Source organism: Triturus cristatus, chromosome 11 (genome assembly GCF_964204655.1).
Source record: "Triturus cristatus chromosome 11, aTriCri1.1, whole genome shotgun sequence".
Classification (NCBI taxonomy): domain Eukaryota; kingdom Metazoa; phylum Chordata; class Amphibia; order Caudata; family Salamandridae; genus Triturus; species Triturus cristatus.
Window position 1 is genome coordinate 251,316,574 of NC_140594.1, and position 72,089 is coordinate 251,388,662.

Sequence of the window (72,089 nt, forward strand, 5' to 3'; positions counted from 1 at the left end):
TTTCCATTTTTCTCACCTCGCATTTGCTGGCTTTAGAACTCTTAGCACTTTACCACTGTTAACCAGTGCTAAAGTGCATGTTCTCACTTCGAAAAACATGGTAATATTGACTTATCCACAATTGGCATATTTAATTTAATTATAAGTCCCTAGTAAAGTGGTATTACATGTACTAAGGGCCTGCAAATTAAATGCTACTGATTGTGCCACCCAATTAAGTAGCCCTTTAAAGATGTCTCAGGCCTGCCGTTGCAGAACCTGTTTGTGCAGATTTACCAGCCATGTCGACCTGACAAAATAAACCTTTTGTCAGCCCAAGGCCTTCTCTTTTGATTCATATAAATCACCGTAAGGTAGGCACTGGACATCCCATGGACAGGGTGCAATGTATTTAAAACCTAGGACATATACTTTTACATTTTACATGTCCTGGTAGTGAAACACTCTTAAATTCGTTTTTCACTGCTGCAAAGCTAATCTTCAAAGGCATGCCTCTGAAAGCGTTTCCTCACTTCAAAGGCACAACTGGGTATAACTACTGGACCTATGACACCACCACTGCAGTTCACTTCTGGACCTGTGGATTCTCTGCCAGGAAGAACAACTGTTGTGCTGCAGATGGACTACCACTCTGCTGGGCTACACTCTGCTGGACTCCTTGCTGTCATCTGACATCTTGCCTGGGTGAGAAGGACTGGACCTGCTTCTCTTGAACCCAGAATCCAGAATGACTCCATGGGCTAGTTGGCTGGCCTCCTGGTCTGAAACCTCAGGGACATGACAGGCTTCCAACAACTTTGCCTCTGCACGTGGACTTTGGCATGTGTGTGTCTACTCTGCCAAGTGGTGCCAACCCAGTCCTGGGATCGTTGGAAGTGGGCCTAAATTGCTCTGTCAGTCTAAGGATCCATGGGACTGATGCATCTCCTCTGCTGCTCGATGCAATCTTAAGCAGAATCACTGCATCCGTGGTGCTGCATTGATTAAAGCCATTGCAAAGAGTAGCAACACCGCCGAAGCCAGCATCACCTTTAGAATCACTGCTGTGCGATCCACCCTGAGCACAGGCCCTTGCATTTTCTTTGACGTCAGCCTCCACGACGACACAGCACTCTGCATCGCAGCCTTGAAGCTCCTCGGAACCGAAGCATTGTCCCGACTGCGCAACGCATCCCCGACTCCTGACTTCACACCGCAAGCCCCCGTTGGCGAGATCCTCGATGTGAATGCAACAGGATCTCGCCCACAGCCTCGCCACATCTTGGAACTGACACACCTATGACTGTGTGATACATCTTCGATGCGGATCCATGCAACGCTCTGCAAACCAGGATTTACAGTACCATGTTCAGCTGACCAAATTGTGTCCTATTAGTCAGCATGCACTCATCACAGTCGGCCTGAACTGGTAACTTTGTTTCAGTCTGGCATTACCAGAGTACCACAGAAAGGACCTAACGCCTTTTGGTACTATTTTTGCTAACCATTCAAATTCACTATCTCCGGTTCTACTGATTGAATGTTTCTACTTTTGTTCTTGTTTTATTTATTAAATTAAGACCTATTTTTCTATTTTTCTAACTTGGTATGGGATTCTTTTTGCATGGTCCTTTCACAATTTTACTGTTTGAAGTGTTGCACAAATACTTTACACATTGCCTCTAAGTTACGCCTGACTGGTCTGTGCCAAGCTACCAGGGGGTTAAGCACAGGTTAATTTGGGGTGTGCTTGTGCCTTACCCTGTCAATGATTGTGGTTTCTGCTTGACCAGGTCTTACACCCCATCCAAATAACAACCTAATTTCTTACAACAATCACATTTATTCTTTTTTTGATTCGGTGGGGTAGGCGTGGGGCCTCCTCCCTGTAATTCCTTGGCCCCAAGGACACAGAACTCAATGTCCACAGGGAACCCACCATCTTCTAAAACAGCTGAGATGTGCTCTGGCTGTGTTGCCTACCCCTCTTCCCATTTCTGGAGGGTTGGGGTGAACGTACCACTGACTACTGCCATGGAAAGAGTGGGCAGAAGAGATAAAGGTGATCGCGCCTGTGGGCAGGAGAAAAAAGTGAGCAGCGGAAGCAGAGAAGAGCGTGGCTGGGTCTCTTGCCTGCTGAGCCAATGAAAAAAGTGAATGTGGGTGCCTGGATGGGATTGCAACCCATGATCGCAAAAAAACCCAATGAGACTTCAACTGCAAAAGCAGTTCATCTCATATGTAGCGAGAAGCACCCCATAAGCTTCTGCATGGGGCCCAAAATGTGCATATTTGCTTATGCAGTGCCCAAAGAAGTGCAGGGTGACCACCAACATTGCTATTAGGATGTTTGGGGAGGGTACAGGAAGTGCAGTAACCCATCCCAGAATGTTTTTTAAAAAAATCACACTAAGTCTTTCAAAGGTTTTAATCCTGGTAGAGTATTCCCACTGTGCCAAACGCTCCCAGAGCTGGAGCTTTTTACTCATAAGCTCTAGAATGTGGGCCCTATTTGGTAAAACTGTGATAACAGCATAGTAAAAGTAGAAATAAGCCTCTAGAAAATATGGTTTTTCTTCCATTGCTTTACTAACAATGGTAATGATTGACAATGTAAAGTTTTATCACACAGTGAATACTATTGAATCTTGGTACTATCCCCATTGACGTCAAAGGTGGGTTATAAAATGTATTGAATATTAGTACAATTCTCATTGACTTCAGTGCTGTTGCAACAGTGAATTATAACATGCTACTGCTTTTACTGATGTGGTAACACGCTGACAAAGTCAGTAGGCTTGCCTTATTGATAGTAACCCCTCTTATTTTGTGATATTTCATCAAGTATAGGTGGGGGAATTGTGGTCATAGGGGTGAGGACCCACTAGAGCTATAACATGATATGAGAGAGTCACCAAAGATATTTTCATCGTTTTAATTTTATATATTTCTAATTAATTTGAAGTATTTAGTAATGTGTTATTACAAATGCATTTCTTTTTTATTAGGAAAAAACACTGACTTGAATATGAACGGTTGAGTGTAGGTACTAGCCCACATCATCTCCCCAGAGTAGGACTTTGACTGATTTGCTTTGCTATTATGAGAGAGTATACTGCTACAATGGGGCAGTTGGTTCTCAGTAAAGAGAGAGTTGTAGATGTATTACTTGTGAAGGACTCACATCCTTAACAACTAATAATTCAATTTCTTATTTTGGTTGAAAGCTCTGGAATCAATAGTATCTAATTCCAAAGCTCTCTAATAGCATTTGATAAGTCCAGGTTTTGTGCAACCTGTAGGAAGGTGGAATCTGACTATATGGTTGCCCCCACTTTTTGCCTGGTGTTTTGCTGGTTTATGACTTAGTTGGACTGGGATCCTGCTATTAAGGGCCCCAGTCTATCTGCTTTCTCTGTAAAATGATTTCCATGTACATTAGGTACATTTCTAAATGGATTCTGGAGTGCCTTATAAGCCCCTAGTATATGGTATACTATGTACCTAGGGCATAGGTACCTCAGAGGCCTACCAGGAACTGAAGCATGTATTATGCCACCCCTGGGAAGCACTCCAAAATGACACCACAGGTCTGCTTCTGCAGCCTGGGTAAGGTGGTGCTTGCACCCCTTACTGTGGTATAGGCTACCTATATCACTACCATTGCACACACATATAAAACCTATAAGTCACTCCTATAGCAGGCCTTAACAATCCTGAAGGCAGAGTGCTTGGTTTTTATGTGAGAGGGTGCCCCTGCATGAGCAGAGCCCCTCTGCAGCGTTCGGAGTACCTTCTCTGATGCTGTTTGTGGTGCAGCCTGACCATATACTCTTAAGTGCATTATAACCTCGCAGTAAATGCTAACTTTGGGATGGCTGCACGGAAACATGTTGTGTTTGATGTCAAACGCTTTGGAATACTACCCCCCGGCGGGGGTAGCATTCCACCCTTCTAGAGGGAGAGATATGTTCACACTGGTCTAACCCGGTAGGACTTTTTACAGCCCTGGCATCACAATATGGATTCCTCTGCCACAGACACGGGTCAGGCCTCCTGCTGCTGACCGAAACTCCAGCAGGGGAGGCCTGGACAATAGGTTTCCTGTCCCAGGGAGGTGTAACCAACTTCCCAGACAGGCAGATGTGTATTGGAGCTGGGCGGGAGCACTCTCTGGTGCTTTGAAGTCCTGCACTGGGGGCACATTTGGTGTCCCTGTGCATAATCCAGTTCAAACCGGTTGCAGGGGCTACCTGCCCCTGCTCTGGCTCGAAACTGAACAAAGGAAATGGGTGTAACCACCCTTCTTTCCAAACTCTCCCATAGGTGTGTCCCTAGAGTATGCCCAACCCCCAAACTTAGTATAAGTATGGGAACCCAGTCCTTGTGACTTTAGATTACCCTGGACGAAACTCTGCAACATATATCCTGGACCTTCGTCTTTCTATTTTGACTAGAAGATGGAAGAAATCTCCCTTGGGGTCAAGGAGTGACTCCCCTGCTTGGCAGGCACCAAAGAAGCAACTGTCCGGTCTGCAATTCCGAAGCTCCCGCTGGACGCCAAAGTCTCTGCATCACCAGAGGTGGATTGCCAGACTTCCCTGAGGCAACCCTGAGGCCACAGCAAAGCTGAGGCCCGTGCCTATCTTGGGTGACGTGGAACCGTGTCCCCTGGACACCGAGAACTTTTGTAGCAACACTATCTTCCTAGTCCTCCTCGACGTTGTGCTTTGGGCTCCAAGTAGCTCAAGCCTCAAGCACCTCCTGCATCGAAGATTGCTGGCCTCCACTCCACAAGTGACCCATGGGCCACTTTCAATTGCGACCGCTTGAGGCTCCTTCGCGATCGCTAGCCCATTGGCTAGTAGGTCCCCACGAAGGCAACTCCTCTTCTATTTGGGCTTCCCTGGTTGCTCCAGATGTGCCCTGACTTATCCTTGCTGGGTGAGTCCCTCAGACCTTGCTGGTCTGCACCGCAGTAATTTCTCTGCTTTCCAGTGACTTGCTGTTGCCAAGGCTTGTTGGGTCCAATCTGGTCGCCAACACTGCAGCACTCAACAGACTTTGTGGGACAGCTCGAATCCAGCTCCTAGTTGTCATCGGCACCTTCTGGACCTTGTGGTTGAAGAGTCAAGACACCCATCAACTCACCTGAAGCACCCGACATCTGTGGGCATTGGTCCATCCTGCCCTCAGTCACTGGCTAGTGACCCAGACTCTGTCCCCTCTGCTTTCAGGTTCCTTACATCCTAGATCCAGGCTTGGATCTCTTAGGACACTTCTCCTCTTCACGGCAGCAGCAGTTCATTGTAATCGACGACGCGATCCGACACCAAAAGACACCTATGCACCCGGCTTCCCTGGGTGAGGTAACTCGAGTACTCCGGTGCTCCCATGGGTGCTAGCCCTAGAACGTCTTAAGCCCTAAAGGGTTTGGTCCTGACTCGATTCTAAGTTTCCCTAATCTTTAAATTTCCAACCGCGACATTGCCCATAGAAGATAACGGGAACCCGCGGTTGTGTTCACACACTGCATACAGTCCCCGTCGGTCCCCTGTGTCACTACCTTGGGAGGTTCCTTGGGGTCCCAACAATTCTACAGGCTCTAGGCCTTGTGTCTAGTTCAGTCGTGGTTCTTGTACCACTTTTTTTGGTATATGGTTTGGTACGCCCCTAGGGCCGAAACGTGTATTTGTGCTATTACTGTTGATTGCTAACTTGTAAATTAAGTATTTCGAACTCCAGTCTCATAAAGGGACTAGAGGGGTGTGTTCTATCTTAAATATATCTATTTTGAATATATACCTGGTGTGGTTGTCCTTTCATTTGATAATTCAAGAGATTATAGACTGGTAAAACAAGCTGCTTTACATTCCTTCAAGACTTAGCCTGAAGGCTGCTCTCCATAGCTACCACTAGGATAGCTTTCAATAAAGGTTGTCTTTAACCATTCACCATAAGGGGTTGTTTGGACTGATACAAGGTGCCCACTAGAACTAGTGGACAGCATATATCAGGCCACCTTCTCACACAACCTACCTATGCATTATGCGCAAACATAAGAACTCAAAGCTCTGAGAGGGGTTCAAATGTTTTCTTGTGTGAATACAGGATGTGAGAAAGTAAAGCCCACCCCATATATATTCCATGTAAAGACATGGTTGGTTGGTGAATTAACTGAGTTTAATGTGACCCATTTGCATTGTAAAATGCTGTTAAGGCTGGGTCAGCTTTTGGGATGTTTCTATTAAAGGAATCAAGGCCATAGAGTCCATTGAACCCAACACTATACAATAGGCATGCATGAGGAGGATGGATCTCTAAAGGGGTTAAGGGACTATGACAATAACCCACACCACTGGTTGGGATGAAAGTGTGGGACCCTGCTGCTTTGGTTGTTGGAGGTGATCGAGGGGCTTCAGGAGATATTCCCACTTGTCATGAGCAATGCAAATGTCATGTGAGGGAACCTGCACATAGTCATTAATTTGTAGGAATTATCCCAGCATTGGTGCAGGCTAAAAACTACAGGTGCATTGGGGGTGAGAGAGTACCAGGAAGTTAGTGGCACCCATAGGGGTTCCTGCCAGTAGTGCGGACATTTTTTGAACTCAAAAATGTTTTGGGTTCCTGAAGTACTCAGAGGTCAGTAGCGTAACAAAATGTGCTGAAGGTATGCTGAAGGGGCCCCTCACACTCAAACCAGAAGGGACTGAATCCTCCCTCCAGTATGGGTAAGCCTGGGGGCCCCCTGCCCCGCAGGGGCTGCAGGAGCCTTGGTTACACCCCTGCACGATGTTATCTGCTGCAGAAGGCTCTCAAAAACTCTGCCCGATCTCTAACAGGTGCATTCCAAAGAATGTATAAGTGCTTGGCCTGGCCAGACATAACTGTGGTAAGAAGAGTGATCAACAGCAAATTAATACCGATGTTGGCAAATGATTTAATTGCTCTGCTAAACAAACATGCTGCCTGGGTGGAGGACTAACAGTACAATAGCTACCAACAAATGTTCCATTTGTCATCATGCACAGGGCAGGCTCAATTCACTTATAATTAAATCTCCTGCAAAAACACCTTATTATGTTTGACAGATTCCTTGCCTTTTGTGAAAACGTGGATGGCCCCTAATGAATCACTCAAGAAGCACTCTTGGCTGACCATAATGCAATATGGTACATCTTGGAATGACCGTCTCAAGCAGGCACTCTAAACACTTGAGGCTGCAGACCGTTGAGGTGCCCCCTTACCCCCTAAACTGCTAGCAAGGGCACTTTCTAAGCAGGCAAAAATTATCTACACACAGGCATATATTGTCGTATATGCAAAGAAATCTCATGACAGTTGGGCTGTTAAGCTCTACGAACCCCTTTAATTGTCCATGTATCCAACAAAACCATTATCAAAGATCCAGAAACACCAACTGATGTGACTGAGATTGGCCCGGATTCCTTTAAAAGGACATTGTTATGGAAGGCTGAAGGGTCAACTGAGCTGGCATGCCACTTATTTGGTAACCCCACTGAATCACTAAATTGTGTAGTCTGTATTTGTGGAAAGTTTCATTTCATAGGAAATTATGGCTGCAGACAATTTTCAGAATTCTTAACATGAGGTCCTGTGATGAGGTTGTGGAGGGTTGCTTAAAAGGAGAGTCCAAAAAGTTGGCTGTAACATTTCTGAAACATTTCTGTAGCAATTTACCTCTTACCAAACATTACAATGGATAGAACTTGGCACAGTGTTCTTTGCTGCAGTAAGCCAATGCGTGGCCCTTCAAAGCCCAATCAAAGTGTGATTTTAACTTTTAGATAAAACCCTCAGCTGAGCCTGGTTTTAACTTTCTTATAACTAATCTGTTCCCTCTTTTAAGATATTGTATGCTGTAACAGAGGGCTCAATTGTTGTGTTATTGGCTCTGTGTAAGTGAAAAGAGGTTGCATCTGCATCCCAGTATGTGGCCATCATATAAAGTCTGTTTAAATAAAGCTTATTTAACTTAACTAATGAATGGCTTGCTTAAGGAGCCACAGAGATGGTTTGAATAACTTTCAATTAAATCATGTCCTGCTTAGAACTGTCCCTAATCAGACCTGCCACATATAGGTGCACAACAGTCTAATTTCCACCTATCTTTCTTTGATAGTGAATAGTATGGTGCTTGACCTAATGTTTTCAGAATTAATACACACCTTGATTGTTAGACATTAATCATGTAACAGGAGACTTTTACAGCTTTTAACATTGTTTTAATGAATTTTAGCATCATGACCCAGGAGCAGCCGCGGCCCGTGGAGGGAGTTCCGTAGGGCGGTAAGGCGGGGCGGGGGAGGGGCAGGGTGGGGGGTTCTAAAAACCGGCATATGGATAATTACAGGTAAGTAAACAATTAAATAAATAAAATGAATTTCGTAGCGCGCGCTGCATCGCAAAGCTACAAGTTGTATAACCTGATTTGTTTGTATGCTGAGATCATGTCTTTGGCAGATAGCTTTGGGTGGCTTGTCCCGGAGGTCTGGAAGTTGAACATTTTCCTAAATCTTAATTTTTTCCAACTTTCTGGAGCAACTCTTCTTGGTCACTTCTACCACTAGGCCCTCAAGGATAGCACTAAGAATCCAGGATATACTCCAGCAGAGACCACCAACACAGTACATTCCATGTCTACTTGCCATTGGTCAACTGATCAATCTAAGAAATATCCTCTTGTGGCTGTTGATGACCCTAGAGCCACAAATGAGATTAGCCAACTGACCCTTAGAGTCCACTTCTTACTCCTGAGTATAAGTGGGCACAAACCCACACAGGTCACACAGAGCAGATGTCTTCCTCTTATGATTTGTCAAGGGTCCAGATTCGTTCTGTGGAGCCTGGGTTGATGTGCCACATTTGCACAATTCACTGGCCAGTTAGTGAGGGTGACTCACATTACAATTGGAATGGACACACAGGACTTCCTGCCAAAAGCCATTACCTCTTGTATGGGAGCAGTTTTCACATCTCATCAAGTAAAAAACACTTGTATGTATTGCAAGTGCAGAAAGGCCCATAATAATTAGCCTGATGGAGCTTCAGGCAAGGAAAACCAAACTTTCTAAAAGTTTCTTTTCTGATGTCCCTGGAACCCCACATGAGGTTATCCAACCGACCTTCCAAGTCCACTTCTCAGCCTTCTGTATTCGTGGGAGGACGCCCAGCCCTTCAGGTCTCCACACAGGTCACACACAGCAGATGTCTTCCTCTTATGATCTTCCATGGGTCGAAATTGTTTAGAGGAGTTGGGTTTAAGTTCCACAGTTGCACAATTCACTGGTCAGTTAGTGAGGGTAACTCATACTAACATTGGAATTGACACCCAGGACCTCCTGGCAAAAGCTCTAGACCATTGCCTCAGTTCTGGGAGCAGTTTTCACACCTAATCAAGGGGAAAACTCAGATATGGATTGCAAGTCCACCCAGGCCCATAATAATTAGCCTGCTGGATCTACAAGCAAGGAAGGAGTAACTTCCTAAACGTTTCCTCTCCTGCATATTTATCAAAAATCCAACATGTTCACATTGACCTGGATTTTAATAAGTATTACAAATATGGTTGAATGACTTTGTAGCTTATTTAATACCAAAGTAACAAAAATAATGTTTTAAATGTTCCACTTTTAAATAATAGGTACTCTTCCTTCTGGGCTACAAAGCCTACAAAGGGGTAACTTACCTAATAAATAGTTATTCTTGTCTAAAAGAGTTTTAAAAGGTACACATTCAAATTTAAAAGCTACAACAATAATACTACACATGTAGGTCTGAAGCCACGTTATCCATTTCAGCCTAGTGGGTAGCACAATATGTGCATCAGTTCACAAGTAACACATAAATTCCATGCTGCTGGTTTCTTTCCTGCACCATAAACTATAGTCTTACTGGAAAATGAAATATGCCAGTTGAGGTTTAGCCAATTTTACCATGTTTTTAGAGGTCAGTAAACATACACCCTGTAAATTGGTTGGGAGTGCCCCAGTGAGCAGAGGTCATACACCAGAAATACCAGTCAGCAAAAAATGGGGGCGACCACATAAAAAGAATGATTCCTCTAACCACTAGGTAAGACGCATGTTGATCCCCTCCTCTCCTCAGTACAATGCATGTCACACCTAAGTGTAACCTTAGCAACTTTCATGTCTATCTGTTTCTTGTATGCATCAAAAGACAAAGTTGCAGACTCTCGTACTTGAATTTCCAAATACAGCGTGGTAATTTGGAGATAATATGGCTAGGGCTTCAATTAGTCTTTATTTATGTAGCTCCCTACAAATTAGAAGTTTTAGAAAAACAGATGTAGATTCACTCCAATTGAATATAAGTAGTTTATGAAAACACCTTTGACTTTAAATTCCAATCTGGAAATCCAAAGTGTGAACTTGACTTAACACCACAACATTGATGTTAAATAACGGAATGGACACAATTACAGCAAGCATATGTAAAAATTGTAGGCCTGGGTGGTAAATTCCGTTCCACTTGCGGGAATGTGCGGATTTTGGGTAATTTTGTTTTCCGTGGAGAATGCGGAATTGCCAAAAATTCCATGATCCGCGGCTTCGTGGAATTTTTTGCTTGTTCGTGCTTTCAAAATGCATGTTTGCAAGATATTTCTCCCTGAGCATGCAAACAGTGTTCGCGAACAAGAAAAAAGCATCGCGAACGGGCGGAAAAAGCAATTTTGCGTGTTCGTGGAACTTTTGCGTGCTCGCGGAGATTGTTTACCGTTTCGCGGAGCGTTGCATAGCGCGACTAAGCAAATTCTGCCCACCCCTAAAAAATGGATCTATTTTACACATGAAGGACAAAAATTAGAATAAAGTAGAGAGAAACCTTTACTCAAATACTTGAAGTAACAACATACTGAGCAATGTGCCAACTTGCTATACAATTTCCTATTTGTTTATTTGATAATCAGGCATCAATCAGTTCATTACAAGTCACACATTAATTCTTATCAATCACAGTGCACAAATGCGAGCAAACAATGCAAAACCTTTTTCACTAGTCTAAGGGCCTGATTACGACTGTGGTTTTATGGGAGAGGGTCACCCCACACTGCAAAAGCCAACCACTGTCCACCCACCAGATTCTCTCGTGGTCCTGTGGGCGGGCGGTGAATCAGTCTCGTAGCTGTGCCTATAAGAAAGGCACCTCAGTGGGAGCATCAAAGGCTGTTCCTGCACAGAATGGTCTGTGCAGTCCATGCCGTGGAGGAAAGGGGGTGCATGCACACAGGGGGCACAACATGTGCCCACTGCGTACATCCCCATGCACAGTTGCATTAGGGGGCCCTGTAGTGTCCAGTTGATTTCCCCACCACCAGCATTTTCATGCGTGCTCATCACATGAAAAGGCTGGCATTGGGAAACTTGTAATATGTTTGGCTGTGCTGCAGCAGCATCGCCGACCATATTGCTTCCTTGGACCACTGTGCTGTCACCAGGGATCGCGGATCCCTATCGGTTGCAATGGGTCACTGGCGATCTGACCGCTGAACTCGTAATACAGAAGTCGGACTTCTGGTGCAGCAGTCCCCGACCCCCACAGCACCTCCACTGTGAGTTTGGTGGCACCATGCACCGCAAAACTTATAATCGGCCCCTTAGTCTGCATTTGAAATCAACAATCATTTAACAGGGGAGAATGGAGAGAAAAAAAAGGAAGAAATAAGAAAAAGAAATCTTAGGGAAAAAAAACTTCAGCCATTTCATTATCCCTGATTCCCTTCAATTTTTTCAATGCATCAACCCATTGCACGGAAAGCTCCTCTCGACATTTTACCTGACATATTTTTATTGCCCATGACTTAGCAATCAGGGACGCAATAAAGAAATTCTGTTGCTGTCTTAATATTAATTGGCAGTTGGGAATCAAAATCCCTTATAACACCCCTGTAAATATGGCTTTATTTGGACTTGTAGTTTTTCACTAATTGAAGTAAAGAACTTAGCCCAAAAGGAGGATAATGTGGGACAGAAAAACGCAACATGGGAATAATCGCCTTGTGAATACCCAACTCGAACGCATTTCGCCGTGGTGGAGGAAAATATTTGCTGCAGGCTATGCTGTAGTAAAGTGCCCATTTAGAGTAGAAGGTCATTCTTTTGAAGTTCACTCCTCGGACAGCCTTACGGGCCAGACGGTTATAATGGGCCCTGGAAGCGAAGTCAAGTTTTCCCTCCGTAATGTGTGAAATCAAAGCAATGCGCATTAGTAGCCGACTCCTGCAAATGAAGATACAGCGCCCGGTATCAATTGTCCAATCCTGTGAGCTTGCCCACAAAATGGGCTTTATTAACATTCTCTTCGGCTATGATGGATACCTTTGTATAGCAACGTAGATGATTACTGATTTGAAGATAGGAGATTGCGAGAACATGTAATATGTTACTGTTGCCTGCAGTCACTTGCTCCAAAGATTTTGTGTGCTCAGCCAATAAGAAATTGCTAAACCTAAAGAATACTGCCCTTACCTACTTCTGGATAATACTCCCTTTCAAGAGTAAGCCTAAAAGCCCGCACTCTTTTAATGACATCAAGGGATGTAACATGTGGAACAGGGACTTGTCTTGGAGTTGCGCAAACTTGTCCTGGAACTTCTACTGGGGAATGGATTTTTAAAAAGGCAGGAAGCTGAACATCAGCCTTTTTAAGCATGCATTAAAGGTAAAAGCAATTCAACAGGCCATTCTCAGTTGCAGCGCAGTTTAGCCAATTAAGGAAGGCTGCTCGACAATGCTTCCTCATGTGTGGAACTGCTCGGCCTCCGTCTTCTGTGTTGCGCTGGATTGTGGTAAATTTGGTTCGGGCCTTTCTCCCTTGCCATAAAAAATAACGCATAATGTGGTCAATCTCTGTGAAAAACAATTGATCAAAACATTAGAGAAAACAAAAATAAACAAGGAGAGAATCGACATCTTAATGAGCGCTACCTGTCCTATAATATTTAACGGTCAATTTTGCCAGTTAGATAATAATTATTGCGCCTTATTAGGCATGGGAGTATAGTTTAGCAAAAAGAAGTTTGAGTGTTCGTGGGAGACAAAAATGCACAAATACCTTAAAGGCCAAGTGGCCAAAAAGTGCTGTTGCATATTGATCCAGCGCTAACAATTAATCAGGGATCAATACTCAATAACATCACAGTACAATGGCCCATACACATTCACCCAAATCCCTGCTGCGCTGGGGGTGAAGTTTTAATGACGTTAAATTAGTTTCCTTCACAAATTCATCTTTGACATTTCTAAATTCATAACTAAACCTATACATCAACTCTCTTTCCTCTTGGATAACGGACCAATTAGTTGAATAGTTGATGGTAATGATGATACTATCTAACTAACTGTCTAGTTAGCTAAATAAACAGAGACTCTCAATATCATTAATAAAGTTTATCTCAATTAATATGAATTTATGCTCATTGCATACGGTTACAAATTCAAAACAATGAAATTCACAAGAGGGAGAGAAAAACATCAGCAAGTGCAAACAGTGTCATAATCATCACAAATTCAACAATATGCATATGAAGGAGTTGATAGATTAAAAGACATCAATTTCAGAAAAAATAATGTGAAACTATATACTTATGATGGAGTGGATAGATGAAGAGACATAAGTTTCAGAGACAAACATACATTTGCAAATGATTATGCAAAGTACGAGTCAGACAGATATACCAACCCAAGAAAATCAGTGAAATACCACCCCCCTCGCCAAGGAGATGGTGGTGGTCCCCTGAAATAGAGTTAGGGAACAAAGGCTTCAGGACCCAGGAGTGGGACAGGAACAGCTAGGCCTCTCTCCAAACCGATGGACAGCTACACATCACTCCTCTCTTCTGTCTCTCCTCACAAGTCTCTCTCTCTCGCTCAGCTACCAGAAGATCACGCTCTAAACCACACCCCTAAAGGCACACCGGTTATACCCTAAAACCTACATGTCTGTCCCACATCAGTTGAAACATTTAACAGAATTCGACAGCTCATTGGTAGATTTAGGAGGTGGTCTGTTACACCATCGGCTTCCCATTCACATTTTGTACAACCAATTGTTTATTCGTTGCTCCCATAATGTAAATTCTGACTTGTTTATTCATTTTCAATACTAGATACTTTTACATTTTTCACACATATTTTTCAGTTGCATCCGTGGAAAGAGTCTTTAGTCCCACGGCCAGTCTCTTCCTTTGGCAGGCGAACAATGCACTCTGTACTAAGCATCCTTGAACTTTTGTCCCTCCTTTGCAGCACTCAGCACTTCTGTCAGGTAATTTCTCGTTCACATCTCCAGCCCCTCATCTATCAGGCCAACTTAAGAATAATGGAGGCCCAGTCGGCTTACTATGGCAAATGGAACACAACTATTCATTAATTACACAGAAATGCACTTTTCACTGTTTACCACCCACTGCCGCACTATCCCATGTAAATGTTTTTCCTAGAAGAAGCTTAAAGCATGAGCGGCATTATTTATTATTTTAAAGCAAGATGCGAAATGCAAGATGCTGCCTATTCATGCATTATTTCTCATTTATTTCAAGGCACAATGTAAATACAGTTTAGTTGTTTTATGCATTATTTCACGTTAGTGCACACATGCGCAAAGCGGTTTCCCTCATGTCCATGTGATGTGTATGTTAATTTCTTTCACTGCACACTGTTAGTATGTATTATGGGGATGTCGATTCAAGCAGGTTTCTTTTTGTGAAACCCTGCTCCATCAATCCCCCTCTCTGATGGCTTCCTGGAGCCATCATAAAATACCCACCAAGTGCCATCTTCATTTATCTAAAAGTCAGTAGTTTTCTCTATTTTTATGGCACTTTCATCTAAATCTTTCATCATATCATAATACTCTCCTTTCATATCTTCTAGTTCAATTTCATCTCTTTTTCTCTTTCTTGTCCTTTGTTTGTTGATTCAGTCGTCTCGTTTCTTTCACTTCTACACTTACAGCATTTTTCTGTCATTACTATTATTAAGACTACTATAGCTACTGAAATAAGTGGCATTATTATTTTTCCTAATAAACTACTTCCAACTGTAGAAAATCATTTCCCCACAGAGGAGAAACTCTTACCAAGGTGCTCCCAGATATCATCAACCTCCAGTTGGGTCAAATCTTCATGAAATTTTGTAATATTCTTCATATATCCCTCAATACCTTTACTTTTGTCAGGGATATAGGTGCAGCAGTGTTGGCTTTTCAACATGCCACAGACTCCACCCTCTTTTGCCAATAAGATATAAAGGGCAATTCGATTTTGCAAAACCATTGATCTGATTGCAACCATTTCTGCAATCATCAAGAACCTACCAGCAGTATCTGTTGATAAACAATCAACCACTGTGAATAACTTTTGAATTTAGTGTGAATTCAGAACGACTCCAACTGCGGGTATCAATGCACCAAAAATATCACCTATTATTGCTGAGAAACTTGCTCTCCTCTTACGTGTTAGTCCTTGTTTTATTTCATTTAGTCTGTTTTTGTTTCTGTCTACATGGTAGACCTTTGGGAATACAATTGCAAAGTAACAACTACCATACCAATGTGCAGGCTACCTGTAATAGGCTTTCTTACCACACATATAATAGACTCCTGGGAAAACAGGATTAGTATAACCCTTCAATCCCCAACCTCCAGTAATTTGGAAAGTATGCTCATATTCACTAGTACTAATGAAATAATTATTATAGTTAGTTTTTAATCTAAGCAACCAGATTTTCCTTTTCTGATGCCAATCCACGGACATTGCAACGTATGTCTCACCTTTCTCATAATTTCCTTCTCTGAAAGCCCACGGTGGTTCCTGTGAGTTCTGTTCAGCAGCCTTTCTTTGGAAACTTTCTCTTCTATTTTCTACCATCTCTATAAACACTTTTTCTTCAAATTACATGTAAGGTCTTGGTAATATGGAAGAACTCTCCCATATATCATGCATTTTTACTACTTAAAACCTTGTCCAGCTCCTATATAACACGTATTTTTGAAAATACCACATCTATATTGGAATAATGATACTCCAGCTTCACCGTCAAGTATAATAGGCTTGTTAAAACACTGCAAGACACACCATATGTTAAAGGTAGGTGATAGTATGTCACCCCCTCTGAGACAGACGAAGGTAATTACATGCATACATAGCAATCACTCACATTCATTGTATTAATATACTCATGCAACAATTTAGTAAAGACATTTAAAGAGAAATCACTAATTGATTTATCATGATGGAGAATGCTTCCATCCATTGGTCCTATATTAGTATTCAGGGTTTCTTTAGTAACATCACTCACTCTTTCACTTGTTACATCATTAGTACTGTTTCCATTATTAGTTACCATTAGAATAGGTACAATGACAATTAATAAAATCCACATAAATGTTAGTAAAAAGACACTACAGAAGCAAGATTTAATATATTTACGTTTTAGACTAGATTTTGGATGTTCAGTCACTTCTGCTTCTGCCATTTTGTATTCTATCACAAATATAAAAATCTATCTATATCTATAAACTCCAATTTTTATTCAAAATTTCTAAAAAAATAATGTAATCCTACACTTCAAAACTCTCTTCTTTTAACCCCTTTCTTTTATTTCTTTCTTAGAGTTTTCGGAGTCTTTCAATTCAATTTGACTGACAATGTTGCACCGTAATTCTTCACAGTTCTTTTAAGGTGGTCTTAATTTGCTTTCATCAACTTGTTCAGTGTCAGAACTGTCTTTTTCTTCACTTGGATCTGAGCTTTCAATTTCTTCCATGATAACGTAAGTCCACTCTGGTGCTGTGTATTTCTTACTTGGAATCCTTACTCTCCTTGTTTTTCGTACTAATTCTTCTCCTGACTCTTCTTGTTCTGTTTGACTTGAGACCTCATTACTTTTCTCCGGTCTTCTCTTTGATTTTCTCCACACAAGAGGGTATTTCTGTCTTTTCACTCCACTTGGCCATTTATCACCTTTTCGTGCTCTCTTAGATTGCACAACTTCTTCAACTTCTTCTTCTGGTTCGAAAATTCTTTTACTTGGCCCTTCTCTCATTGGTTCTTCTTCCTGGCATTCAGTATCTTCCCCCTCTTCTGGTTCAACAGCAGTCTCTTGAGAACCAGTATCTAGTGCCCACTTTACTGGACTTGTGCTCGGCTGTTCATCATCTGTCTGTTCTTCAGAATCTGTCACTCTAGATTCTTCAGCTTCACACACTTCAGCCTTTGGTCTTTGACTATGATTTACCAGTTGCTGCTCTGCTTGTCTTTCAAGTGGACTTGGGACTTGTCTGGTATGGCTTGCATGAATCCAATTTGGGAAACCGCCGTACTTCACAGCTGTCGCCGTCACCACTAATACTATTTCCTCACGTGTTTCTTCATGAGAACCCATTCGCCAGGACTCAGGTCATGAGCTTGATTTGGCTGTGCTGTAGTGGCATTCTCTCCAACCTGATGAGACACAGAACGCACCAGATCAGCCAGTGCTCTGCAATAATCAATCACTAGATCATCAGACATATTCATCAATTTGTTCACTGGTATAAATGTGTGTCTTATTGGTCTACCCACTAGGATCTTGTGAGGACTCAATCCCGTCTTTTCGTCAGGAATACTCCTCAGACTCATCAATGCAAGGGGTAATGTCAAGCCATTTCAGTGATGTGGATGCGCACACTTTCCCTAACCTAGATTTTATGATGCCATTGATCTGCTTGACCATTCCAGATGCTTCGGGTCGATAGGCAAAATGCAGCTTTTGCTCAATTTGTAATGCTGCACAAATCATCCGAATTATCTCATTATTGAAATGTGTACCTCTAACTGTTTCTAAAGTGACTGGAAATCCAAATCTAGGAATCAGTTCTCTCAAAAGTAGTTTAGCTACAGTAAGGCTGTCATTCCTTTTCGTGGGATAGGCTTCACCCAGCGAGAGAACAAGCAGACAACATCCAACACATATTTCAGCCCATTGTACGGGGGAAGCTCTATGAAATCCAATTGAAGAAGGGTAAATGGTCCTACTGCTTTTCCAATTTTACCCCAGTTAACAACTGTCTTTCTACCTGGATGTTGCTGCTGACAGATGACACACCTCTGGCAAAGGCTCTCTGAATTTCGGGTTATACCATGACTGCTTGAATAGTCTGATCATTGAGTCTCTTCCAACATGTGCACTCCCATGGTACACCCTGGCCATCTGGGAAAGTAAAGAATCTGGCGTGACTGGTCTTTCGTAAAGATAGACTCACACTTCGTCCTCAGCTCTCTTTCTGCAGCCTAAATTTCTCCAAATGTCCTTTTCCTCATCACTTGCCTCTTCCTGTAACTGTCTAATTACATCCGAAGTTTCAAATGAAAATGCAAACATAAGATGGCAATTGGTATTTTCTTTTCCTATCCCTCTGTTTAGGGCAATTACATTTCGTGCACAGAAACGCGCTAATTGGTCAGCGTATCTGTTGCCCTTCATCACATAATCATCTCCTGATTTATGTGTGGCACATCTGACAACTGCCATCTTTTTGGGCAATTGTAAAGCATCCAATAAATCTTTTACAATTTTGCTGTTTCTTATGGGGGAACCTGAAGAATCCAGAAAACCCCTTAGCATCCATAGCTAACCGAAGTCATGGACTACCCTGAAACTATATTGACTATCCGTAAATATGGCTACCCTCAGGCTTTTAGCAATTTTGCATGCTCTAATCAGAGCTATCAATTCAGCAATTTGGACAGAGTTTACCCCTTTTAGACAGGATGCTTCTAAAACTTCTGCTATGGTGCAAACCTTATAGGCAGTGCATAGTTCACCTTTTTCGTTCCTCAAACATGATCCATCAACAAACATCTTACAGTCTGACTCTTCCAATGGAATGTCCTCTATATCTGGCCTCGGTTTAGTGCACAATTCTGGCACATCCAGACAATCATGATCCACTTCCTCTCTCACTTCCTCACAATATGAATTTGCCAACAGGGTTGCCAGATTTACGTTTGTGCACCTTACCACAGTCACATTTTCAGCACCCAAAATCACTCTTTCAGCCGACTAGAAGTCATGTATTGCATCCTCGTGCATGTCAAAAGGATCTCAACTGAATGCAGCACATATACCTTGACTGGATGTCCCATCACAATCGCTTCACTCTGTTCCAGACTCACACAAGTGGCAGCTACTGCTTTCAAACAGCCTGGTAACGCTGCAGCCACTGAATCCAAAGGAGCAGAATAATATGCTACTGGACGTTGTGCCATTTGTGGTAAATAAAAATTCCTTTACCGGGACTGAATTTGATACAGAAACATTATAAAATAGCTCAGTAAAATGAGAGGCAGAATCCGTGATATTAGAGTTTCGGAATGGGCTTTATTCCAATAATCGATTATAATCGGATGCTTCAAGTTCCATCACCACGGGGGTTCAGGAAGTGAAGTACATATTTTATTGACAAGAAGTAACTTTTATAGTACATACATTATAATGAAGTGAATACAGTAGGCGTAACAATTGATAAGGACATTGACGTTTGGTCTGCGTAACCGAAAATGGGTGTAATAATGAGTAAAAAGGAACATGATTGGTTATGATGTAATACATAGGTGGATCTATAAGATAATACTTGGCATTGATGCGCGCGCAGCAGTATGACGTGTAATTGACGTGTAACTAGGGGGTGACGGGGACTTGACATTTAGCTCTATATGTGGAGACGAGAAGTCTGGGGGGTCAAGTCAACCTAATCCCAAATCATATCTAACATCCTATGTTTAAAGAACTATGTTATCCATAAAAGAGGGACTCTCGGACAGAATCTATTCTATACTGACTGTGCATGCGTGTACAAGCGTCTAAGTGTCTACACTGAATGCGAGGGGGTAGGAATATTCCATGGTAACAGGGCTATGAATTACTTGCATGAGGACAGAGAAGATGGGCCTTTTTGCTTGGTAACTGGAAGAATGTTTACTTAAACTACTAGGCAGGAATGCATCGGCTGAGGGGGAGGCAGATAATTCGAAGGTGAAATACAGTTCTTGGCAGAGAGTAAGCTGATGTCAGGCTTCGTGAGCCGCGCAGAGAATGAGACAAAGTTCATGGTCACAGATGCAGGCTCGGGCTGGAGCTTTCAGAGGCAGAAGGCAAGAGGAGTTTTGATGACAGAATCAGGGCCTACTTGCCTGGACTGAAAAGTGACATAAGTGAACCATATAAAGCCGATGGCCTTTCATATTTAGGAAGGGGATATCCGGCCTATACATGGCGGATCTGTCAAAGGACATGTTGACGGTGGACGCACATGTATTTGCGTCTTCATAACTGGAACTGGAGGGAACATACATGTACTTGTGACATGCACATGGAACCGTTGGGGTCCAAGATAGGGGACATAACTGACCAGAAAAATCCATATTTCCACATTCCCTCCTTGTCCCCTACTTGCCCTTCAAGAGATATCAATCTTCATCAATCCATTGATCTGTTCATATAGCATCATTTGTTCTTCTTTCTTCTTCCGGGATCTTGAATGAAAATCTTGATGTGGAATGCACGATGTGGCACACAGACCACAAATTGCTGGTCCACATTGTAGACATAGACAGCAACTGAATAGTATGAGAAGGCCAATACCTAGGAAGGATAAAACTCTCCATCCCCAGGCTGATACCGCATTCCAAAACCAACTGGACCAAGTCCAAGTGCCTGGGTTCTGGTGTATCTGGCTTACAATCTTATGAAGGCGAGTGATGGCTTTATATACAGATGGCGAATTTTCTGGTATGAATACGCAGCAGCTTGATCCGATGACCCTACAAGCTCCGCCCCTATCAGCCAGGATGACGTCAAGGACAAGACGATTTTGAAGCACAACAATCCGCATAGCAGACTGCTCTTCCGTTAAATTGCCTAAGGCGGAAATAGTCTCATTCACTACTGCTTCAAGGGTTCTAGTTAATCTACGTATCAGCTTACTATTAGTAACAGTACCTATATAGGGAAAGATGCCTTTATTAAAATCTACATACTTGTCCCATGCCGTCTCAGTGTAATCGACAATGGGGAGATCTCTCCGTTCTCTGTTGTGTACTAAATGAATATTTCTGTAATAATCAGGAGGAGCTAGGAAAACAGGTGGCAAAAGGAATGCAATGTAGCAGGTACCATCCCAATCTAGAGGTAGACGCATATATGCAGTCTGACCACATATAAAGTAGGAGTGGCGAGAAGCTCTAAATGAAGATTTTCCTTGATCACTGAATTCTACCATAGTAGTGCATTTACTATGGCCCATATGTATGGAACCAACCTTTCTTACACATAATTCACCCCTCGCTGGGAATACTGACATGGTGGGTAAGACTAGTTCAATTTCAGATACGACATTTAGAATCATGAGATTAGGTGTAAAATTACCTAATCCATATACTTCATTTTCTAGATCAGTTCCTGTTCTTTTGGGGCGACCCTCCTTGTCAGGGTAACAGACCTTGAGTAAAGCTAGGTTCAGATTTCCCCATACCCAATGATCTTGGTAAACTGCTGTGTCTGAGTCTATGGAATTAATTAAGCTAAACCATGCTCCACAGGAGCCATTATGTGTAAATGGATGTGGAAAGAAAGGCAGGACTCCTTCATAATTCTGATAGGGAGGGAGTCGGCCACACACCCAACAATTGGTGGCATTACTAGTCTGATGGGAATGATGTAACATACTAATGAAAGTGTTATTGCGCAGCGCAAGTCTATAAGACAATTCATGCGGAGGTAAGTCACTAAAAGAATGTTCAGCAGCAACATTATAAACATGTCTAGAAATAGGGTAATATATGTGCAACAACATACTTGTAATAATTATTAAAAGACTCAATAAAAACAAAATTAATAATGTCACTATGCAGTGGCTACGCAGTGATTTACAATACGCCTGTCGTTTCAACATTTTTCGGGTATTTTCTCTACTCAGGTCCAAGGGATACATGTCAGAGACAATTCAACCGCTTCACCTTGGAGAGGACTTAAACAATCAAATTGCTCGACTGGTTGGGCCTAAGCTTTAGTTTGTAATTTTCAGATTTGTTAGGTTCAACAAAAGGGAGTTTTGTATCAGTCTGTGAGGGAGTGCAGGGCACAGTGTCTATATCCGAAGATAGTCCATGAAATTTCTTGATGTGGCTTGAATGAATCCAGCCCTTGCGGCCCTCGATCTTCACGGCTGTTCTTGTGGTCAACAGGACCAACTTGGGTGCTTTCCACCTGGGCTCCAGCTGAGTCTTTCGGTCGAAATTCCTCACAAAGACAAGATTACCCGGAACAACGTCATGGGGTTTCACCTCAGTGTTGTCGGGAAAGGCTGCAGCTACCTGTGAACGAGAAGATTGTAGTGCAGACATCAAGGAAGCCAAGTAATCTGTCAGCATATTACAGTCAATATCAGTTATTTTACGTGGTATAGGCGTCCCCCACATATTCGGTGGTCTACCGAAGATCACCTCATACGGGGATAGCCCTGTTCGAGAGTGTGCTACCATTCTCATGTAAAAGAGTGCAACTGGTAACGCTACTACCCAGTCGACACCTTTCTCTCTGCATATTTTGGACATTCTAATTTTCAGTATCTGGTTATGTCTTTCTACGAGACCTGCTGCCTCGGGATGTCGGACACAGTGGAATTTCCACTGATATCCTAACAGAAGTGAAACGTGTTTCATTAATTCGGATGAGAACGGCTGGCCGTTATCTGAGTAAACAGCACGTGGTAAACCGTATCGTGGGAAGAATTCTCGAACCAACTGTTTGGCAGTAGTCGGGGCAGTGTAATCTGAAACCGGGTATGCCTCCGTCCAACGGGACAGAGCGCAGACAACTACGAGAACATATTTGAATCCTCTGCATCGTTCCATCTGGATATAATCCATCTGGAGTACTTCAAAAGGATGATTAGGGGTATGAAATCCACCCTGTTCTACGGGAACGCTTTTTCCTGGGTTGAACTGACAACAGATCATACAGGTACGGACCTTTTGTTTTGCTGCTGCTCGTAAATGTTTATTGAACCAAATGTGTTGAATGCTGTCTAGCATAGCTTTTTCTCCTAAATGTGCTGGACTATGTATAGTGTTAATTATGACTTGGACCATTGAATCAGGAAGGAACCATACAGACCTTTCCTTCATCATCCATCCTTGGTCCGTTTGGATCCCTCCTAATTCAGTCCATTTCTTTATTTCGTCTGGTGTAGCATGTGTCTGTATGTCAATTACGTCAAGAGTAGGATCTTTAACTGTCATACAATGTGTCGGTGTCGGGACTATTGTCTTTGTCATATCGGGGGTTTGAGTTTGAGCAATCAGTTTAGCTGTTCTGTCGGCTAGATCATTGCCTTGGGAAATGATATCAGTAACCTTCGTATGAGCCTTACATTTCATAATTGATATTTCAGTGGGTAGATGTATTGCATCTAATAATGCATGAATGAGGGGTCCGTGCTGAATGTGGGCACCGTGGGAAGTTAAATAACCTCTCTCTCGCCACAGCACGCCGAAGTCATGTACAACTCCGAATGCATAACGTGAGTCAGTGTATATGTTGACTTTTTATTCATGGCTTGAATACAGGCTTGTGTCAGAGCGATAAGTTCTGCGGCTTGAGCTGACAAAGTAGTTATACGATTAGTTTCAATGACCTCAGTATCTGTTGTGACTGCGTAGGCGGCTACTAACTCTCCTGTACTTGTTCTCATGCATGAACCATCTACATACAAGGTCAGGTCTGGATCTGACAATGGGACATCGGTTAAGTCTTGTCTGGGTTTTGTTGTTATTGTAATAACTTCAATACAGTCATGGGCTAGTGGGTCTGTTCCGACTACTGGTAAAAGTGTGGCAGGATTCAATGTGTTACAGCGTCTGATTTCTATATGTGGCTGAAACAATGTAAGCTCGTATCCTGTAAGTCGCGCTACAGTCAAGTGTTGTGTTTGCGTTCTATTTACAAGAACCTCTACTGCATGTGGTATTTGAACTGTCAATGGATGTCCTAACACTATGGCATCGCTTTGTCTGATTGCTAAAGCTGTTGCTGCTACTGATTTTAGGCATGCAGGCAAAGCCTGAGCTACGGGATCTAATGTACTAGAAAAATAAGCACATGGTTTGTGTGCTCCTGCTTGTTCCTGTGTGAGTACTGACAAGGCCGTACCTTCGCGTTCTGTAACAAAGAGTGTAAACTGTTTTCTGTAACATGGCGTTGCTAAAACGGGTGCTTGACATAAAGCTTTCTTTAAGCTTTCAAAAGCTTGTGTGTGTTCCTGAGTCCAAGGGAGAACAGTCGATGTGGCTGCCTCCTGTGTTGTCAATTGAATGAGTGGTTTTGCTAGAAATGCATACTGAGGGATCCACTGTCTACAATATGAAGTGAGGCCTATGAAAGCCCGCACCTCCTTCTGTGTCTTGGGTATTGACATGTTAGCAATTAACTGAATGCGGTCGGGTGTAAGCTGCCTTCCCTCCTTGGACAGCGAGTGACCAAGATAAATAACTCGCTGGACACAGAATTGCAGCTTAGAAGGGGACACCTTGTGCCCCTTTTCGGCTAGAAATTGTAAAACTGTCAGTGATGCTTTCTCACATTCGGGTTCGCTTCTAGCGGTGATCAACAGATCATCGACATATTGAAGCAGGGCAGTGTTAACCGGCATGTGGATACTGTCAAGTTCTCGTTTCAGTGCTTGGCTATAGATGCTGGGGCTTTCTGTAAATCCTTGAGGTGCGCGGGTGAATTTAAAGCTACGCCCATTTAAACTAAATCCGAACAAATATTGGCTTTCCGGATCTATTGGGACGCTGAAAAAGGCATTTTTGAGATCAATTACAGTAAACAATGTTGCTTCGGAATCAATAGCTGTCAATAATGACGAGATATCTGGGACCACAGGAAATTGTGGCACAATACATTTGTTTAACTCGCGCAGATCAATAACCAATCGATATACTGGCGGAGCTGTAGGATCTGTTCGTTTAAGAATCGGAATTATCGGTGAATTACATACATTGGAGTCTGTTTCTACAACTACTCCTTGGGCAATAAGCTCGTCAATGATTTGTAGTAAAGCCGTTACAGCATCTGGTGGTAACTTGTATTGTCGCATTCGTGGTAGCACCACTCCTGCCTTTAGTGTGACTCGATATGGTGTAATATTCATGCAACCAACATCAGTAGGGCCTTGTGCCCATAGATGTGTAGGTAAAGTCTGCAGTCGGGGATCCATGTCTCTAGATACATAGTGACCTTTAAAATCACGTAAAAACAACCTTACTCCTTCCGGAGAACAACATATTATGGCTCCTAGGGCTTTCAACGTTTTTATTCCTAACAAGTTTTCTGGACATGATTTAGTAAGCAATAAATCTGTAGTTCGGGTCAGAGGTCCTATCGTAAGTGGAAGAGGCTGTGACACTTCATTAACAATAGGTTTTCCTGAAAAACCAAGGGAAATATTCTGTGAGCCTGAGAGGGGTGCCCCTGGGACTTCACTTCGTTTTATAGTTGTTCGACTTGCCCCTGTATCGAGTACAAATTTTCTATCTTGACCTAATAATTCACTATGTACATAAGGTCCTTCTTGATCTACAGGAATCTCGATAAGGGGTAAGTCAACTTCCCTCTCTAGGCTAGTTCATGCGTAACGTTGATACTCCGGATATTCATACTGTGCAGTCTGATACATTTGTCGTGTTGTTGTCTGTGTGGCAGCAACAGGCAACGGTGGTGCAGCTGGCACAAACTGTATTGGCTGTTGTGCGGCTGGCATGGCCTGGGCATGCTGCGTAGCTCCTTGTTCATTCTGATCTTGTCTTAGTGGCCGTGATCTTTCTTGTGTTTTACCTATGGCGATATTATGTTTTAGCACTGGACAATCGTGTACGTAATGACCTGGCTTTTTACAATAATTGCATGTCCCTTTTACAGGTCCTGCTGAATCGGAATGTGTCATACCCTTTTTATGTCCTTCAGCTGGAACTGTCTGGGAAACTAGCATTTTCATTTTCGTGTCTTTCATGCGTCTGTGTTCATGTTCTTGTTCCTCTTTAATTCTATTGTGGTGGTACTGTAACATTTGTAACATTTGTGTTGGAGTGTTACCTTGCCAGGTACTCTCGAATTTTAATACTCTATTCTTTACTGGGGGCAGGGCATTTTCCACTAATTTTGTTACAAACAGATGCGGGTATGATTCGCTACTTGCTTTTATGCCACTATTTATACCAAAACATTTCTCGAATCGGGCATAGTAATCGCTAGTGTCTTCATCTTGCTTCTGTTTACAGGCTGAAATTGTACCCCAATCTTCCTTTTTCGTAGTTAATAAACGTGGCAGTACCTGTACTAGTAGACCTGGTAGTGCTTTAGTTTTGTCCCCAAGCCCCGAACCTGGACCTCGGGCCCTTTCTTCTGCTTCTAATGCTGACCATTCTATCTTTTGATCACCTACCTCCCACTCTTTTTCCTTGAGTTTCTCATAAATGCCAGCAGGCATCAACACCTTTAATATTGTCATAATGTCGGGGTAGGTATACTCTCCCATGAGTAACATGTCTTTAATTTCTCGGTGAAAACCCGCTGGGTCCTTGTCATGACTGGGTACTACTTTCTTCATTTCTAACAATTCTATTTTCGATATAGGCGTATATACAAATACACGTTTAAACTGATTGTCCTCGCCTTTTATTGGGTGTACTTCTCGTAAGGGATTCTGTCTATCCAGGTGATACGTCGTTCTTTCCTTGACAGGCAATGAGACATGCTCTGAGCATACAAAAAGAATATACTGCTTTCTAGATACTAGAATTTCTTTAATTAATTTGGTACCTGGACCTCTCCATTTATTCATAAGCAATTCAGTCAATATGTCAGGTAAGGGACCAGGGTCCGAATGCTGACTCTGATATAGTATAATGAGTTGTTGAATCATATAAATCCCAGCTAACCTCTGCTCATCTGGGGTGAGATTCAAAAATGTGCGTACTACTGTCTCATCACTATATTTTCCGGGACTGTCCACCCAATGAACAGCTGCCCTCGCTAAGTCTTGTTCATCCATAGAATCGAGAAAATGATAACCCCTTCGTTCTCGGAGTAGTTTGTCGGCGGTTTGGAACGAATGCTCGTTAGGCCTTATGTTAATTATAGGTATTTGGAAATTCCTGTCATTATCTGGACATATTGGACGTATTGGGTCAGTATGACATCTAGTCTGATTCCTATTACAAGATCTTCCTCTACCTACATAGGCTATGGTGTCTGACTGTCCGGCGGGCAGTCCTGACCCTTCTTCCTCGCTTTGCTCGAACTCGTCTGTCTCTAATCTCTCTTCGTGTAGGCGTTCTATTTCTTTACGGATCTTTCGGCACATGGCTATTATACAATTTTGCTTATCGTGTCTCCCTTCTGATATATTCTGGCTCCATTTTGTAAGAATTTTCATTGCTTCCGGATCTACCCCCGGTCGGTCTTGATTTCTGATCACACAGTTTATGAGGAAACGCAACAGTTCCCCCTGTATCTCTACTTTCTGGTATTCCATAGCTCTGTTAATACATTCTGGATCTCGCCCTGTTTGAACAAAATGATATATTTTATCTAGATGCGCAGTCATTCCTGGTAGCTTCGCTAAATACCCTGCGGCTCGTCTGATACGTAATGATGCCAGGATCATTTCGTCCTCTTTACCGAGCACCGGGTCATATCTACAATCTATAAGAAGTTCCTTAAGCGTACGATCACTTACGAATTTGGGTGTACGTGAATGCGCTGACTCTTGGAAAATAAGTTTATTTATTCTAGGTGGCGTAGAAAAAATATTGGTAGCACCTCCCGTGGCCCCGTCTGGGGCGTCGGGTGTGAAAGGATTCGTCGAACGTGACACAGAAACTATAGGTGTGGACTCAGCTATAGAAGTATTTGTAGGAACAGATGCAGAAACAGATGTGCTTGCCGGAACTTGTGACTCGATTTGTTGCTGCAGGGATCCGGGTGCTGGATCTTGGCGTTGGACCTCCCTGGTATGCGGTCTACGTGGGGCGGAATTAGCATACTCGGGAGCTGCGTCATCTAAATATGAGGAAAGAAAAACATCTTCTGCGGTTCTAGGATGCCCCTTAGGATGTACCTTGATTGGGAATAATGGGGGTGGCAAGTCTTTCGGTATCTCTGGAGTAGCCTTAGGTAATCCTTCGGCCAGAAGGGGATACATACCATTCATAAGGGCATTTCTTTGTCTGTCTACTTGTTCTGATTTCACTCGGATACCTTCCTCAATTAATAGATTCTCTCGAACTTTATTGGAATTCTCTTTACTCTTCTCTTCCTGTCTACGTGCTTTTTCTGTTCGTCTATGTGATTCTTTACGCCATAATTCAACGGCGTCTTTCTGTGACTGTCTGACTTTTCTTTTCCATAACTCTTCCTCGATTTTCATGATGCACTCTGCATCCCAGGTCCCCGCTGTGGGCCACCTCTGACTTTCTGGTAATCCCTTGGTATAGTCTACCCATAAATCAAGAAATAATATAGCGTCTAAGCCATGTTTGTGATACATAAAGTGCCCTGGAGTGTCCCTAGGAGGAATAGGGACGGCTTCTTCGAGAACCCCTTTTCTGGTGGTGATCTGTCTTAATTTCGAAAAGAGCGGCATATTGAGAACTGACCTTATACTTGATTTTGACCTGATACTTGAATTTGAACAGACTTAATACAATAAACACGATAATGAACAGTCATTCATACCACGATATACAGAACATACTTAAACACTTTAAACATTTAACATTAAACCTTTAACTGAAACAACAATGATGATCGTCTGCATAACTAATCACCAAGCTTAATTCTCGACAATAACTAGACAATAACTAGATACTTCGGAATACTTCGGAATACTTGATATACTGCTAAACAGTACAGATACACTGCTAAAACAGTGCAGACCGGATTTGTGTACCCAAACCCGTCTTGACCGGCACAACCTATGTGCACGTCAGAAATGCCTCCCCAGCAATGGTACTCACCGGGTAGCTTCGGAAACGGAAGGCCTCAGTAACTTGAACTTGAACCGGACTGGACTCGACTCGACTCGACTCGTCGGACACTGGGCTTGACTTCGGACTGGTGGGTCTCTGTATACCTCGGATCTTGCTCTCTCAGCTAGGCTCTGGTCGGGATACTTCGCACTTCTCACCGCCTCGTCTGGGTGTTGATCGCAGTCTCAGTCGCCCCCGCTTGACCGGAGGGAGATACAGGAAATCCTGCTGGTACGCGTTATTGTCCGTCCAGCTGTGGCAGGAGACCGGGCCTGCAACGCACCGCCGGCGCGTGAGATGAGAAAGTGTCCCTGTTCGGGCGCCATCATGTGGTAAATAAAAATTCCTTTACCGGGACTGAATTTGATACAGAAACATTATAAAATAGCTCAGTAAAATGAGAGGCAGAATCCGTGATATTAGAGTTTCGGAATGGGCTTTATTCCAATAATCGATTATAATCGGATGCTTCAAGTTCCATCACCACGGGGGTTCAGGAAGTGAAGTACATATTTTATTGACAAGAAGTAACTTTTATAGTACATACATTATAATGAAGTGAATACAGTAGGCATAACAATTGATAAGGACATTGACGTTTGGTCTGCGTAACCGAAAATGGGTGTAATAATGAGTAAAAAGGAACATGATTGGTTATGATGTAATACATAGGTGGATCTATAAGATAATACTTGGCATTGATGCGCGCGCAGCAGTATGACGTGTAATTGACGTGTAACTAGGGGGTGACGGGGACTTGACATTTAGCTCTATATGTGGAGACGAGAAGTCTGGGGGGTCAAGTCAACCTAATCCCAAATCATATCTAACATCCTATGTTTAAAGAACTATGTTATCCATAAAAGAGGGACTCTCGGACAGAATCTATTCTATACTGACTGTGCATGCGTGTACAAGCGTCTAAGTGTCTACACTGAATGCGAGGGGGTAGGAATATTCCATGGTAACAGGGCTATGAATTACTTGCATGAGGACAGAGAAGATGGGCCTTTTTGCTTGGTAACTGGAAGAATGTTTACTTAAACTACTAGGCAGGAATGCATCGGCTGAGGGGGAGGCAGATAATTCGAAGGTGAAATACAGTTCTTGGCAGAGAGTAAGCTGATGTCAGGCTTCGTGAGCCGCGCAGAGAATGAGACAAAGTTCATGGTCACAGATGCAGGCTCGGGCTGGAGCTTTCAGAGGCAGAAGGCAAGAGGAGTTTTGATGACAGAATCAGGGCCTACTTGCCTGGACTGAAAAGTGACATAAGTGAACCATATAAAGCCGATGGCCTTTCATATTTAGGAAGGGGATATCCGGCCTATACATGGCGGATCTGTCAAAGGACATGTTGACGGTGGACGCACATGTATTTGCGTCTTCATAACTGGAACTGGAGGGAACATACATGTACTTGTGACATGCACATGGAACCGTTGGGGTCCAAGATAGGGGACATAACTGACCAGAAAAATCCATATTTCCACACATTCCATGTTTCTGAGTTAAGACTTAAATTGCACACCCATCTCTTTCACAGCAGTACAACGCAAAATCCTTTGCATAATTGGGTAATTCCCAAGGGAGGTCCTCGACAAGGCTGTTTTTTAATTTAGTAAAAGCTTCCATACTTTCGTCATCCAAAACAATCGGATCTTTTACATTCTTTCGTGTCAACCTCTGTGGAGATTAATCAACCCGTGAAAAACCACTAATCCACTGCCTACAGAATCCAACCATTCCCAAAAACATTTGAACCTCTTTCTGAGTTTTAGGTGGGCTCCTTTGTTTAATTACATTAATTCTTTCTGGTGTCACCTTTCTGACTCCTTTTTCTATTTGTGTCCTAGGTACTGGACTTCCTGTTTACAAATTTGCAATTTTGCTGGTGACACTATGGGGCCGATTCCGATCTGGGTCGGAAAGCACTCCGACCGAGCCGGATCCGGGGTGTTTTCCGACCGAGCCGGACCCCTACAGTCCGACTGAGCGAGTATGATGCGCACGTATGCTGTTGCGGTTCGGTCGGACTCCCATAGAAGTCAATGGGAGCCAGTTGTACGACGCTTACAGGGACTCCCATTGACTGAATGGGTACGCCTCAAACAAGTGAGCCCCCTACAGTGGGTACGCGTCGGTGCCATCCGCACCATACATGCCTGTGTTGGGGAGACCCATAGGTGTCCCCCTGTGTCCAAGTCGTAGGGCAGCGGGTGTCAGGGGGTCCGACGCGGACACCCGAAGTTGGACTCCAGGAGCTTTTGCGAGCTGGACACTCCAGCTCGCACAGGCTGTCCGACACGTGCATCGTACTGGCTCGGTTGTAAATCGCATCCATTGCACGCCACGGTTAACTTCCGACCGAGACGTACGGAGCGGTTCGGACCCGTTAAACACTCTGTCGGTGAATCTCACATAGCTCGCATCGTACTTGCTCACTCGTACAGCTGTACGAGTCAGCCAGAAACCACGCGTACGGCTCGTAGTTTTTCCGGCCGGATCGCGTTCGGTGCCCTTCCGACCTTGATCAGAATCGGCCCCTTTGTGTCCTCCTTCTGCCAAATGGTTCAATAAGGCAATTGTATCTGTCACATATGCCTTCTGTGTCTTTGATGCCTCTAGCAGGTCATCAATGTATTGAACCAGAACTCAATTTCCTGGCATGACTAGAGTCTCTAAACACTTTTTCAGAATTTGATTAAAAATTCAAGGACTCTCTGTGTACCCTTGAGCAATTCGGCACCATGCCAAAACACGGTCTCTGAACCGGAATGCAAATAAATACTGACTTTCCGGATGTAAAGGAATCAAGAAGAATGCTTGGCACAGATCAATCACTGTGTACCATTCAGCATCACAGGGAATTTGGTAAAGGATCACTGCTGGATTTGGCGCTACTGGAAAACAGGGTACTACAATTTTATTGAGTTGGATCTACATTTGTCATTAGGCCAATTTCCTTTCCTGTAAAATCCCACACATCCAATCTTACTGCACTTTTTAATTCTTCAGGCAAATTCTCTTCTGTGAGAAGTGAAAATAACTCATCCACTTCTGTCCCTTGCTTTGCTAACATCATTTTAAATGCAACATCTTCATCAGGTTTCTGAAACGCAATACCATCCGGCGCACAATAGGTGGTACAATTCATTTTGCACAATAAATCTCTTCCCAAGAGATTTACCAGACTCAAGTCACATACCACGAAACGATGCATGCCTCTGAAATTCCCAATATGAACTTCAATTGGATTTGTGACTGGTGTTCTAATATGCTTATTCGAGACTCCTACAACTTGGATAGCTTCTCTCGAGAGGGGTAGGTTTGTAATTTCTGCTGCTCTCACGGTAGAACGGGTAGCACCAGTGTCCACTAAGAATGTAATATCATTACCTTCTTCCTTTCCATCAACAAATGAACCTGACTGAACTACCGCTAAAGATGCGCCAAGTAAGCACTTTTCCTCCCCCCTTAGGCACCGTCATTGAGATGAGTCTGAATCACACTCATTGCACTGCAACCAGTATTGCGGAACCATTTGTACAGTTTGATTCTTACCTACTTGATCACCTCTGTGAAATCCACTATTTGCACTGTACCTCTGTACTTGAGCATTCACATTATTTGGCATGGGAGAGTGTGGCACCTGTAACTCTGGAGTAACTACCTGCTGCTACCGTTGATTCCCAGCCACCTCATTCTGCATCTGTGGATTTAAATTTTGTTCACCCCATTATTCTTTTGAGCAGATCTACACTCGTTCTTCCAATGTCCAAATTGTCCGCACGTATGACAAGAACATTTCTTCCTAGTTTCCTCTCTACTCCTTTTACCTCTACCTCCACTGGGTACTTGACCATTTTGATTCTGACCATTCATCTGATAACCTGTTTGAGAACTATTGTTCGTTTCTTGCTGCTCTGCTACCTTCACTTGTGCCCACATAATTTTCTCTTTTAACTTTTTATAGCTCGAATCAATGTCATCACTACGGTACTTCGCATACCTCAAAATTTCATCCATTGTTTTGCTCTGCCAGTATATCAAATGCTGCTGAATCATATTACTAATCTCTGGTTTCCATCCAAATACAAAACGATACACAAAATGTCCCATATCTTTGTCTCCAATATTCTCAAACCCACTGTACTGTTTGAATACCTGCAATAACCTTTCATAGTAGGCATGTACTGATTTTTTGGATACTTAGGTCGTTCTGTCAATCTTAACCCAATCTGTTTCCTTTGGGGAAATTTTCCCTTTCAAAAAGGTGATTACTTTTTCATCACCTCCTCAGATGGTGCACCTGTTTTAGGGTCTCTAGGATATTCTTTTTTTGGCCAGTCGACAGTGATCTTACACTCTGTCCACAAATCTGCTGCAACGACAATCTCAAACAAACCATCTAGATCCTTTAACAAAACTTTTGTAACTTTCACACACCTCTCAACCTGTTTGTACCATTCAATTTGTTTCTCCCTTATCTAGGAAAATCATTTGTGAAAGATAATATATCCTGTCTCGTCCAAGGAACGTGAACATATCCACCACCTGGAAATGTTCTCATCGGACACGCCCTTTCAACTTGTTGTGTCTCTTTCAACTGAAACATAGACACTCCTTTACTAGCTGCTTCTTCTTTCTTTCTTGTCCATCTACCTTTCCACCGTTCTACATCTCCCCATTTCTTCAAAATATTAATCAACTCCTTTATCTGCAAACTTTTCCAGATGCATTCAAACTCTTCAAATCTTTGTCGGTAAAGGCCAATCTGTATGATTTCTGCAATACGTTCGACGTCTCTATGTCTATGCCATACTCACTAGCAGCATCTGATATTTTCTCATGAAGATTCCTCGCTCTCCAAATAATACTTTTTCACAAAAACAATAGCTTTTCATCTCGGTAAGTCCTTAATCTGTCTGGATTTATTGTCCCAATAATCATCTCTTCCAAATCTACTTTCAATTGGCTCACATTTATACTCTGTGGTTGAGGATTTCAACTTTACCATTTATTTTATTCAATCATTTATTTCTTCTTGTGAAGGACCCGCTGAACTCCCTGCCATTGGAGTGACACTCAGCTCTATTCTTCTTGGGTCTATTTGTATACTTCTTTCAGGGGTTTCTGTTATCTCACAAACCGGAAGATCTATCAATGTAGTATTCGGGTCAGCCTGTCCACTCTCATCCGCTACTGTCACCATTCCACTCCTTACACTACTTCTCGGAACTACCAATGTATGTACTTTTGATAGATTCTGTTTTTCTCCATGCAATGGAACTAGGGGACCAATTGTTACCGGTACCGTCAATGCTTCCGCATTCAGACTTAACTGATTTAATTTCTGGGCCTGCTTCATTCTTGCCTTACTCAAAAAATTCATTTAATTTTCTCATACTACTCTAGTTTTTTCCGTAACTTGAGGAGTTCATGGGGTTCCCATTTGTGGTGCACTTGGTGTCACTTCCTCTGTATTTTCTTCTTATGGCGGAGGTCTTTTGGTCATAATGTCCTCTAAAAACTCATAATCAGAATCGTTCAGATCATCTCAAAACTATAAGTCTCTATATTTTTCTTTTTCTCTTTACGTTTGCCTCCTGTCTGGTCTTCTGCAACTAAAACCTGAGTACAAACCTTCCCTTATCACAGCTCTTTTCCATCTGTTCAATGTATCTTCCCTCCTCTCAAAAGGATATCCAAACTTCACATTTCTGTACCTTTTGCTGCCTCTAAATTTCTCTCTTTCGAATGCCTCAACTTCCCATTCCTCTAATGCTTCATACTGTGTAAGTCTGGGATTCAGTTCTGGTGAATTCATTTGCTCTCTCAAATTCTGCAATATCCTTACATTATACGAACCATGCTGTGGAAAAGCTATAACACCATCATCCTTTGTATTTTCCCCCTAATTCTCTAACCACAGACACGTATGGTACCCTCGCTCCAACATCATAAAAGAAGTAGACGTTCTTGGAGGTGGAATAGGAATTCCCTCTCTAGTCACAATTGGTTTATCTTTGCTTAAGAAATTCTTTGTTTTCCTAAGCAACTTGATTTTCTAACACTTTTCCGATAATGTATCTCAGCAAACAAACAAGGAATCCCTTTCCGTAATTCTACTTATTCTATTTGTTAGTTCTCGTCCTATACCAGCGCGACTCACACCAACCATCCAATCACGGCTTTCTACGTATCTGCTATCTCGACCAATACTAGCGAGGCTTACACTAACCAACCAATCAGAGCTCAGCACACACCCTCTGCCTAACCAATGGCAGTGCAGCTATTTCTGACATCAGTATTACTCCTACTACTGACCCTCCCTTCACAAAATATTACGGTAATATTTTTCGGAGTTTTTCTTAATCAAAATTTCTGTTAGTAACAACACAAAACAATGCTACCTTGTCTGCTCCACTAAATAGAGAGATAGTCTTCACCTTTTCAAAGAGAAATTCTTACACTGCAGACAATAATAATGACCAGCGTTATTTTACACTTCAGACAAGCTCCGGGAGGACCTGATACTCCTCTCGGGATAAGGCCAAAGTTTCACAAGTGGACTTATTGGTTTACAAGAGGTCTTGATACTCCCCTGGGGATAAGGCTAGAGCTTCGGAAGTGGACCGTTCACTATTTCAGACACTCTACTTATATACAAAAGTTCCCTAAATATAACTCGTACAGCCCTACGTAGCTTCAGTATTATAACAACAGACAAAGTACTTTGCAGTATAATTTCTTTATCCACACTCTCCTTCTGCCTGCTTCAGGCTAACTTCCATTCCCAGGATTCCTCAGGTAACTTCGTACCTGTACTTCTAGACAACAAAGAACAAGACACTAACTTTTCATGTTGAGAACATATAATCAATAATCATTACCAAACTAATCAATAATTAAACCATTCTCTGCTACCAGAAAACTGATCCAGTGCTAACAATTATTCAGGGATCAATACTCAATAACATCACAGTACAATGGACCATACACATTCACCCAAATCCCTGTTGCGCGGGGGGTCAAGTTTTAATGACGTTAAATTTGTTTCCTTCACAAATTCATGTTTGACATCTCTAAATTATTAACTAAACCTATAGATCAACTCTCTTTCATCTTGGTCGACAGACCAATCAGTTGAATAGTTGATGGTAATGATGATACTATCTAACTAACTGTCTAGTTAGCTAAATAAGCAGAGACTCTCAATATGATTAATAAAGTTTATCTCAATTTATATGAATTTATAAATGCTCATTGCATATGGTTACAAATGCAAAACAATGAAATTCACAAGAGGGAGAGAGAAACATCAGCAAGTGCAAACAGTGTCATACTCATCACAAATTTAATGATATGCATATGAAGGAGTGGATAGATTAAGAGACATCAGTTTCAGCAAAAATAATGCGAAACAATATACTAATGACGGAGTGGATAGATGAAGAGACATAAGTTTTAGAGACAAAAATACATTTGCAAATGATTATGCAAACACGAGTCAGACAGATATACTAACCCAAGGAAAACAGTGAAATACCACCCCTCTGGCCAAGGAGATGGTGGGGGTCCCCTGAAATGGAGTCAGGGAACAAAGTCTTCAGGACCCAGGAGCGGGACAGGTACAGGAAAAGCTCGGCCTATCTGCAAACCGACGGCCAGAAGCGCATTACTCCTCTCTTCTGTCTCTCCTCGCAAGTGTCTCTCTCACTCAGCTACTGGAAGATCACGCTCTAAACCACACATGTCGATCCCACATCAGTTGAATCATTTAACAGAATAGGACAGCTCATTGGTAGATTTAGGAGGTGGTTGGTTACACCATCTTGTTCCCATTAACATTTTGTACAACCCATTGTTTATTTGTTGCACCCATAATGTAATTTCTGACTCGTTTATTCATTTTCAATACTAGATACTTTTACATTCTTTCACACATATTTTTCAGTTGCTTCCGTGGAAAGAGTCTTTAGTCCCACGGCCAGTCACTTCATTTGGTAGGGGAACAATGCACTCTGTACTGAGCATCCTTGAACTTCTGTCCCTCCTTTGCAGTACTCAGCACCTCTTTCTGTGGTTTTGTTAGGTCATGTCTCGTTCACATCTCCAGCCCCTTATCTATCAGGCCAACTTAATTATTATTATTATTATTTAAATTTGTAGCGCGCACAGCTACTCCAGGGAGTTTCCCGGTGCGAGCCAAAGAAACAGTTGAAAGTAAAAGACACCTAAAAGAGGAGGGTTTTGAGCTTTTTCTTAAAATTGACAAGATCTTGAATGCTACGTAAGGCCAGCGGGAGAGCGTTCCAAGCAAGAGCAGCTTTCCGAACGGCGGAACTCCCGCCAAGCCTTTGTTGGTTGAAGCGGACTGTCTGTGCAAACAGTTGTGAAGAAGAGTGCAGTTGTCTCCCTGGGACATAGAAGGAAAATCTCCTCTGGAGATATTTAGGCCCCCGGCCATATGGAGCACTGTGGGCAATCGTCAGAAATTTACATTTTACTCGAGCCTCCACCGGCAGCCAATGCAGAGAGCGCAGGTGAACGTGCACACTACTCCTGCTGGAAAGACCCAGCAGAAGTCTGGCAGCCGAGTTTTGTACTATCTGAAGTTTATTCAAAAGGTAGCTCGGGATGCCAGCGTACAATGCATTGGCATAATCCAGACGGGAGAGGATTAGGGCGCCAACAACAGTTTCCCTAGCCAACTTAGGAAGAAACTTCCTTAATGTTTTTAAGATGCCAAAGCATGTCCCAGCTAGCTTTTTAACCTGGACTGAAAAGGTCAAGTTCTCCTCAAACCATACCCCCAGATTCTTAGCACAGCCTACTTTTGTACTAGGCAGGGGGAAGCCAGGAGGCCAAAGTTTCTCTCGAAAGTTTGACGGGAATTTACCGTACAAGAGTAACTCAGATTTCTCATCGTTACATTTAAGCTGTGCATGAGCCAGCCAATGAAAAATGAAGAAAGACAGTGTGGGCATAGGAGACCGAATTATCATCGTTACCCCAGGTAAATAAAAGCTGGGTGTCATCCGCATAGGCCATCACCTTAGCCCCTAGTGACTCCGCTAAGTAAACCAGGGGGTTAACATAGATGTTAAACAAAAGGGGACTAAGGGATGACCCCTGCGGGACATCTGTAGCCATAGGCTGGGGAGTAGAGGCACAGACCTCCTGCAATCGGCCATCGAGAAAAGACCTAATCCAGCCCGAGGCTGACCCCGATATGCCAATCTTCGAAAGACTGTCAAGAAGCAGGGAATGGGGCACCATACAGAGAGGTCGAGCATGACCAAGGCCACCCTCCCGCCGGAATCCAAGCAATCCTGGATAACCTCCGACACCTCCAAAAGCGCTGACTCCATGCTATACGAAGCTCGGAATCCAGACTGAGCTGGATGGAGCAGACCTCCGTAAGTTGATTAGTGACCACCTTCTCACATACCTTAGCCAGACTGGATAGGAGAGAGATAGGGCGGTAATTTCCAGGAACCAATGGATCCAAGGTAGGCTTCAATAGGAGGGGGAGGATTTTTGCTTGCTTCCAAATTGCCGGAATCAACGCATCCTGCAAGGAGGTATTAATGATCCCATTGACTTCAGGATAGATGATATCAGCAGCTGAAGCCAAGAGTCTGCCGCGCAGGGGTCAGTGGGCGAGCCAGATTTTAATCCTTTCATGATTTTAAGAGTGCAGGACAAATCTACTGGCAAGAAAGTTGGCAATGAATGGAGGGGACCAGCTGAAGGCAAAAGGGAAGGGGGGGCGTAAATGGACAGAGACCAGAAGAAAGGGCCGTCTGAATGCTACAGATCTTATCCAGAAAAAACTTGGCAAGGGTATTACACGAAGGCTCAGAAACTGGGACAGACCTAACCCTGGGCGTAGTTCGCGAACTAGCGCTACGCGTAGCTACGCAAAGTGCACTTCGCACTACGCGAGCTACACGTAGCACTTCGTGAACTGCGTAGTACCCTGTTCGCACTGTGCAAGATGTCATTTTCAATGATTGCACTGTGCGGACAAGCAACCGGCACTGTGCAATCATTGAAAACGGCATCTTGCACAGTGCGAGCTGTCGTTTTCTGCCGCTCGAGTACATTTTTACTCGAGCTGCAGCTTTCTCAACGCGGACTGGTAGTTTCTCATCGCGAGCGGTCGCGAGCATACGCGACCACTCGCAATGAGAAACCTGACCTCCCCGCGTTGAGAATCTCGCCGGGAGGTTTATTTTCCACGCTCGCGATTGCCAACTTGATGTTGCTGACCGTGAACGAGGAAAAAGTTTCGCCGGGATGTCATTTTGCTTGCTTGCGGTCGCCAACTTGACGTTGAGGACCAAGAGCAAGCAAAAAGTGACCGCTGCACTACGCAACACTACGCTACGCATGTTTGCACTGTGCTACGTGCAATTTGCGTAGTGCAAAGTAGCGCAAACTTCGCAAACTACGTGAGCGTAGCGTAGTGCTTTGCCCAGGCTTAGACAGACCGTGCTTGAGCACTCGGTGACATAAAGCTCTGCACAATGGAAAATATTTATTTCGCATTGTTATTGGCCTGATCAATACGCAATGAAAAATAATGCCCTTTAGCTAGAGCTATAGAAGTATAATAGTTTTTTTGTTTGATTCGGAGTGTGTGTTTAGCAGCAGAGCTGTAACCACTGGCCCGCCATGCCCTCTCCAGTATCTTACACTCATGTTTCAATACTTTGAGCTCCGGCGAAAACCAGGGTTAAGAGGGAGACTCCCTAGTAAACTTGGGCCGGCGAGGAGAGGATAGCGCAGCCACTGAGTCAGAAATCCAATCAGTAAAACCCGAAACACTCACCAGCAGATCTTTCTGAAGAGAAGGCCGAGAAGCAGCCAAAGTGCTAATAAACCGCAAAGGATCAATTTTGCCAAATGTTGGGGGACGGTGACATCGAGCCGGCGGAGCAGGCTGGGGGACTTCCCAGGAAAAATGAATAGGGAAGTGATCTGACCAGGAGGCGGGATAGGGCTTAACTACCTGTATGGAGAAGTTAGCGCAAATGGGGTCCAGAATGTGGCCCCCTTGGTGTGTAGGGTGACTGACCCATTGAGAAAGTTGGGCCAGTTGAATGGAATCGAGAAAATCGATAGAATCCCTTGCCTTGCCTTGATCAAGGTGAAGACTCACATCTCCTAACAACAAATAATGAGCAAAGTGAAGAGCTCGCTTAACAACAGCGTCCCCACATGTTTTAAGAAAAGCAGTAGCTGAACCGGGGGGACGGTAAATGAGGGACCCACCTAATGTAAAGTGATCAGAAACATAAATACTAAAATCTAAGACCTCATACTCACCCCAGGAGCTAGAGATCTCACTTTTGAGAACCCATTTATCCTTGTAGAGGATAGCCAGACTGCCTCCCCTGCCAACTGGGCGGTCAACACGGCATAGCTTATAGCCTCCCAGGGTAGCCAGAGCAAGAACTGGATTAGAGGATGAATCCACCCAGGTTTCGGTGATAAATAATAAGTCCAGAGAGTTATCAGCCACTTGGTCAAAGAAGTCAATATGATGTTTCCATAGTGATCTAGCATTAATAAGAGCAGCCCTAATGCGAGGAGCACTAGCAGAATTGCTCGTCACATTTCAAGATGGAATATCTAGTGTCGGCGCAAAACTACAGGTTCTACAAACCGCTACCTCGTGATTAGGCGAATAGCACAAGCCAGGCGAAGGACAAGAGGGCGCTCGAAGTGTTTTCAGGGATACGCCCGAATATTAGGAAAAATGGAGGCCCATTCGGCTCACTATGGAAAACCACCCACGTTCGCACTATTCCATGTAAATGTTTTTCCTAGCAGAAGCTTAAAGCATGAGCGCCATTATTTATTATTTTAAAGCAAGATGCAAGATGCGAAATGCAAAATGCGGCCTATTCATGCATTATTTCTTGTTTTTTCAAAGCACAATGTAAATACAGTTTATTTCTTTCATGCATTATTTCATGTTAGTGCACACATGCACAAAGCGGTTTCCCTCATGTTCATGTGATGTGTATGTTAATTTCTTTCACTGCACGCCGTCAGTATGTATTATGAGGGTGTCAATCTGAGCAGGTTTCTTTTTGCGAATCCCTGCTCCATCAATATCAATATGCAAAATTGAAGGTGAACAATAACATAGAAGGACGTTCGCCTTGGTCTAGCTCATCTTATAACCCCCAACATCAGGAAAAGTTTGTATTTTGTCAAAAATATTGCAAATGCTTACATTGGCAATACTAGTATCATCTTCACGGACAGTTCCTTGACTGTATAGGTGGTCGACCTAAACAGTATAGATGATACTAGTAATCCCAATGTTCCACCAACTAACCAAGATCGTGTATATATCAGTGACACAGATTCAGATATATCGGGGACAACAACTAGCAGCGTCTCAGATGTGGAAATTTCTTCAAAGCCAGCAACTTTTTTAGACGGGTTCCGGGTGCTGAGAACACGTCGACAAAAAGAACAGTCACAATCAACACCCCAAGGAGTGAGAGGACAAAGTCGGGGGAGAGGAAGAACAAGAGGCAGCCCCGCTCAAAGAAGAAACGCCTCAAAAGAAAACAGAGGAGTATCAAACAGAGAGCCAGTGGGAACCAGACGTGGAGGCCAAATCAGAGACAAATAATCATGGATGAATCAATGGTAAATCAAACAATCATTAATTTATCTCCAAGAACATTGACTCTTAAAGAAAAGACTACTTTATGCTTAGGACTGACCTTTTGTCCAACCGAGTTGTTTAATTATACGAATACAAGGGTTGATATTTTCAAATTTATTCGAAAATTGAAGCTGAGAAAATGGCATTCCTTATTTAACAACAAACAAACTTCAAACGTGACAAACATATCTGATGAAGCCAGTGATTTTTCTAATTTAACTGTAGGCGATGCCACTGTACTTGAAACTGTGTATGATTTGGGGGGTGTAACAAACAATAATGATGATGATATACACTCACAGTCTATCAACACTGACAGAGCAGCTTCTACTCCGTTTAAACCCAAATCCATCTTTTGTCCAGTACTCCCACATGACTCATTAGATACTTTTCATGATGTTGTTAACAAAGAGCTGAACAAATTTAAGTATAAAATGTCACAAACTAGGAATGTAAGATTCAATTTAACTAAACAACAAAGGGATTTTATTACCTCTCTGGCTGAAGATACCAGTGTCATTATTAGACCATCTGACAAGGGAGGTAACATTGTACTCTGGGGAAGACAACTATACATTGAAGAAGCATATAAACAACTCAGTGATAGAAATTTCTATGTTTCCAGTAACTTCACAGAGTATAATTTGAGCATAACCAACACATGGGAAAAGCTGTCTCTTTGGCAAGAAACCGGGTTACTCACATGGCCAGAGTGTTGTTTTCTTAAAAAGGATTACCCAAAACTCCCCATAATATACTTATTGCCCAAAATACACAAAAATGCCACAAGACCACCAGGGAGACCTATCGTTTCATCAATAGGTAGTGTCAACGAGAATATTTCTAAATACATAGATCACTTCTTGAGGGAGTATGTCACATGCCTCCCCTCATACACGAGAGACACAAAAGACTTCCTCAATAAAATTGAAGAGGTCAATTGGGCCAATGAGTATCTCCTCATTACGATGGACGTAAGTTCACTTTATACGATCATTAATCATGATCAGGGTATAGAGGCTTGTTTACATTTCTTGAAGCAACGGGACATAGGATATCTTGAACATACACATATGATAATCGATATGGTGAAAATTTGTCTAAGTGTGGTAAATATTTCGTTACCGGTACTATTTTTTATGCGGTAAAGTCTATCAAGAATAACTCAGTAAATATAAGAGGCAGAATCCGTGGTATTAGAGGGTTTAAAATGCTTTATTCCTATATAAAAGGAAGACAATTCGAATTGTGGGCCTTCTGTTCCATCACCACGAAAGTTCAGGAAGGAAGGGAGCATACATTATTGACAGATAGGCAGTTTTATAGAAAATACATTACAGTAAAACAGATGCAAGAGGCGTGACAGCTGATAGTACAGAAAAACTGTGCATACGTAACTAATAGAGGCGTAAACAGGGGTGTAACTAAAATACGTCATTAAACATGATGTCATAAGTGGGTGGATCCATAAAAGAATCCTGCAATGTCAGCAGAAATACTTGGCAAAGATGCGCACGCAGCCGCATGACGTGTGATTGACGTGCAACTAGAGGGTGAAGGGGACTTGACATTTAGCTCTACATGTGGAGACAGAAGTCTGGGGTTATGTCAACCTAATCCCAAATCATATCTAATATCCTATGTTTAAAGAACTGTGTTATCCAAAAGGAGAGGTCTCTAGGATAGAATCTTATTCTATACTGACTATACTGACTGTTAGTGCGTGTACAAGCGTCTAAGTGTCTACACTAGATGCGAGGGGGTAGGAATATTCCATGGTAACGGGGCTATGAATTACTTGCATGAGGACAGCGAGGCCTGGCCCCTTTTCACGGTAGCTGGAGGAATGTTTACCTAAACTACTAGACAGGAATGCATCGGACGAGGAGCGAAGGAGATAATCTCGAAGGTGAAATACAGTTTTTGGCAGGCGACAGGCTGGATCAGGCACCGTTAGCCGCGCAAGGAGTAAGACAAAGTTCATGGTCACAGATGCAGGCTCAGACTGGAGCTTTCAGAGGCAGAAGGCAGGAAAAAGGCTTGATGACAGAATTCGGGCCTACTCGCCTGAATCTGTGAAATGTGGAAAGTGAACCACATAAAGTCGGTGGCCTTTCATACTTAGGAATGGAATATCTGACCCATTCATGGCGGATCTGGAAGAGAACATGTTGACGGTGGACGCACATATATTTGCGTCTTCAAAACTGGAGCAGGAGGGAACATACATGTGCTTATAGCATGCACATGGAGCCGTTGGGGTCTACGATAGGGGACATAACTGATCACAAAAATTCATATTTCCTCATTCCCTCCTTGTCCCCTTCGGACCCTCAGGAGATATCGATCTTCATCAATCCATCGATCTGTTCATATAGCATCATTTGTTCTTCTTTCTTCTTCCGGGATCTTGAATGAAAACGTGGATGTGGGATACACGATGTGGCACACAGACCACAAATCGCTGGCCCACATTGTAGACATAAGCAGCAACTGAATAGTATGAGAAAGCCAATACCTAGGAAGGATAGGATTCTCCATCCCCAGGCTGACAACACGCTCCAGAACCAACCGGACCAAGTCCAGGTGCCTGGACTCTGGTGTATCTGGCTTATAATCTTATGAAGGCGGGTTATGGCTTTATATACTGACGGCGAATTTTCTGGTATGAAAATGCAACAACTTGATCCGATGACCCTACAAGCTCCGCCCCTATCGGCCAGGATGACGTCAAGGACAAGACGGTTTTGAAGCACAACAATCCGCATAGCAGACTGCTCTTCTGTTAAATTGCCTAAGGCGGAAATAGTTTCGTTCACTACTGCTTCAAGGGTTCTGGTTAATCTACGTATCAACTTACTATTAGTGACTGTACCTATATAGGGGAAGAACCCTTTATTGAAATCTGTGTATTTCTCCCATGCTGTTTCAGTGTAATCGACAATTGGGAGATCTCTCTGCTGTCTATTGTGTACTAAATGGGTATTTCTATGATAATCAGGAGGAGCTAGGAAAACAGGCGGCAGAAGGAATGCTATGTAACAGGTACCATCCCAATCTAAAGGTAGACATATATATGCGGTCTGGCCACATATGAAGTAGGAATGATGGGAAGCTCTAAATGTAGACTTGCCTTGATCACTGAATTTTATTACAGTGGTGCATTTACTGTGGCCCATGTGTATGGAACCATTCTTTCTTATACATAATTCCCCTTTTACTGGGAATACCGACATGGCGGGCAAGATTGGTGTAGCTTCAGATTCAACGTTCAGGATCATGAGGTTAAGTGTAAAATTACCTAATCCATATACTTCATTTTCTAGATCAGTTCCTGTTCTTTTGGGGAGTCCCTCCTTGTTAGGGTAGCAGACTTTAAGCAGAACTAGGTTCAGGTTTCCCCATACCCAGTTGTCTTGATAACCTGCGGAATTTGAATCTAGGGAATTAGTCAAACTAAACCATGCTCCACAAGAGCCATTGTGTGTGAACGGATATGGAAAAAGGGGCAAAACTCCCTTATAGTTTTGATAGGGAGGGAGTCGGCCACATATCCAACAATTTGTGGCATTGCTGGTCTGATGGGAATGATGTAACATACTAATGAATGTGTTGTTGCGCAGCGCAAATCTATAGGACAACTCATGCGGAGGAAATTCACTAAAAGAATGTTCTGTAGTTATATTATAAGCACGTTTAGAAATAGGATAATACATATGCAATAGTACACTGAAAACGGTGATCAGAAGACTTAGAAAAAACAAAATTAATAATGTTACTGTACAGTGACTACGAAGTGATTTACAATACGCATGCTTTTTGAGCTGCATCTGATTATTTCTTTCCCTATTCCGGTCTAGAGGATACATGTCAGAGACAAATTCAACCGATTCACCTTGGAGAGGACTTAAACAATCAAATTGTCTGACTTACTAGACCTCAATTTTAGTTTATAAATGTCTGAGTTCGATTGCTCAACCAAGGGGAGCTTTGAGTCTGTTTGTGAGGGAATACAGGGTTCAGTATTGACACTGGATGGTAGTCCATAAAATTTCTTGATATGACTCGAGTGCAACCACCCTTTTCTTCCCTCGATTTTCACGGCTGTCCTTGTGGTGAGTAGAACCAACTTCGGTGACTTCCACCTAGGATCCAGTTGGGTCTTCCGGTCAAAGTTCCTGACCAGCACCAGGTCACCAGGAACCACGTCATGGGGCTTCACCTCAGTATTATCGGGAAAAGCTGCGGATACCTGTGAACGACAAGATTGTAGTGCAGACATCAAGAAAGCCAGGTAATCTGTCAGCATATTACAGTCAACGTCAGTGATTTTACGAGGTATAGGCGTCCCCCACATATTTGGTGGTCTACCAAAGATCACCTCATACGGGGATAGCCCTGTTCGAGAATGTGCTACCATTCTCATGTAAAAGAGCGCAACTGGTAAGGCTACTATCCAATCGACTCCTTTTTCTCTACATATTTTGGACAATCTAATTTTCAAAGTTTGATTATGGCGTTCTACGAGACCTGCTGCCTCAGGATGTCGGACACAGTGAAACTTCCATTGATAGCCTAATAAAAGGGAAACGTGTTTCATTAGTTCGGATGAGAACGGCTGGCCGTTATCTGAGTAGACAACACGTGGTAAACCGTACCGTGGGAAGAATTCTCGAAGTAACTGTTTGGCAGTAGTCGGGGCAGTGTAATCTGAAACCGGATATGCTTCTGTCCAACGGGAAAGAGCACAGACAACTACGAGAACATATTTGAATCCTCGACATCGTTCCATCTGGATATAATCCATCTGGAGGACTTCAAAAGCGTGATCGGGAGTTTGAAATCCACCCTGTTCTACGGGGATGCTTTTACCTGGATTAAACTGACAACATATCATACAGGTACGAACTTTTTGTTTAGCTGCTGCTCGCAAGTGTTTGTTGAACCAAATGTGTTGAATGCTGTCTAGCATAGCTTTTTCTCCTAGGTGTGCTGGACTATGTATTGTGTTAATGATAACTTGAACCATTGAGTCGGGAAGAAACCATATAGATTTTTCCTTCGTCATCCATCCCTGATCTGTTTGGATCCCTCCTAATTCAGTCCATTTCTTTATTTCTTCTGGTGTAGCATGTGTCTGTATGTCAATTACATCAAGGGCGGGATCCTTAACTGTCATGCAATGTGTTAGTGTCGGAACTATTGTCTTTGTCATGTCAGTTGTGATAGTCTGATTCTGAGCAGTCTGTTTAGCTGTTCTGTCAGCTAGGTCATTACCCTGAGAAATAATATCGGTAACTTTTGTATGGGCTTTGCATTTCATAATCGATATTGCAGTAGGTAGATGAATCGCATCTAATAGGGCTTGAATGAGGGGTCCGTGTTGGATGTGGGCACCGTGAGAAGTTAAATAACCTCTCTCTCGCCACAGTACGCCGAAGTCATGGACGACTCCGAATGCATAACGTGAATCTGTGTATATGTTGACTTTCTTATTTTTGGCTTGAATACAGGCTTGTGTCAGAGCGATGAGCTCTGCTGCTTGAGCTGACAAAGTGTTAATACTATTTGTTTCAATGACTTTAGTGTCTGTTGTGACTGCGTAAGCGGCCACTAACTCTCCTATACTTGTTCTCATACATGACCCATCTACATACAATGTCAAGTCTGGATCTGACAAAGGGATATCTGTCAAGTCTTGTCTGGGTTTCGTCGTGATAGTAATGACTTCGACACAATCATGTGCCAATGGATCTGTTCCGCCCACTGGTAACAGTGTGGCAGGGTTTAATGTATTACAACGTCTGATCTCTATGTGTGGCTGAAACAATGTCAGTTCGTAACCGGTGAGTCTCGCTATAGTCAAGTGTTGTGTTTGTGTGCGGTTCAAGAGAACCTCTACTGCGTGTGGTACCTGTACTGTCAATTGATGTCCTAACACTATGGCATCGCTTTGTCTGATTGCTAAAGCTGTTGCTGCCACTGATTTCAGGCACGCAGGAAGAGCCTGAGCTACTGGATCTAATGTACTAGAGAAATAAGCACATGGTTTGTGTGATCCTGCTTGTTCTTGAGTGAGTACTGACAAAGCAGTACCTTCGCGTTCTGTAACAAAGAGTGTAAAAGGCTTACTGTAACATGGTGTTGCTAAAACAGGTGCTTGGCATAAAGCTTTCTTTAAGCTTTCAAAGGCGTGTGTATGTTCTTGAGTCCAAGGGAGGACAGTCGATGTGGCTGCCTCCTGTGTTGTTAACTGGATGAGTGGTTTTGCTAGAAATGCATATTGGGGGATCCACTGCCTACAGTATGAAGTGAGGCCTATAAAAGCCCGTACCTCCTTTTGTGTCTTGGGTGGTGGCATGTTAGCGATTAACTGGATGCGGTCGGATGTAAGCTGCCTTCCCTCCTTGGACAGCGTGTGCCCAAGGTAAACAACTCGCTGGACACAGAATTGCAGCTTAGAAGGGGACACCTTGTGCCCCTTGTCAGCCAAAAATTTTAAAACCGTCAGTGACGCTTTTTCACATTCATGTTCGCTTCGGGCGGTGATCAGCAGATCATCGACATATTGAAGCAAGGCAGTGTTAACTGGCATGTGGATACTGTCAAGTTCTCGTTTCAGTGCTTGGCTATAGATGCTGGGGCTTTCTGTAAATCCTTGAGGTGCGCGCGTAAATTTAAAACTTCGTCCATTTAAACTAAATCCGAATAAATATTGGCTTTCCGGATCGATTGGGACACTAAAGAAAGCATTCTTGAGATCAATTACAGTGAAGAACGTTGCTTCTGCGTCAATAGTTGTGAGTAAGGAAGAGATATCTGGGACCACGGGGTATTGTGGCACAATACATTTATTTAATTCGCGCAGATCAATAACTAATCGATATACTGGTGGAGCTTTTGGATCCGTTCTTTTAAGAATCGGAATTATCGGAGAATTACATACATTGGAGTCAGTTTCGACAACCACTCCTTGTGCAATGAGCTCGTCAATTATATGCAGCAAAGCCACAACAGCATCGGGTGGTAACTTGTATTGTCGTATTCGTGGTAGTATTACTCCTGATTTCAGTGTAACTCGATATGGTGTAATGTTCATACAACCAACATCAGTGGGTCCTTGTGCCCATAAATGTGTAGGTAAATTCTGCAGTCGGTGATCCATGTCTCTGGATACGTAGTGACCTTTAAAGTCACGTAGAAATAGTCGTACTCCTTCCGGAGAACAACATATTATAGCTCCTAGAGCTTTCAATGTTTTTATGCCTAACAAGTTTTCTGGACATGATTTAGTAAGCAATAAATCTGTAGTACGCGTCAATGGACCGACTGTAAGTGGAAGGGGTTGTGTTACGTCATTAATTATAGGTTTTCCTGAGAATCCAAGGGAAATATTCTGTGAGCCTGAGAGGGGTGCCCCTGGAACTTCACTACGTCTTATAGTTGTTCTGCTTGCCCCTGTATCAAGTAAAAACTTTCTGTCTTCCCCTAATAGTTCACTATGTACATAAGGTCCCTCTTGGTCTACAGGAACCTCAATAAGGGGTAAGCCAACTTCCCTCTCTAGGCTATCTCATGAGTATCGCTGATAGTCGGGATAATCTGCTTGTGCATACTGATACATCTGTTGTGTTGTTGCTTGTGTTGCAGCAATAGGCTGCGCTTGCGGTGGTGCTATTGTCTGTTGTGGAGCTCCTTGTTGCGGAGCTAATTGTTGCGGGGCTAACCTAGGTTGTGCATGCTGAGGAATTTGTTGTTGATTCTGATCCTGTCTAGGTGGACGTGGTCTCTCCTGAGTTCTACCTGTAGCAATATTATGTTTCAGGACTGGACAATCGTGTATATAATGACCTAGTTGTTTACAATAGTTACATGTCCCTTTCGTAGGACCTGCGGAATCACCCTTTTGATGACTATCGGCTGGAACTGACTGTGCAACAAGCATTTTCATTTTTGTATCTTTCATACGTCTTTGTTCGTGTTCTTGTTCTTCTCTAATTCTATTGTGATGATATTGTAACATCTGTAACATCTGTGATGGGGTATTACCTTGCCAGGTACTTTCGAATTTCAATACTCTATTCTTGACTTGCAGCAGAGAATTTTCAACTAATTTTGTCACAAACAGATGTGGGTATGACTCACTACTGGCTTTTATGCCACTATTTATACCAAAACATTTTTCAAATCGGGAATAGAAATCACTAGTGTCTTCATCTGGTTTTTGTTTACAGGCTGAGATTGCACCCCAGTCTTCCTTTTTCGTAGTTAATAAACGTGGCAGTACCTGTATTAGTAATCCTGCTAGTGCTGTAGTCTTTTCCCCAAGCCCTGCTCCTGCAGCTCGGGCCTTTTCTTCGTTTTCTAATGCTGTCCAATCTATCTTTTGGTCTCCCACCTCCCATTCCTTTTCTTTGAGTTTCTCATAAACACCGGCGGGTAATAGGACTTTTAATATTTTCATAATGTCGGGGTAGGTATACTCTCCCATGAGTAACATGTCTTTTATCTCACGGTGGAAACCTGCTGGGTCCTTGTCATGGCTGGGTACTACTTTCTTCATTTCTAATAATTCTAATTTAGTTATAGGTGTGTACACAAATACGCGTGTAAAATTATCACCGGCACCTCTGATTGGGTGTACTTCGCGTAACGGGTTCTGTCTATCTATTTGATACATTTTTCTTCCCACAATGGGAACTGGAACGTGTTCCGGGCATACGAAATTTAAATATTGGTTTCGGGATTCTAGTATTTCTTTAATCAAATCAGTACCTGACCCTCTCCATATATTCGTGAGTAGTTCTGTCAATATGTCAGGTAAGGGTCCTGGATCGGAGTGTTGGCTTTTATATAATATAAGGAGGTGTTGAATCATGTATATACTAGCTAAACGCTGTTCGTACGGGTCAAGATTCAGAAACGTGTGTGCAAGTACATCATCCTTGTATTCGCCGGGACTGTCAGCCCATTGTACTGCTGACCTGGCTAATTCTTGTTCGTCCATGGAATCGAGCATGTGGTACCCCCTTCGACCTCGGAGTAATTTATCAGCGGCTTGGAATAAGTGTTCAGGGGATTTTGTATTTAACATAGGGTTTGGAAAATGTCTATTATATTCTGGACGTATTGGACGTACCGGATCATTAAAACCTCTGGTATTATTATGGGGTCTTCCTCTAGCTACATAAGCTATCGTTTCTACTTGCTCTGACTCTTGCTCCTCCTCTTCTGTGTTTAGGTCAGCGGCGTCTACCTCTAATCTTTCTTCGTGTATTCGTTCTACTTCTTTGCGGATCTTTCGGTACATAGCGACTATACATAGCTGTTTATCATGTCTCCCTTCTGATATATTCTGGCCCCAAGTGACAAGTTTTTGCATTTCTTCCGGATTTACCCCAGGCCGGTCTTGATTTCTGATTACACAGTTTATGAGGAAACGTAACAGTTGTCCCTGTACCTCCGCTTTCTGGTACTCCATGGCTCTGCTAATACTTTCAGGACCTCGCCCTGACTGGACAAAGTGATACATATTTTCTAAATGTGTAGTCATTCCTGGTAGCTTCGTTAAATATATTGCAGCTCGTCGAATACATAATGATGACAGCAGCATTTCGTCCCGTTTACCGGGCACAGGATCATATCTACAATCTACTAGAAGTTCCTTAAGCATGTCGGGAGTTGCTAGTTTGGGCGTACGTTGGTGTGCTAATTCTCTAAGGGAAAATTTATTTCCTCTGGGTGGCGTAGAAAAAATGTCTGTCGTACCTCCTGTAGCACCATCTGGGGTGCTGGACGTGAAAGGATTTGTTGAAGGTGAGACAGCAACCGTCGTTGCGGGAAAAACTGTAGAGACGGACGGGCCTGTTGGAACCTGTGTAGGAGTTTGTAGTTGCGGGGGTACGGACGTATGCTCTTGGTGTTGAACACCATCGGCAAGCGGTATGTGTGGTATGGCATTAGCATACTCGGGAGCTACGTCATCTAAATAGGAGGAAAGGAAAACGTCCTTTGCTGTTTTGGGATGTGATTTGGGATGTGCTTTTATCGGAAACAATGGAGGTGGCAAGTCTTTTGGTATTTCCGGAGTAGCCTTAGGTAACCCTTCGGCCAGAAGTGGATACATACCATTCATAAGAGTGTTTCTTTGTCTATCTAATTGTTCTGATTTTACTCGGGTACCTTCCTCAATTAACAGATTCTCTCGGACTTTATTTGGCTTCTCCTTACCCTTATCTTCCTGTCTGAGTGCTTTTTCTGTACGTCTGTATGATTCTTTACGCCATAATTCAATGGCATCTTTCTGTGACTGTCTGGCTTTCTTTTTCCATAATTCTTCTTCTACTCTCATGATGCAATCTGCATCCCAGGTCCCCGCTGCGGGCCATCTCTGACTCTCTGGTAATTCTTTTGTGTAGTCCACCCATAAATCAAGAAATAATACGGCATCTGGACCGTGCTTATGATACATAAAGTATCCTGGAGTATCCCTAGGTGGAATGGGAACGGCTTCTTCGAGTACTTCTTTTCTAGTTTTGATCTGTCTTAGTTTCGAAAAGAGCGGCATTTTTAGACCTTATTACTAGAACACACTTTATAAAACACAATAATGAACAGTCATTCATACCACAATGTATAGAACGTATTTAAACAGTTAACATCTAACAGTTTTTAACGGACAATGATAACTAATAGAAAACTAGTTACTGACATAATACTGACACTAGATAATACTTATTTATATGCAAGACATACTATATTACTATATATACTGCTAAACAGTACAGATACACTGCTGAAACAGTGCAGACCGGGTTTGTGTACCCAAACCCGTCTTGACCGGCACAGATTATGTGCACGTATAATGCCTCCCCGGTAATGGTACTCACCGGGTAGCTCGGAACGGAAGGCCTCGGAACGGAACTGAAACTGGACCGGACTGGACTCGACTTGACTGGACTCGGAACTTCGGAACCTGGTGGGACTCTGTATACCTCGGATCTTGCTCTCTCAGCTAGGCTCTGGTCGGGATACTTCGCACTTCTCACCGCCTCGTCTGGGTGTTGATCGCAGCCTCAGTCGTCCCCGCTTGGCCGGAGGGAGATACAGGAAATCCTGCAGATACGCGTTTTTGTCCGTTCAGCTGTGGCAGGAGACCGGGCCTGCAACGCACCGCCGGCGCGTGAGATGAGAAAGTGTCCCTGTTCGGGCGCCAATTTATGTGGTAAATATTTCGTTACCGGTACTATTTTTTATGCGGTAAAGTCTATCAAGAATAACTCAGTAAATATAAGAGGCAGAATCCGTGGTATTAGAGGGTTTAAAATGCTTTATTCCTATATAAAAGGAAGACAATTCGAATTGTGGGCCTTCTGTTCCATCACCACGAAAGTTCAGGAAGGAAGGGAGCATACATTATTGACAGATAGGCAGTTTTATAGAAAATACATTACAGTAAAACAGATGCAAGAGGCGTGACAGCTGATAGTACAGAAAAACTGTGCCTACGTAACTAATAGAGGCGTAAACAGGGGTGTAACTAAAATACGTCATTAAACATGATGTCATAAGTGGGTGGATCCATAAAAGAATCCTACAATGTCAGCAGAAATACTTGGCAAAGATGCGCACGCAGCCGCATGACGTGTGATTGACGTGCAACTAGAGGGTGAAGGGGACTTGACATTTAGCTCTACATGTGGAGACAGAAGTCTGGGGTTATGTCAACCTAATCCCAAATCATATCTAATATCCTATGTTTAAAGAACTGTGTTATCCAAAAGGAGAGGTCTCTAGGATAGAATCTTATTCTATACTGACTATACTGACTGTTAGTGCGTGTACAAGCGTCTAAGTGTCTACACAGGATGCGAGGGGGTAGGAATATTCCATGGTAACGGGGCTATGAATTACTTGCATGAGGACAGCGAGGCCTGGCCCCTTTTCACGGTAGCTGGAGGAATGTTTACCTAAACTACTAGACAGGAATGCATCGGACGAGGAGCGAAGGAGATAATCTCGAAGGTGAAATACAGTTTTTGGCAGGCGACAGGCTGGATCAGGCACCGTTAGCCGCGCAAGGAGTAAGACAAAGTTCATGGTCACAGATGCAGGCTCAGATTGGAGCTTTCAGAGGCAGAAGGCAGGAAAAAGGCTTGATGACAGAATTCGGGCCTACTCGCCTGAATCTGTGAAATGTGGAAAGTGAACCACATAAAGTCGGTGGCCTTTCATACTTAGGAATGGAATATCTGACCCATTCATGGCGGATCTGGAAGAGAACATGTTGACGGTGGACGCACATATATTTGCGTCTTCAAAACTGGAGCAGGAGGGAACATACATGTGCTTATAGCATGCACATGGAGCCGTTGGGGTCTACGATAGGGGACATAACTGATCACAAAAATTCATATTTCCTCATAAGTAATAACATCTTTATGTTTGATGGTAATCTTTTTAAGCAAGTACGCGGGACCGCGATGGGTTCGTGCTTTGCGCCAAGCTTTGCCAATTTTTTCTTAGGAAAATGGGAAGAGGAGATTCGCAGGGACGAGAATTTACATTCTGGTTTCAATTCAGTTGTAACTTGGATAAGGTACATCGATGATTTGTTTGTTATCTGGAGGGGCACAGAACCTGAGGCACAGGCCTTCATTAACAAACTCAATATGAATCCATATAACATCACACTCACTGCAAACATCAACAGAGAAAAATTGGAATTCCTTGACACAATGGTTATGGTAGAACAGGACAAACTAGTCACCAGTTTGCACAGGAAGGAAACAGCTGGTAACAGCCTTCTCCATGCTCACAGTGCTCATCCGGAAGCTCTCAAGTGGAGTATCCCATTTGGAGAGCTATTGAGAGCAAGGAGAAACTGTAGCACTGATGCCATGTACGAATGTGAACAAGTTAAGATGTTGAGTAGGTTCAGAGAACGAGGGTATCCAGAATGGACTCTGAAAAGAGCAGTAAACAAAATAAAAGAGACAACTAGATCAAGCACCCTTGAAACTAAACAACCCACATTCAACGAAGAAACAGTGACTAGAGTAATTACCACCTACAACCAGGGATCTGAAAAAATCAAGAAAATACTGGTAGACAATTGGAAAATTTTAAAAACTGACAATGTAATTGGTTCCAGTATAGGAGATAGACCCCTCATCACTTATCGGAAAGGGAAGAGTCTCAAAGATATCCTGATCAAAGGCGATATCTCAGAAATCCCCAATAGAAACAATTACAACCTCAAAGGTTTCTATCCCTGTGGTCACTGTAGGGCCTGTAAATCTAGCCACATGGTACAAGATTTCGAGATTCCAGGTAGGAATCAAAACAAAAAGATTGAACAATTCTTAACGTGCAGTACCAACTTTGTGATATACATTTTAGTATGCCCATGCCAACTGAGGTATGTTGGCAGTACGACTTGCATGGTTAAGAAAAGAGTTCAGGAGCACCTACGGGCCATTACCAACAAAGATTTACATTACCCGATTGCCCGTCACTTCCAGGAGAAACACCAATCGAACAATTCTTTGTTGAGATTTTTTGCCATTGAACAAATTAACACATCCAAAAGGGGCGGAAACAGAGAGCTAGCTCTTAGGAAAAAAGAATCAAAATGGATTATAGAACTGGAAACTAGATTTCCAGGAGGGCATAATCTTGATGAAGAACTGGCAAGCCATTTGCATGAGGATTAGTTCTTGTATATACTGTATGCTGTGACTGTATCTTAAAACTGTATTGTAAATATTGTGTTTTTAATTGTGTGCTCTGTTTTCTATTGTTGTTTTAGGAGGAAAGGAAGGGACCCTTCAATGGCACTGGTGGGCATAGATTTCACGGGCACCCTACCCTTTTCTTCATCAAGAATCATCCAAGCACTCTCCAAAAAGTAAAGTGACAAAAAAATGTGTTTAATCTTTACCTTCTTAGATACTTATATATATCCACTTTTTTCTTGTTTTTCACGGTTTGGGGCCTTTTGATTTTGCAAAGCTGCCTGGGGAAGTATTTACAGGATTCATGAAAGGTATCTGCCCAAAGCCACTAGAGCGCTTACAAAAGAGTTCCACCACTTGTATATAATCAATAGCATTGTTTTAGAGGCACTTGCCTGTTAAACAATCAATTTTGTTTGAACTTTATTTTAGCTCGAGCAATCGACACACAAGTATGTGCAATCATGGTTGAACATCATTTTGAACAAGAGATGTCTCATGGGTACTTACACCTCTTTGAAATTAAGAACAATAGCATATACAATATATTTATGTATTGATTTTTGCATTTTTGTTCAGGATCTTACATTGTGTGTGATACTATATACTGACTGTGGGTACTGTTCCAAGATGGATGCCAAAAAACGGAGCAGAGAGGGTTTGCTCCCAATGTAGTGCCTTTTTTATGTTTACTGTTTACTTATACACGTCACGTAGCACTGTGAAAATCGTGTGATCAAGACACTTTCAGTGTCGAAACGCGTAGCGGTTCACTTTATTAAACCTCTATGGTTGCAATGGACTCCCGAGTGAGCGTCATTATTTGAAACTTTTGTACAATATATATATATATATATATATATTCGAAAGAACTCTCCAAATGTGCAGTGGTGCACAACAACAGGAACGGACAACTTCAATTGCCAATGCTGAAAAAATCTTCTTTTATTAATCAACGATAAGTGCACAGTTCATGACGCGATTCAAGCCTCTTGGCCCTTGCTCACATGACCGCGTTACATTTATAGCAGTGAATTTAAAGGAACAAAACCACCAACACCTGATCACACTGATGCGGCATTATCATGAAAACTGAAAAGATACTTACAAACACTGTTTCAACATTTTGGATACAATGTCTTTTTTTTAAAAACAGCTTTAACATCTTACGTAGCATAGTGCTAGCTAAAATTTCACAATATATTCGTAAAGATAGAACTTCATTAGTGTAAGTACAAAACGATATTTTCGTTCTTCTTATTACGCTTTACAAATATACAAGTCACACATTAATGAGAAAATGAAAAAATGCACATTGCAAATATCATCATTGATATTGCTCTCGGTAAAAATCTTGTTATGCTGATTATCATCGTGTGAACTTGTATGCGTAAAAACGTGTAACATGATTGCGATGCCGTACATTTACATTGCTAAGTGCCTAAGTGCAGTGAAAATATGGTCTCAAATATAATTCTTAAAATCTTTACTTTGATGGACTTTTTATTAAATGTCCAGAGTGCTGGGAAGGTAAGCCTAAGGCTAATACATTCCTGAGGGATCCCCCTTAAAAAAAGACCTAACAATTTGTTTAGAATATTAGTAACAATGTTGTGAGTGTGAAGCTTGAACATTATTACCAAGGAAAGCCTGCAGCATCTTAATAACAGATCATTTGCTTCCCGGAATCTAGCATTTAATAAAGATCCGTGAAAGAACCCCAGACTCGCTATACAGCAGATGGTAGAGATATCAGGCAATTATAGTGCCCCGCAGTTCATATTATGGCCAGAAAATCATTCAAGGAAATTATGAATATCTTCACCTGTGTTCAGACCTTGAGGATATTTTGTGTCTAGGTCTATGATGTAACGTGATTCCAGTTGACGCAATCGTTTTTCACGATTTCCTCCTCTCTTATTGTTTGTAACAGAATCGAGGACACAGTATTGCAAGCATTTAAGATTGTTGGCATGTTCTATTTTGAAATGTCTGGCCACCGGATATGTGGGATCGGAGTTAACTATGGCCCGTAAGTGCTGTAGAATACGCATATGCACAGGTAGCTTAGTGCTGCCGATGTATCTTAGTCCACATGTGCATTGCAACATGTAGACTGCGTATTCAGTTCGGCAGGTGAAATGCCCCTTTATTGGGTAACTTTTCACAGAGAAAGCAGTGGTATAGCTAGTGGTGTTATGCCCAAATTTGCAAGCGCGGCAAGAACTGCACTTTTAAAATCGAATTTTTGGAGACAGCCAACTGCTTCTAGATGTTAGTTCAGGGCTACTTCTCACTAAATCATTGTACATAGAATGAGCTTTGTGAAAAGTGATAGTGGGCCTGATAGGAAGTACCTGCTTCAATGTTGCATCGGTTAGAATAATTGGCCATTGTTTACTTATAATTGACTTGATTTTGTTGGCCTGCTTGCTGTAAGTGGTAATTAACCTGCAAGTTGCTTTATTGGGTTCAGAGTCATCCTTCGAAGTTTTTGATGCACTAAATGCATGGACAGTATTACTTAAGAGGGATGCTCTATCTTTGCTATTGGCCTTATCTTTTGCTGATTTTAGTTTCCCTGGATTGTACCCTCTTTCGATAAACCTAGAGGTGGCCTCATCTTGATGGTGAATCAAATCACAGGGGTTACTACAAGCACGGCGTATACGTAGGTATTTGCCGTAAGGAAGACTAGTGATGGTGTGCGCAGGATGGAAACTATTGGCATGTAATATACTGTTACCTGCTGAGGGCTTTCGGTAAAGACATGTTTCAATGCAATTGTTGTTGATATACACTTTTATGTCTAGAAAATTGCAGACAGAGTTATCAATGTTAGCTGTAAATTTCAGATTTCTAGAATTGACATTAATTTTACTAACAGAGTCCTCAGCCTCCTCATTGGTGCCAGTAGGTAGTTATAGTTAGGACCCTGTTTCCATAGGAAATCCGCAACATTCTATTTGGAATAACTTTGGCGCCGGTCGACGAATCCTCGCGAATTTCTCAAAATAGGTGGGGCGCTATGCTCCGCTCCTACCCTGAAAGTCTCGGGGGGATTCGTCAAGCGGGGGCTGAGATAAAAGGGGGGTCCCAAAACGCGTTTTTCCCATGCATTTTTCCATAGGACCTTTAGACAGGGCTACAGCCCGAACGGCTGAACAGAATTACTAGAAATTTGGCAGAGAGGTAGTCCTCAGGTCAAGGAAGTGCCTTTTGTAGGTTTGGTGTAAATCTGTTCAGTAGATTCTGAGAAAATAGCCTTTAAATCAATATATATATCTGAGCCAGCTTACGGTACGCTTACCGTAAGCTTACCGTACGCGTACGGTGGCGTGCGCGAGCGCGATTCTGATTGGCTGTTAGATTTTAGTAAACATTCGAATCGGCCAAAACCAGGAAGCGGCGGCCGCCATTTTGTTTATTTCACTCCGGTAAAAAAGAGTGATATCTTGAAAAGGGGGCAAGGGAGAGAGTCACAGACCCCCTAACATTTGTAAGGGGGTCAAAGAATGACAGAAAAGTACAAAAGAAACATTTATTGATTTTAAAAAAAATCACGGGGTACGCGTACGGTAAGCTTACGGTAAGCGTACGGTAAAAAAAAAAAAAAAAAAAAATGAAATTCAGATTTAAGTGTTTAGATATTAGGGGGCTCTAAAAAAAGCTGTTGTGTTTATTAAGTGATTTTTTTGTGGTACCTACAAGTAAGTACCGATGCAGAGTCTAAGGTTCAAGAGGAAGACTCTGTTCCCTTCATCATTGAAGTGCACACCATCTCCTCTATAAATGTCTTGCATGTCGTAACGCAAGTTGTTGTGGTAAATGGAACCCATACCATAGTCACGGAGGAAAGCAGAAACAGATTTGTTGACGTGCTTTCTTGCTTTGTCAATCTGCGGACAGAAATGATTGGACCAGTTCCATTTTTGCCTTTGGCATATGTTAGAAAACACAAAGGCAGTTTTAGGGAAAAGTGAAAACAGTTGTGCAAAGGTGTCCTTCATAAGCATTTCCAGACCTACCCCAGTCAAAGTGCCTAGGTCATTGCCACCACAGTGCACTATTATGAGGTCAGGGTGTTGGATTTGCATGAAGGATTTCACCAATGGCATCAATTGGTGCCACTTTAACCCTCTCTGACCAATACATTTAATGTCTACATTTGGCAAAGCAAGGTCTCTCACCATACCTGTTTTCTCTGCAAACTTTTCACTCCAGAAGACATAGCTGTGCCCTACAATCCACACTGTGAACATCTTCAAAGGAGAACTGGATGCACTCAGGAGGTGTCTTTCTTTTTTTTTTCCTCTTTTTTTTTTTTCTTTTTTTCTTTTTTGTCCTCATTTTGCCCTTGGAGAGTCGCATAGAAACTCTAGGAGAGAAAAAAAGATACGATACACTGTCACAGATACACTGGTAGTGCTCTCACATACTAGGATAGCACTCAGTGTTGTTCATAAACTCTCCAGAGTAAACACCGCGAAATGTTAATCCATATAGGGGCAATGTTGCTGCTATTAAGTAGCCATATCTGGGTATATCCATGTATAGGAGGGAGAGCCGACCAAGCAGCGTTAATCATCGGACAATGTGGGGGGAAAAAAAAAAAAAAAACCCCAAGCACATACTTAGGCCCAATTCAGGAGGTGCCAAAAGTCTCGTTTTTCGGGGTTACCCGATCTTACTAGATCTATTTTTGATGTACGTAATACTGATAAGCGCCAGTCCAGCAAGGTGGGGGGCAGTGGATCCTTCCATTTCCTACATATCTCTCTTCTGGCAAGTAGGATACAATAAAACAAAAGCTTTTTAACCGAACCTTGAACTTCCAGTGATGTTCCAAAAATTACGAACAGTGCATTAATTGAAATTTGATGTCCCACAGATGTTGTCAACAGTGTGCTAATAGCATCCCAAAAAGGTAACACCAGTGGGCATTCATAAAACATATGTAGATCCGAGGCTGCTAACAATCCGCATTTAGGGCATGCCACAGTGGATTCATTAGAAAATTTAGATAGCCGCTGTGGAGAATAATAAGCCCTGTGTAAAGTAAAAAGGTGGTTCCTACATAACCATGCTGGCTTCACCGTATCCCATAAGATTTTACAAGAGGAATACCATATGTTCTCAAGGTCTTCCCCTGGGAAAGAGGAACTCCATAATGTCTCAGGTAAGGCAAACTCCCCGTCGACTTCATCTAGTAACAAGTTGTACCAAAACGAAATCTCTTTAGGTGCAGGGGGTCTATCCATCAACAAGGTCACTATACTACTCTCACCACCTATTTCGAACCTACCTCTGACAGAGCTCTGCATACGGGCCCAACTTGCTATCTGTAGATATTTAAATTTAGAGAGACCTAACCCCACTCTAGCTAGTATGTGGTCCCAAGATAGCAAAACTCCATCAAAGAAAAGATCTCCCCAAATTTCCAGACCCGCCTCTCTCAGAGGTACTGCCAAGCTGTCAAGAAGCCACACCGGGGAACCGGGAGAGTTCCATAATGGTGACCTGCCTGAGAAATAACCCACCTTTATTGCACCTCTTATTTTGACCCATGTTCTTATGAAACCTAACAAAATCTTCAACTTAATCTTTTTAAAAAACTTGGGATCCCCAAATTTAAACAAAAAACCATTCTGGTCTACTCCCCCTCCTCTCAATAATGCAGCAAACATGCTTCCTATACCCACATTTGTTGGCATCTTAAGCAGCATCCTGGCATGGGAAAGTTGGAAAGCCCAAGCATATAACTGTAAATCGGGTGCTGCTAATCCCCCCTTTTCTCTGCGGCGTCTAATCTTTTTCCAAGCTATCCGAGGTGTATGCTCGTTCCAGATAAACGAACTAATATAACCTTGCAGTTTTTGTAAAATAGAAGGTTCAAAATACAATGGAATACTGTTGAACAGAAAAGAAATTTTAGGTAAAATAAACATCTTTACCAAATTAGCTCTACCCAAGATGGAAAGGGAGAGCGAAGACCACGACCTCATAAGCTTTCTACAATCTCTTGTCACTATGTCTAGATTCAGCGGTACAATTTTGTCTATATCTCTAACGATGGTAAGTCCGAGATACCGCATGGAACAATTGGGCTGGACCCCTACCACTGGCTCAGCCTCGTTCCATATCATCATCTCTGTTTTGGATGCATTAATCTGGTATCCTGACATCTCACCATAATCATTGGCCTGTGCAATGATCGCAGGTAATGCTGTACTCAAGTCAGAAGAAAAAATGAGAATGTCATCCGCATACAGGGCTACCTTCCTCTCCCATCCCCCATAGATAAAGGGCTTGATATTAACATCATCCCTCAATCGTTGGGCAAAGGGCTCGATGTAAAAATCAAATAGGAGAGGGGAGAGTGGGCAGCCCTGCCTGGTACCCCGAGTGATATTAAAGGGATCTGACAATTCACCATTGACTAATACAGAAGCTGTTGGATTCCGATACAGCAAACCGACCGCTCCACGGAAACCCTCGCCAATATTGAACTTCGCCAAGACCCCCGACAGGAATGTCCAATTCACCCTGTCGAAGGCCTTGGCGGCATCCAACGTGATAACAGCTAAGGGCAAGGAGTCCGTAGTCGCCATGTCGATAGCACCCATCAGATCATAGGTCAACTCAAACAGCTGGCGACCCTTCACAAAGCCACGCTGATCCTGATGTAGAATAGAGGGTGCCACCTCTCCCAACCTTTTAGCTAGGACAGATGAAAAAAGCTTGTAATCTGAATTTAGAATAGAAATTGGTCTGTATGACCCACAGCTGTCAGCCTGTTTACCAGGTTTTAATATCAAAGTAATAGAGGCTTCGTTCCAAGATTCAGAAGGATACACCCCCTCCAAAAAGATCTGATTAAACAGCTGAGTTAAGAAGGGAAGTATTGTTGGTAACAAAACCTGATAAACCTCCGAAGGGAGGCCATCCGGACCTGATGCCTTGCCCTTCTTACTACCTAAGATAGCTCCAGTTATCTCTTCTTTTGTAATTGGTCTATCCAAGGCAACTTTCTGAACAGGAGAAAGAGAGGGAAGAGATACTCCACTCAGCCAGTCCTCAACTTGTCGTGCATCGATGCTCTTATCCTCATGATATATGCTCTTAAAATAATCACGGAAGGCATTTCTGATTTCTTTATCCGCTGAGTGGACCGTACCTTCTGCCGAAATTTGATCAATATTATTTCTAATACGATCCGTTTTTGCTTTCCAAGCCAAAAGCTTTCCAGCACTCTCCCCAAATTCAAAATGGGCCATCTTACTGGCCTCCCATCTCTGAAGAACTCGTAAGTTCAGTATGGAAGCCAGTTCCCCCTTTAATGTAAGTATTTTATTTTGCCATTCTTCTAGTATTTCTGGAGGAGCGACAGGATGTAACAAGATATTATCCTGAACCATAGCTAGATCTGCTTCCAACGAGATGACCGTGTCTCTATAAATTTTCCTTTTATATGAGACCTTGTTGGTAATTAGGCCACGCAAAAAAGCCTTAAATGCGTCCCATACAAAGCCGGACGAAGCTGAGCCAGTGTTGTTTTCAAAAAAATACTGCGTTTCAGTTCTTAAAAAAGAAATGTCATCTGGAACATTAAGGAACGAGCGGTCAAACGACCATGTTCTGGCAGTGGCAGTGGCATTGGTTTCCGACAGCCCAACCAGCTCAAGGCATAAAGCAGCATGGTCAGAGAGATGAAAGGGGAGATAGTAGACCTTTTGCACCAGTTTAACTAATTCCTGACTGACCAATGCTAGATCTATCCTCGACTGGTGTTGATATTTGTAGTTCCGAAATGAGACGCCCTGTCTTAGACCAGACTTAAGCCTCCATACGTCCACATATCCGAACTCTTTCATTTTTTCAAGTAAAAGAGACCTAGTTTTAGATGAAGATATAGGTCTATTAGATGAAGATTTATCAAGGAGAGGGTCTAAGACCACATTAAAGTCTCCAGCCAGGATGATCGGTTCAGGATAAAGAAGAAGATGGGAGAAGACAGTACTTAGAACTGATGGATCGTCCTGGTTAGGCCCATAATAGCCTGCTATGGTAACTCGGGCCCCAGCTATAATTACAGAAACAATAATCCACCTCCCACTTGAATCAACAAGTTTTTCAACTAACCTGGCTTTTTATGATTTTTTAAAGATAATCGCGACCCCTCTAGTATTAGAGTTTTGTGTGGTAGATACACAAAAATCGACCCATCTATTTTTTTTAACTAAAGAAAGCATTTCTTTTTCCGTAAGATGCGTCTCTTGTAATATCAATATTTGAGCATCAAAATCTCGGAGATACTGCATAATCTTCCATTTTCTTGGGCTAGAGCGAAGGCCATTAATGTTCCATGAAAGAACTCTAAGCTTATCCATAGAGACAAGTTCTACCCCCCAACCAGGTATTCACCCCATAGCTACAAAAAGAAAAACCTATGCTAACGATACTAATCATACTAACTTTCTCTTGCAGAATCATGATTCTCCATACCCAAAGAATGTAACAACGGGCAAAAAAAGAGGACTTTTTAAAAATTTTTACTTGCACCCCCCCGTGCCCACCCAGGCCTCCCCCCTCCCCATGGGAAACCCTTACTTTATCTATCTGGAAATTCCAGTAGATAGCACTCCTACTGAGGTCCTGTCCAGTTTTAATCTATCTTTACTATCTTTACTATCTTTACTGTTACATTTACATTTACAAATACGCCCACAAGATATGAGAGAGGAGAGAAAGAAATGGTAAAAAGAAAAGTAGGAAAAGCAGTGTATTATAGATCCTTCCGTGCCCCCAAAACCCCCTTTTTTTTTTTTTTTCTCCTTCTTCCTTCCTTCTCTACTTTAAAAAAAAAAAAAAAACAACAGTGCTCTACATCACTCTCAACTGCACCTAATTAGAGCCCCCGTTATCCTTATTCTTCTCTCTACTCTTCCCCAGAGAAGCTAGGAGTTCATCAGCCGCCTGCACTGATCGAATGTTGTGCATAGTATTATTATGCATAACCTTCAGGGTGGCTGGAAATGCTAGCTGAGCCACCGCACCAAGACTCCTAAATGCCTCCAACCTCCTCCCGAACTCCCACTGCTTATCCAATGTGGCCCTTGAGAGGTCTGATCTAACCTGGAAGTTAAACCCCTTCCCGCTCAATGACTTCTGCTTTAGGGCCAAACCCAAGATAGATTCCTTCAAAGTATAAGTACGGAAGTTCACTAATATTTTTCTTGGTTTTTCCCTTTGAGGGTTCCTCCTGAAGGGGTCTCTGTGGATGCGCTGGATGTCAACAGATAAATCCTCAACCGACTGATCTAATCTCAAAGAGTCTTTTAGCAACTGAGTGATATATTGCTTAATATCTGACCCCTCGCTACCTTCCGGAATATTAAGAATACGAAGGTTATTGCGGCGTGCATTATTCTCCAAAGACTCCATCCTCTCAGCCAGCATCAGATCTTCCCTTTTGAGCTTATTGATATCCAGTTTGGTTTCATCCAAATGCAAAGACATAACAGTCATGTTATCCTCCAATCTTTCTGTTCTTGTCGCGAGGTCAACTAGTTTACTATCTAGAGATTCGCAGTAGTTCCGAATTTCAGACTGGATAGCTGACGAGGCCTCGAAGCCTTTTTTGATGTCTGCTGATAGGGATGAAAACATCGACTGAAGATAAGAGGCCAAAGATGGATCAACCCCACCAGCTGAGCATGTATCTGGGGCAGAGGTTATATCCCTTTGACCATCCTCTTGTGGTAAGTTGCTACTATGAGAAGACCCTGTTAATGGAAACCCGAAATTGGAAACTGTTGATAAGGGCTTTATAGCCTGATGTTTTGGGGATAACAAGAGGGTCGGAGACTCTATGGAGCATGGATGATCCATTTGGCTTTGTAATAAAGAATCCGATTGACCCGGAGCACTAGGACTCTTAACAGGGGGGATGGAACCTTGGGTAGGAAGGACTGAGAGGCTAGCGATGTTATCCGTAGTCTCAACATCTTCATCTGCATTTGTATCAATACTCTCAACCTGGAGCAACGACGCGTTTGTTTTAGCCGGAGCTGGCCCCGGTACTGACCCCGAAGAAATAACCGGGTCTGTACCTGTAGCTAAAGAAGACTCAAAATAGCTCTGTGACGCCATCGTGGAAGAGGTACTTTCAAATAGTTGCTGATCGGGAAGGCGCAGAACCTGCGGGATAGCCTTAAAATAAGACCGCAAGGACGGCGTTATCCTAGACTCTATATTCTTGGCTGTATTCTTAACTGCCTTGATGTTTCTGGCAGCCTTAGGGTTTTTTGCTGCTTTATTAGTAAAAGCGCGTTTCGCCTTAACCTCACCCGAAAGATAAGAGGAGACTCTTGTCTTTAAGACAGATCCTTGAGTGGCCTGGGCAGTCTGATATGGCTTCGATAACCCTTCAGAAGATGACAGTATCTGATCTCCCTCAGGTGATTCAACAGTTGATTCAACAGTTATTTTAGTTTCAACAGTATCGTGCACGGGGGGCAGCCCGGAAACAGGGCAGTTGAGAGAAACGTCCAACAAAACAGGCACAGGCGCAGGTCCCCCTGGGTCTCTTATCCTGCCAGAACACCTTTGTAACGGTTCTGCTACCTCAGAGAACTCCGCCTGAGCCTGAGCCCGAGCCCGCTCCCCTCTCCCCCTACCCCTCTTACCGAACTCAGATGAAATGTGGAATTCCTCTCTGCGAGACCCCTGGAGAAGGCTACGAGCCTTCCTTCCTCGACGGAGCTCCAGTGCAGCCAGATGCCACAGTTGCAAGCCGAGAACGGCCTGCCTCGGAACTCGGCAATCAACCAAGCTCCCTGCCCTCTCGTCCGCCGTAGCCGAGCCAAGCCTGGAGGGAGGAGCAAATCCAGCAAACAGAGCGGCAGCAACTCGCGGACTGATGTCTCCAACTACGGCAATGGCGATGTCTCGACACCTCCCGTCTCCACACATCTGATATCCAGGTATTATCGCTGAGCGGCGTATCTACAGGTCCGCCACACCGCGTAAGTGACTTCGCATATTCTGCTGTTAGCGCACGAACAGGGAGCTCAGAATGGAGTGCTGCGACAGCTACCTAGCTGCCGCCATGTTTCCCCAGCGTGGCTCAACATCCCTTGTCCTCAGGAGGTGTCTTTCAGTAGAATGGCAATATGAAAAGAAAGACAGTTTGGAAATGGAGGCATACATATTTTTTTCAAAACAAGAAGAACTGATTGGCTGTTTCATACCATTCTAGAATAAAAACTAGGCTGTATGTGTAAATTAATAGAAGCATGTTTTGTATTGGTACAAAAAAATGTGTTACCAAAGAACAGTACTATGGATTTGCTGTTAGGTTTGAAAAGTCAAGCACTCTTGCTCTGTGGAATTGAAACATTGTGTGGCGAACTTCTGACCTAACTCCACACAGCAGTGTTCCATGAGCTGTTGCTATGGTAGCAGGCAGAAGTCAAGTTGGGGGAAGGGTACTAGGCAGAAGTCAAGTTGGGGGCAGGGTACTTTTGGAAAAGGGTTGGTTTTCAACCAATAGAAATGTGTGATTACATTTGAAAAAAGGGGGAAGCACTGAGATTTGAAACTTACATGTATATGTGTGGAAAAATAGAGGGAAAGTTTGCCATTATCTGGTTCTGCTGAGAGGAGAGAGGTGTAGAGAACAGAGATCCTGGCTCTGATAATCTGCTGTTTGAGTGCCACATTTCTTTCACAACTAACTAATTTAAAAGGTGAGGTTAGAGTTTGAGAGGGGATGTATATGGTAAATTAAGAAATGAAAAATAGAAATGTAATTCTTTTTGTTGAAGTTGTGTTTATTATTTTCTGTTTTGGGAGAAATTTAAATGTGAGGAACATGTAAAATAATATGGACTATGTTTTCACGATAAATTAAGGTGTATTGGTATAAAAAATGAATAGTTTAAGGGTTTGAGGTTGGACTCAGTAATGCAAATACATTCAGCATCACTAAGGCTGGTTGCCCTTGGTGGAATGTAGGCAGTCACCCAGGTTACACATGTTGGGAAATATAGGCAGAGATTTATTGTGTTCAACTCTGGTAATTTTATATTTGCATTAGTAGGAAAAAGGGGGAGCGATTTTTTGGTGCAGAAGCAGACTCTTAGCACACACCCAGCTCCTTTCCATGTATAATCATGCACAGTATTTACAAGCGAGTGGGTTTTGAGGTTTCAGTCTGTAATGCAAATACATTCAGCATCACTAAGGCTGGTTGCCCTTGCTGGTATGTAGGCAGTCACCCAGGATACACATGGTGGTGGTCTGAAAAAGCAGTCTGGACATGGGCTTTTTAAAAAAATCTGAAAAGTGGATTCATAATGTGTCAGTCTGTAAAAGTGATTATCACTTGCCAAAAAAAAAGAGCAGTAAGTGTGCATTCAAATTGGCAAAGAAATTTCGTTTGGTGACTAATGTGAAAACATGACTCTGTGTGCAAATAGGAATTACAGGCAGAGATTTATTGCGTTTTGCTCTGGTGATTTCACAGTTGCATTAGTAGGAAAAAGGGGGAGCGATTTTTTGGTGCAGAAGCAGACGCTTAGCACACACCCAGCTCCTTTCCATGTATAATCATGCACAGTATTTACAAGCGAGTGGGTTTTGAGGTTTCAGTCTGTAATGCAAATACATTCAGCATCACTAAGGCTGGTTGCCCTTGCTGGTATGTAGGCAGTCACCCAGGATACACATGGTGGTGGTCTGAAAAATCAGTCTGGACATGGGCTTTTTAAAAAAATCTGAAAAGTGGATTCATAATGTGTCAGTCTGTAAAAGTGATTATCACTTGCCAAAAAAAAGAGCAGTAAGTGTGCATTCAAATTGGCAAAGAAATTTCGTTTTGTGACTAATGTGAAAACATGACTCTGTGTGCAAATAGGAATTACAGGCAGAGATTTATTGCGTTTTGCTCTGGTGATTTCACAGTTGCATTAGTAGGAAAAAGGGGGAGCGATTTTTTGGTGCAGAAGCAGACTCTTAGCACACACCCAGCTCCTTTCCATGTATAATCATGCACAGTATTTACAAGCGAGTGGGTTTTGAGGTTTCAGTCTGTAATGCAAAGACATTCAGCATCACTAAGGCTGGTTGCCCTTGCTGGAGTGTAGGCAGTCACCCAGGATACACATGGTGGTGGTCTGAAAAAGCAGTTTGGACATGTGCATTTAAAAAAATCTGACAAGTGGATTCATAATGTGTCAGTCTGTAAAAGTGATTATCACTTGCCAAAAAAAAAGAGCAGTAAGTGTGCATTCAAATTGGCAAAGAAATTTCGTTTTGTGACTAATGTGAAAACATGACTCTGTGTGCAAATAGGAATTACAGGCAGAGATTTATGGCGTTTTGCTCTGGTGATTTCACAGTTGCATTAGTAGGAAAAAGGGGGAGCGATTTTTTGGTGCAGAAGCAGACTCTTAGCACACACCCAGCTCCTTTCCATGTATAATCATGCACAGTATTTACAAGCGAGTGGGTTTTGAGGTTTCAGTCTGTAATGCAAAGACATTCAGCATCACTAAGGCTGGTTGCCCTTGCTGGAGTGTAGGCAGTCACCCAGGATACACATGGTGGTGGTCTGAAAAAGCAGTTTGGACATGTGCATTTAAAAAAATCTGACAAGTGGATTCATAATGTGTCAGTCTGTAAAAGTGATTATCACTTGCCAAAAAAAAAGAGCAGTAAGTGTGCATTCAAATTGGCAAAGAAATTTCGTTTTGTGACTAATGTGAAAAGAAATGTAGTAATATATTTAAATAAAAAAAAGGAATTTTTTTTTAGTTTTTTTCAGGTATTGCTGAAGAGCAGTGAACAAAATTTAAGATGCCTACAAAATCCAGAGTTCAAAAAACTCACAAAAAAAAACTATATTTGAAGACAACTGGAGGACCAAAGTTAGTAGAAGATGCTCATGTTGGGAAAAAGAAAAAATCTTCTGGTAAGCAGAAAAAACAATTTCTAAAAAATATATTCAAAAAAAGGAAAAATGTACAAAATGTCTGTACTGGAAAGAATGATTTCAATCGAAAAGGACAGGAAAAAATTGAGAATTTAGGTAATGCAAATATACCTTCTGCAACTGAAAAGATTTACATAAATAGAAAAACAGCGTTTAAAGAGATACGTAGAAAAATGTTTCAGAGAAGAGTTATGTCCAATTTGATAAAGGATGTGAAGAAATATAAGCAAAAGAGTAAGTTTTATAAAAGAAAAAAAGAAATTGAAGCCATTGCAGCAAAGGCATTAGAATTAAAAAGGAAACTATTCATTTTAATTTTGAATAGGATGCGTACATTAGACAAAATGGTTAATGTACTGAAATCACATAGCAAAAGGAAAAGAGTAGTGAACAGAACAAACTTTTGTAAAGTGTTTTTAGGAAAGTGGATGCATAGTTCAAGTAGTGAAACTTTTTTTAATGAAGAGAGCTATTTTCAAAGTAATAGTTTGCTGCATGCAGTTGACACCAGAGGTCGTGCTTACGAAGTAAAAAATGGTTGCATAATGGAGAAGGAGATAATGGTTCCAAGAGATGAGGTACAAGTGATGGCGGATGAGGCTATGGGGAGACGTCCTAAAGCCCCAGTGTACACTTGGAATTGTAGTAGTATTTGCACTGTGCGTCAGGAATCTATTGACAAATTTCATGAGTTTCTAAGAGAATTTAGTAAAAAAAGTATAAAACAGAAGATTAAGGTGCTTCAAAGTCTAGATCCGTGCAGAGTGAGAGAGAATACTGGTTTGCAGGGTCATTCTCTGGCTTGTCTATCTAGGAAAGTGTGTAATAGTGTTTTCCATCATTTTAGGATGTTGGCTGTTCATCATACTGAAATGAGAAAGTTTGTGAGACGGTTGTATTTTGCTAAAAGTCCAGCAATAAAGTTAGATGAATTGAATAGGGCTCTGTTCCGTGGAACGGTATCAGATGTAGAGAAGGTTGTTGATGAAATTCAGTTTTGTTACTTTGGTCCTGAACAAAACAGTGCAGAGAAGGACACAGTAAATGAGGAAGAAGTGGAAGAGAATGTAGAACCCTCTGTAAGTACGACATTTAATGATCACATAACAAAATTTGCAATAATCTCTAATGAAAGACCAAATATTACTTGTATTTGTTGCCGCAGAACTCATTATAGAAAACAAACCAGGTATGTTGATCTCTACAGAAAGAGTGAAAATGAAGATAATTATAAGTGGAAGGATTTTGCCACATATATATTTCTTGAAAATTGTTTTGAATTGGGTGAAGTACAGCGTATTTGTAAATACTGTTACAACAAGTTAGAAGAAAATAGAAAGCCGACCAGAGCAGTACATAATAATTTAGAATTGGATGCTATTCCTGCTGAACTTTCTGAATTAAATACATATGAGTCTATACTCATTCAATGTGTTCATCCGTTCCAGACCATAGTACGTATGGAGCCCAAAACTGGTAAATTACCTCCTTCTGATTTACTGAGAGGTTTAAAAGGTAGAGTGGTGTATTTGCCCTTGGATTTGAAAAAAAATATGGAAACTATTGATGCGGATACTTTGGAAACTGAACCATTAATTATTCTGGTTAATGGTGTACCTACAAAGAATAAGAAGATTTGGCAGGAGCTGGTAGATGTACGGAAAGTACAAAGAGCAAATTTGTATTTGAAAAGGAATAACAAATGGTATGAATCAATTTATATAGAAGAAGAAGAAGAAGAAGATTTACAAGAAGACACAGAAACACCAACTGGCCAAATTGAAAAAGTGGACAAGTCAAAGGAAGAAGAAATTTATGAACATTTTAGCATACATCCTCTTCATTCAAAAGAAGTTATGGGAGACAATATTGATCTCTTTCAGATGAAGAAAGCAAAAGGAAGTCCCGTGAGTGTATGGGAGGAGAGCTTGGAAGCTCGATGTTTTCCCCAGCTGTTTCCTAAAGGAAAAGGAGGACGATACGATGAACGTCCGGAACAGATTCCAGCTTCTGAGTATCGGACTACAAGACTATATGCTGAAGATCCCAGATTTCGACAAAGTATTCCTTATTTGTTCCATCTTTTATTTGAAAGCGACTTGTCTGCACTGTCTTATGCAGTAAATCACATTTTAAAAAGTGGAGTACATTTACAAAATGTGTCTGCTAAGGATTTTAAGGAGAAAGTGCAGCACCGAGATGATCATTTGGAAACACAACTGATCAATCTGATGGCTTGTCAGCGTGGGACAAATGAATATTGGTACCGACGCCATGGTGAATTAAAATGCATGTTACGGAATTTAGGAACACCAACATGGTTCGTTACCCTAAGCTGTGCGGAGTACGCTTGGGATGATTTACTGGATTTTCTACGAGAGGCAAATTCAAACATTAAAAACATCGAATACAAGACAGCAGGAGAACTGTGCTCATTGGATCCGGTTAATGTTTGCAGATATTTCAATCATAGATTTGAGGCTATGATGTCCTTCATCTGCAATAAAAAAAATCCACCTCTTGGAGAAGTAGTAGATTTCTTTTGGAGAAAAGAGTACCAGGCAA